The sequence below is a fragment of the Bidens hawaiensis genome, unplaced genomic scaffold, assembly GCF_021521415.1.
Source record: "Bidens hawaiensis isolate Kalapana, Puna unplaced genomic scaffold, B.hawaiensis_p1.1 tig00009693_1, whole genome shotgun sequence".
In the NCBI taxonomy this organism is placed as follows: Eukaryota; Viridiplantae; Streptophyta; class Magnoliopsida; order Asterales; family Asteraceae; genus Bidens; species Bidens hawaiensis.
Window position 1 is genome coordinate 544365 of NW_027491727.1, and position 72089 is coordinate 616453.

At 42.4% G+C, this 72089-nt stretch overlaps 2 protein-coding genes, 1 long non-coding RNA gene and 3 pseudogenes across 4 annotated transcripts in view; 2 read left to right on the forward strand and 4 right to left on the reverse strand.

Annotated features, from left to right (window-relative positions):
- The window catches only part of LOC143533451 (dynein 8 kDa light chain, flagellar outer arm-like), a 1475-nt gene extending 1057 nt beyond the window's left edge, over window positions 1-418 (forward strand). The window contains exon 3 of the mRNA XM_077028235.1: window positions 271-418. Within this exon, the coding sequence (XP_076884350.1) occupies window positions 271-353 (83 nt within the window). The 3' untranslated portion in view covers window positions 354-418. The remainder of the gene's footprint in view (window positions 1-270) is intronic.
- A 3611-nt stretch (window positions 419-4029) lies between these two features.
- On the reverse strand, window positions 4030-5981 carry LOC143533453 (protein DETOXIFICATION 55-like). Its single transcript, XM_077028236.1, has 2 exons — window positions 5513-5981; window positions 4030-5436 (listed from the first exon to the last, which is right to left on the reverse strand). Exons 1-2 carry the CDS (start codon window positions 5618-5620, stop codon window positions 4030-4032), a joined length of 1515 nt encoding a protein of 504 aa, XP_076884351.1. The 5' UTR covers window positions 5621-5981.
- Window positions 5982-21253: 15272 nt separating this feature from the next.
- LOC143533430 (lipoamide acyltransferase component of branched-chain alpha-keto acid dehydrogenase complex, mitochondrial-like) lies at window positions 21254-28847 on the forward strand (annotated as a pseudogene).
- A 347-nt stretch (window positions 28848-29194) lies between these two features.
- Window positions 29195-31461, reverse strand: LOC143533454 (subtilisin-like protease pseudogene; annotated as a pseudogene).
- A 4417-nt stretch (window positions 31462-35878) lies between these two features.
- Window positions 35879-36865, reverse strand: LOC143533455 (uncharacterized). The gene is made up of 3 exons (XR_013135359.1): window positions 36775-36865; window positions 36573-36688; window positions 35879-35943 (listed from the first exon to the last, which is right to left on the reverse strand). It is a non-coding gene; the product is annotated as an uncharacterized LOC143533455 (long non-coding RNA).
- Window positions 36866-38548: 1683 nt separating this feature from the next.
- Window positions 38549-41856, reverse strand: LOC143533456 (putative serine/threonine-protein kinase PBL19; annotated as a pseudogene). Its single transcript, XR_013135360.1, has 4 exons — window positions 41515-41856; window positions 40388-40646; window positions 40169-40291; window positions 38549-39090 (listed from the first exon to the last, which is right to left on the reverse strand). The product of XR_013135360.1 is annotated as a putative serine/threonine-protein kinase PBL19 (transcript).
- Between the last annotated feature and the right edge of the window lie 30233 nt (window positions 41857-72089).

Genomic DNA, 72089 nt, shown 5'->3' on the forward strand with positions numbered 1-72089 from the left:
CAGAGTTTAAAACGGTTAAATACCAAGAAAGTCAAAGGTGTTCTAAAATTTTTCAATCTTATAGTTACGCTGTGAGACCATGTAAGACCAAAGCTGAAGCGTTGTTGATTTTCTTTATATGTATTAGAAACAGATAAACAAACTATCATGCCAAATTGTTAATATAGCGTAATGCCGTAAAAACTTGGTGACTTTATTATAAGATTTGAAGAGATTAATGGACGTAACAACAAACTGCAACATAATTTACGGATGGGTTCGGTTTTGCAGGGTCTTACGTGACTCATGAGACAAACCACTTTGTGTATTTCTATTTGGAATCAAAGGCAGTGTTGCTGTTCAAATCTGGTTAAGCATGCTTCCATTGTATATGTATGTATTACTGCTGTATTCAAGTTACCAATTGTAGCTGAATATGCTTGTGGATTGTGATATTGTATTAGTCTCCGCTATTAAATCCATTATCTTGATTGAATGATTTACTATAATTTTAATTAAGCCTACTTCTTTCACACAAGAATCTCTTAAGCTCAACTATTATCTCATGATGCAAGATTTGTCAAGCCAACTAGTGATCAAAATTAAAAGAAAAAACAGGGATAATTTCATCATATACTTCACTAGTACTTGATATAATATTATATTTACTTAACATAACATTGTAACATTATATGAGTTTCAAATTCCTTTAGAACTTGCTATATGAAAGTATGAGTGTAACAAGAAATAGAAGAATGCAATCTTCATCTTATAAATGTAAAATTTTAAGAATTTTGAATGAACACATTAAACGTTAATATTTTAAATTCGCGACATGATATGTTGCAAGTTTTTAGTGTAAATTTGAAATTATTCTTAAAATTAACTCGGAGAATATTCAACTAATAATCTAAAATTAATAACGCCAAATCTACTTGCTCATAATGGATCATTTGACGTAACCCAAATTATGTAATTTACACTTTGCGATGGATTAAATACATATCACAAATTGAATTTTAATAATCTAAGTTTTGACTCATTAGTCGAAAATTGCCTACTCTAGCAAATTTGAATTTTAATACTAACAATGTGATCAACAATGCTCCAGACTTTCACTTTCGTTTTCAAGGACAATCACACTCGAATGAAAAAGTAACTCCGTCTTCCCTTAACTTTCATTTAAGACGTTTCAAAACAACTTAAAAACTTCTGATTGTGATAAAAATCAATTTGTTGTTCTAGAATAGTCATAGTTACTTTTCTAAGATTGTCTTTGCAAACGAAAACAAAACTAGCATGGTCATATTTACATTGTAAAGATGGATTTAACTTACACTAAAACTAAAAGTCTCCCTTATTATTAGAGGTGGGCAAAGAACCAGGTTTCGGTTTCTCAGAGAAATTGTATCCGGATCTGAAATAGGTTTCGGTTTCTCAGAGAAATTGTACCCGGATCTGAAATCGATCCGGACCAGGCCGGCCAAAACCTGACAAAAACCCGGACCATACCCGAAACTGTTTCCTATCTGACCGAACCCACTTAACTATATCCAAACTTATTCCGGTTCCGGTTCCTTAATAAACCCGGTTTGCCTACCTCCAAACTTATTATCATTCTATTGGGCCCACTGCAATTCAATTATGAAAAGGCAGTTTTCTTGGTTTTTTACCTTTGCTTCATTTGGTAATTGGTACCAATTAACTTCTTCCATAGAGTATCACTGTGGGGTGACTGGAATCTGGTGGTTGCTGCATTAAACAAGCAAACACCGTGTTCACGGAAGCTTAAATTAAAATCCTCATCGTCGAAGAAGCATTCTCAGTTATCCAGATGATGATTTTGCATATTTTTACAAGTTCAGGTACGTTTGCCCAATCGATTTAACATACAACCTGTTATTAACTTATTACTTATCATCATCTGTCAAATTCCAGAAACCGTGTTGTTTTAATAGATCATATTTAGGTTAACATTATTATTTCTCACCGATTTACATGTAACAATTCATGTAATTAAAGGATGACTGTTATCTATTGTTGAAAGAAGCTTATTATACATCTGCAGGTTCTACCTATTCTTTAGGTTAGGTAAGTGCTTTACATGTGATGTGGCCTCTGTTCTTTTGATTCACCTCACACAATTTTATGTAATTTCAGTTTCATTTTATTTTACAGCTTCGGTAATAGTTAATAGACAAACACATGGAATGTTTTTATCCATTTACTGTTACACCAAACCTCATATTGTAAGCATGGTTTAAGGCGCTAGACGCATTCAAGGAGCATAGGCCGCGCGATGGCCTAAGGACAGGGCCGGCCCAATCATTTTGGGGGCCTAAAGCAAAATAAAGATTAAGGGCCCTTTTCCAAAAACGAGTCGGTTTTAAAATAACCGGGTCAAATTAAAAATTTACGGTAAGTATCAAGGAACTGATTTAAACATTGGTAAAAACTATGTAATAAAAATTCAAAATATTTGTCCGAAATATCCCTTATGATCAAAGACGTTTTTGAAAGAAACAAAAACTCAAAATTGAATGAAAGTAAACTTAAAAAATAATCAAGATAAAAATAATTCTGCAATTTATTTGGCTTACCATTTTAAAAAAAAAATTTATCCCCTTCCTAAACTTTGAAATTACATATTTCCCTAAACCATGCTTAAAGAGCATTGTATATTTTGCATTAAAAACTTGTATTTTGGGAAATATGTAATTTCAAAGGGTTAGAAAGGGGAAATATGTAAAATCCTTAAAATTTAATAGCATACAGATTGGTCTACTGTAGTATAAACATAAAAATTAAACCTACACGGTTATCTTTAGCAAAACATAAAACATAAACATGAAAAATTTTGTAAAGTAGCCACTAAGACTCGAACCCGGATTACACGCCTAGAAGTTGGAACAATTACCACTACAACCTTTGAGATATTATGTTACCGGTGGTTAAATTGCAGACTAATATTCAAATTATTTATATATACATATATGTAATAATATATTTTATAAAATGGAGGCCTAAAATATTTGGGGGCCCAAAGCCCTATCTTAGGTTCTATATACATACAGGCCGGCCCTGCCTAAGGAAAAAAGCGCACTTAAAAAAATTAAAATATATAATGTATTAGAAAAATTAAAATTACATATTTCCCCAAAATACTAGTTTTTAATGCAAAATGTACAATGCTCTTTAAGCATAGTTTGGGAAAATATGTAATTTCAAAGTTTAGGAAGGGGAAATATGTAAATGCCCCTTCTTTATATAAAATATACAAAAGCTATTATATAACATGTAATATTGTCTAATTATTACCAAAAGTTCTAAACGAGTCAAGATTTAAATATAATTCCAAAACTTGAATAACAAAATGTTCAAAGTAAAAAGTACCAAAAGTTTAAAACATGAAAACCAAAAGTTCAAAAAGTAATAAATAGTAGAGGTTCAAATACCAATAGAGGTGTCAGACAACTTCAAAACGCGAGGGCCTAGCAACTAGAAGCACATATATTGGGCTTTGCCTGGAAAATGTGTCTGGGCGCAAGAAGCGAGGGCTTTCAATAACCATGATTGTAAGAAATTAAGAATATTATTGAAATGAACTTGAAGATCGCTAATTACAAAGCCCTACTCTTATATGCATAGCAAATAAGATTAACAACTTAACTATCTTTAACCAAATAACTACCGATTAACAAAGTAAGCTGACTTGGAAGTCCACATCACTAACTAGGCAGTCAACAATGGTCAACACATAGTGTTATGTTTGTTTGTAGTTAATGTTAAAGACTAAAAGAAGATATATAGATAGGAAATATTAGTACATGCCATGCGTTGAATGATTTGAGAAATATAACAGACTTCAATTTCTGTACATACATGTGTAGTAACTATTAACTAAATGAACCCAATTTTAGCTCACATTTCATAGTTTGATCTTCATGTGTCCTTCACTGCATCTTTCTTCCAATCTGTCCTGTATATCACAGTCAAGATTGATAATAGACATGCCACGTGTGCTGCTAAAAGCATATAACACGTGTATGACTAAATAAACTCAATTTCTTGCTCACATTCCATCATTTGATCTTCATATGTGCACTCACTGCTTCTTCCTACCAACTGTATCGCATCTGATGCTTCTTTTTCCCAATCTGTCCTGTAAATCACAGTCAAGATTGATAGTAGGCACGCCACCTGTGCAGCCAAAAGCCCGTAGCACAATCCCAAAAACCCTAGTTTCCACACAAAAGCTGAAAATATGGCTACTGGTGTACCCGCCAAGTAAAACGAGCATAGGTTAATTCTAGCACCAATAGACGGTCTTGCACTGCCACGTAGGACCCCAGAACATGTGGTTTGTGGGCAATTCGCCAGCTCGCATATTCCAATTATAGGTAAAGCAGCCATTGTTAACTTCAAAACTTCGCTGTCATTAGTAAACACTTTTCCCCATGCTTCTCTTCCAAACACAATCCCCAAAAGCCCAAAAAATGATGTTACAATAGCCAGCCCTATTGCCACTAATGTTGCCAAATGAGCACGACCCGGTTCTCCTGCTCCTAGCTCGTTCCCGACTCGAATCGATACCGACATGCTAAGTGCTGATGGTAATGTGTACATTAACGAGGTCGTTTGGATTACTATAGCAGATGTAGCTAAAGCAATGTACGGTTTATGAAGATAACCAGCTAAAAGCGTCATTAGTTCATACCACCACCATTCTGAACAAACCGCTAAACAGCTAGAAGCCGCGAGCCGAAACAGCACACCCCACCCCTCACCTAGTGATGACTCGAGTTCAGTCATTGGTTCAGACTTGTGTGTATGGGTGAAAAACATGTAACCGAGAATGAAAACCGATGTACTCAAGTTGGTTATTATTGTTGAAAGTGCAATCCCTTGAAGGCCAAGGTTAAGGTTAAAGGCTAAAATGTTGGTGATTGGAAAATGTAAAACTGTTGACAGTAAACTACACCACATTAATGGCCATGTTTTCCCATTGGTTCTTAAAAATATGCATAAAGGGTTTAGAATGCAATAGACAATAAGATCAGGGGCTGCATATTTACAATATAAACTAGCAATATGTGTGATCTCAGGGTCTTGGTGTAACTTAAGCATGATTGGTTCAAGGTTAACCCATAGAATCCCAATTGGTAATGATGCAATTAATAACATAAAAACGGTTCTCTGTAGGGATAAGTTAACCATGTGTAAGTTTCTTGAACCGAAAGCTTGGCTGCAAAGTGGTTCCATCCCCATGGCTAACCCTGATAGAACCGAGTAGCCGGTTATGTTTGTGAACCCTATGGCTAGTGCACCACCGGCTAGCTCAAGTCTACCTAGCTTTCCCATGCATGCAACTGAAATCATATTTTTAACATAACTCACCAACCCCATGGTGAAGAGTGGAAAACCTATGGTAGTTATCATCTTCATTTCTTCAATGACCTACAAGAATTCATAACATAAAACATAACATGTTTATAAATCTATGTTTAAAACAATATTGATCACAGTTGCTTACCATCGGAACTATGAGATTGATTTGAGTGTAATCAGGCATGGTTTGCTTGTACAACATTGAAATATACGATTTAATACAAGGCATTGATGCCTTCAGTTCTTCATGCATACAAAATATAATGATCTAGAATAAGAGAGAGAAATGATAAGAGGACAGATGCTTAGTTGTCGGTGTTTAGAAAGGATTTGGCATGGTTTTATAGTAGTGAAAGGTGGTAGGGATACATGCAGATGTCAAAAAAAAGGAAACATACTTTTAGAAGCAAAGAATGTATTTAGACCATAGTAAAGTTAATGATATTTACATAAACACATGACACATGATATATGTACTTATTTTAGACATCATCTTTTTACGAACATGTTATGTTGGTGTCTTACCAGATGCCACATGTGATAGTCTTTAATTCGACAGCATGAACAATGTGAAGCTTAGAGTTGTATTTATAAACTAAGACTGTGTTGTTTATTTCAAGGACCACTTGAGAAGTTGCATATGCTATTCAAAAGATGTCATATTTTCTTGTTAGCATCAAATGTTACGAAACTGTATCATAATCATAAGTTCATAAACATGTTATGAAATTTGACCAGTTTATTCTCATCTTTATCTCTATCTGTGTGTGAGTGTGCACATGAATAGTTGAGAATCCCCCGTATGGTGAAATCTCAAATCAAATTCATATGAAAAACCGCGCATGTGGATTTGGTTACAACCTATGATAAATCAATTGTCATCAATCAAACTTATCTCACTTTCAATGACTATCATGTAGAAAAATGATTATTGTTTACTTCATCTAATGATGGGTTTTTTATTTTTTATTTACTTTAAGGAAAGCAGATGGAAGAGATATCACACCATCCAGTTATATCCCACCTTAACAACTCTCATAATATAGTTGGTTACACAAAATGCAACCATCTTTCATAATCCAACTCTTTTTGTGGCTTTTTGGTCTTAGAAGGTTTTAGGCATTTCAAGAATTTGAATCTTGATTAATACTCCATTAAAATGATTAAATGGAAAGTTGATACCCTTCATGTCTTGAAAGGGAAATCCTTTCTTTTACCAACCACTAATTGAGATTTAGAAATCTTTCACTCACTTAAGTCACACTACTTGCATGCACTACCCCACTACATGCTTGTCTATTCATATTATTTTTTTTATTAGCAAAAACTATTTCGGGTACAATGTCATATGACGAAATGATGATCGTGAGTGTATTTATGGGCTACCATGATTGAAAAACTTTTAGTTATGCTTGTAACTTGTGAGTTCACTAGAATAACCGTTGTTAGTGTATATAGTTTTATACTAAACTTTTCATTTTACTTTCAATTTTTTTCTTGTCATGATACGCCAACTTTATAGGATGTCCTACAAAGATCGAAACGTTTCTGTTTTTGGAAATTTCTTAACTCACATATACTTGTGTTTCTCTTGTTCTTGGTTTCATTGATTTTGTCCACAAGATTAGCTTACTTTGACTTTTGTAAATAGTCAAATTGTCTTAAAACTGAGCATCGAGTCAGATGTTCCTAATTTCTTATTTGTATATGTTTTAAAGATTTTATATTTGATGGAACAAATGAATTTACACATGCAAAAAGCATATAGTTAATGATGAGTCTCCATGTGATGTTCTTGCGGTTTGTTACCGCCAGAACAAGTATGATTTAAAGTCAAATAGTTAATGAAGAACTGTAGGTGATCCCACATTTAAAAAAAAAAAGTTAATATTATGTTAAAAAGAAATGGAATATTTTAGAAATTAGTTAGGTGTGTGAATTGTGACCCCCTTTCATCTTTGCTCTCCAAGTAACACACATGCATATAGGGACCAGGATGCAACATTATTTGATGGGGGTGTGGGGGATAGAGAAAAGTGATTGAATCTAAAACTAGAATTTCATGTACTCTAGAAAAAAAATTCATGGTTATCGAAATTGGATAATGTGAGTGACTGACTGACTGACTGCTGAGTTTCATCAATCCGTATATGAATTATTCGCTGCTTTTTCTATATCGTTATCGATGGTATATGTGTATGCTATTTATTTGCCCTATTTTCTGATGTTTCAGTCACTGTGTGTGTGTGAGTGGTCCAATATTCGCGTTGCTATACTTTTAAAAGCGTACGTTGAGGATATGAATGTGCTTATTGCATCCGCACATGTACTTTTCACTTATTCCTGATTATGCAATTTGCTATCATGCATCCATGTCATCATTATCTGCACATCCGCTCATATGCAGGTATGCTAGAAAAGATATATTAAATATACGTATAATTGTATACATGTAAGCTTAGTTGTGAGGTTGTTTTTTATATGATTGGGTTACACTAAACCCCATCAGTAGAGGTGATATGTATACTCTGCCACGAACGCTTCACACACTACATTGGGTGTGTGGTTGTAGCTTTGGCAGTGTATAGATCACCTCACATCTTGTTTTTAACTTTTCTTATATTTATATGCGAAGGTACTTAATTGCTACTGTCGTGGAATGTGATTTTGAAAAGATCGAAATGTCAATTCATATGCTACTAAAGTCGGTGAAATGTAAGTACTTTTGAAAACATGTGGATAATGAGTGTTTGACAGCGAATACGAAGCTTGAGATTCACAAACATTTTTAGACCATTACATACCATGTGGCTTATCACATCACAGTTCTGATATTCCTCCTAACTGCTCGGAACTCCATGGAATCTTACATTATCTAGCGGACGTAATAGGCCACATGTATTGTTTAAACATTAGACGTTTGACTTTGATTTTGACATTTTGATACGCAAATTGATGTGTTCTGTCATTTCATTTATGATATTATCTAGAGGATAAGCTTCAAAAGAATGATCCGGAGTTCTTGCAATGTAGAACTGTGTAGGACAAAGTATTGTTGCAATTTGCAGTAGTCAAGATACCTGCAACAAGGCCCATCTAAGCTAAATTTTATAGTTTTACATACTAATGTCGTCATATTGTTTTTTAGTATAGGAAAATAAATTTCGGGCTGATGGATGATTGGCTTGTAATGTTTGTGTTCATCATCTACTATGGCCTAGTGGCCAATAAGGCATTACATAATGTAATGTTTGTGTTCAACGTCTACAAATTGTTTTTTTTTTTGAACCGGAAACGGTTCCGGGTTTGGTCAATAAAGTCAAGAACCGGGTTGGGTAGGAGTCAGTTCAGGGTATGGTCGGGTGGTTGATCACTTTTGCCGGGTTTTATCGAATCTTGGCTGGGTAGGGTCCGGGCTTTGACCGGGTAGAGGTGGAACCGGTTCGGTTCCAAGTCTAGATACGGTTTTTCTAAGGAACTGAAACCTGGTTCGTATCTTGTGGTTTAGGCACGGAACCGGGATTTATCCCCAAGTCTAGTTGGGGCAGTCCGTTAACCCCTTATAAATTTATATTCTTTAACAATTTTCATTTTGTATGTTTTTATTATCTATAAAACTTGAGACATCTTTTTTCTTTTTGTTATTTTCAAACACAATAGATTTTGCTTAAAGTTAAAACATTTGTGTACTTTAGAAAAAATATTTGTTAATAACATAATTAAAACAACCGCAAAAATACTAATGAAATATCCAATCTTTAACTGATATAAGATTTAACAAACTAAGGTCTAAAGGCTAGGTTCATAGGGGATGACTTTATTTTCATATGCGGATTAGACCATGCGTCGTAGGCGTTATACCTACCCAAAAAGCCCCCATGGCGTCCCGGCACACCGACCCGAGGTCGCTTTGGGTTGTTTTGGGGTGGGGGTCGTTTTCTACAAAATGCCGGGTTGGGGGGAGATGACCAATTGATGGTGGGTTGGGTTTATTGTTTTATTTTTAATAAGAAAGTTAATAATAATGAGGTGATGATTTAAATGACCTTCATTAACCATGCTTCTTTTTGTCAAAAAAGTCTATATGATGATGTGACGTCACATGTTGCAAAACGTCTCATAGGAGCTCCATCCGTTACACACAACCTTACTGTTTTAGCAATCTATAATCTCAATATTAATTTATTAGGTCTGAATGTCCCATCACTGTTTCATTGATTGTTTATTGTTTCATATGCATTATAGGGTTATATTATAAAGTATATTACCTGTTAAAAAAGTTTTAATATATTATGATTTACAATTATACCGAACGTTAACCTCTATTATAATGAATCACAACTGAAGAAACACTAATCGACCCCAGGCAGATTACGGATAATCTGGGGGTTAAATAGATGTTTCCCACGAGGGTTGTATCCGGCAAGATGGTTATTCTTCCGATGACCTGCAAAACAGACACCGTGAGCTCGTCACTGAGAAGGGGAGGGGGGCATCTCCTTGTGACCACCCTCCGGCGTGAGAATCAGACTAGATTACTCTTGAATATAAGTGTATATTAAGAGAAATGTCTAGAGCAGATATCAGATAATATATGGAGATATAAGATAATGATACCGTTCCAAGGTGTTGGAGTATTTATAGCCGAAGGTAGGTTTCCAAGCAGGTACAGCCGGCTGAATAGTATTCCTGTTCTACCAACTGTGGGCTACGCACGTGCCATGCTGATGGTTGGTGGGTAGGCAGCGGCTGATAGTGACCAGGCCGGCTGTGTACTATTCCTTTTCCACCAACTGCAGGCTATGGACGTGCCCCGACAGGGGTTGGTGAGTAGGCAGCGGCTGATAGTGACATAAAGTAGTAGAGCGTGCTGCTCGTCGTACTGTTGTCAGCGAGCTGTCGCTGCTTTGGTCAGATCTTTTGTACTATACCTTGGCAGGTACAGTACAAAAGGTCCTCCAGTATCGTACGGACTGGCTCATTTGGGCGGGAGTTTTCCCGGCTTTGTGCGGGAGTATTCCCGGCTTGCTCACTCCTTCTTCAGGTGACATTACTGAATTATTTAAGAGTTAGTGCCTTGTGCGTGTAGCCTTGCTGCGCGGGTAGCCTTCCCTGATGGCTAGTATCCGTTGCTGCGGGAACAGGCGGAGTACGTCGACCATTGGGAGGCTTTTCCTGCGGGAACAGCTTGCGTACTGCGCGTAAGGACGTCACGTCTCTGAGCATGGTGGGTCCTGCGGATCCAGTTGGTTTTTGCGCAGACGTCCCTCTTCAAGGTGTCTTGCGAGTTTAGTCTTTGCGCAGACGTCCTTCTTGAAGGTGAGTCTTGCGGGTCCAACTGCGCAGACGTCCCTCTTTGAGGATAGTCTTGCGGGTCCAACTGGGCTCTGCTGGGACCTACCTCTTCAAGTCCCCCCAGTCCAATGTTCTTCTCATGAATTGTTAATAAGTGAGGTGAACTTTTGGACTTAAGCAAGGGGTTTTGAAAAGGGTTTAGTTTTAAGGTTTTCCATGGGGATTCTTCCCGCGGAAGTCCTAATGTCACGTGCAGAAATTCCCGACTTTTCTGCTTGATCTTTGGGTATGATGCGGGTAGGTCTGTAACCTCCTCGCAAGTCAGGAGCGTTGAGTTCCAGTTATGTAGATTCTCAATGAGGTTTTGGTAGTTTTAAACATAGTGATCAATTATGTTAAACAACCAATTCCATCTTGGAGCTTCAAACAATCTAGTTCTCGACGTTCCCGCTATGCGGGGATGTTATTTCCGTTTCCGCAAGCATGGCCCAGAAGATCCTTCTTGGTTTCAATTCCCTGCGGAGTGCTAAGTACGTGAAGGGTTTCGCCTTGACACTGTACCCGCACTCGTCTTATAGTTACTTTACTTCCAAGGTATTCCTGGCTTCAATTCCCTGCGGGTGCTAAGTATGTGAAGGGTTTTGCCTTGACACTGTACCCGCACCCGTCTTATAGTTACTTGGTTGCCGAGGTATTCTTGGCTTCAATTTCTCTGCAGGTGCTGAGTATGTGAAGGGTTTTGCCTTGACACTGTACCCGCACCTGTCTTACGGTTACTTGGTTACCAAGGTAAGGGGGTGTAGTCCCTCTTACTTTTGAATCTTTTTGAATTTCGAAGAGTTGGTGAAAGGATAAGAACAGTCCAAACTGTTGAAACGTCGTCCGACGGTTTCTTCTGACAGTTTCAGGACGTGCAGGAAGTTATGGCGACGTGACAGTATATGGTCGTTCCAGACGCTTTTTCAGGCGCGTGGGCGCGAGTTTTCGGGCGCGTGGGTGCGAAGTTTACGGCGCACGTCCTGTCAACAGCTGTTACCAGCTTGCTTTTTTCACGTGTCATAGTTTCATTGCACCTGCGTTTTCCTCTCTCTTCCGCATTAAATTCATCGCATTCATTGCGATGAGTATATAAAGGGAGGAGAGGATGCATCTCAACTCACAGTTTCACTTTTCTTCTTTTAAACGATTTCCGGCGAATACTCTAACTTTTCTGTCGAGCATTCTCCTGAAATCGTTCTTCTTTACATCCAAAACATGTCTTCTACTCATGATCCTGAGGTTACTGTCGAGGAGTCCGATGTATACCTCGAGAATCCTTCGTCCACGTCGGACAAGGATGATAAGAGTACTGCTGGTGAGTGCCAGTGTGCTCTTTCCGTCGACGCTTATCAGTACATCGTCAGGAAGTTCATGCTCGAGCCTTTCGAGCCTGAGTTTCCTGGGCCTCATCAGACGGTGTACGATGCCCCCAAAGGCAAGATAGGGGTATATGTTGCGTTCTTCGTCTATGGGAATCTCAGGTTCCCATTGACGAAGTTTGTATACCGTGTTTTGGAGAGACACGGTGTGCACCTGACGGAGGTACATCCAATGGCGATCGCCAAGATCCGTCATTTTGAATGGGTGTGCCTCATTCTTGGTGTGGAGCCCCACGTCGACCGCCTGATGACCTTACACTCCTGGAGGTGCATCCAGGGCTGGTACACCTTGGTCACCCGGATCAAGGGTTTGAAGATCTGTGCTACCGAGCGCAGTCTTCGGTCTTGGAAGCGGGAGTTTTTTACATCTCTGCCCGTGTCGTCCCTATTGCGATGACATTCAAGAACGGGAGAGCACTCCCCAGCCTTCACGCCTCCAACTACCAGGAGGCGGAATGGTTCTCCAAGATTTCCCGGATCCAGACTCCGGTTTACCGCTTCGCGGAGTCTGGGATGGTGATGCTTGGGATGAGCCGGGTATGGAAGGATGCTGGGGCAGAGGCGCCTCAGATTCCCATCGTCCTCGAATACGGTTTGAACTCTATCCCTTACGGTATGCTCCGTCTTCGTTGCTGATTTAGGGTTTTTCTTCTAACTGTTTCTCTTTTTATTTCAGAGGGGAATAACTTGCAATCACTCCTGCATCCGCGGGAGGCTGGTGGTCCCGCTCGGCTGGGTACTCGTGCTCTTGATGAGAACGAGTTGTCCATCCTCGAGCAAACGGCGGATCGGTTTGTGGAGGCCTACCCGCCAGGCTACGAAATTCTGAGCGCCACGCGGCCAGGTAAGGAGTTATTTAACCCTCACTCTCTCAATGCTCAAACCTCTGCTGGAATTCCTCTAATTATGTCATCTTCTGATGAGGAATCCGCAGATGGTCCTTTCTTCGTGAGGAAGAAGAAGGCTGCTGGCGGGAAAGGCAAGGCGAAGGTTGCCTCCACCGCCGATCAGGGGAACCGGTCTGAGTCGGAGACCGAGAGCGAGGAAGCGGCGGGGAACCCTGGTGGTGTTGAGACCACTGTTCCGGAGGTTGAGACAGCTGTCACCTCCGAACAGCCCCGTACGACGACGGTGACCGGCGTGAAGAGGCCGGCTCCATCGCGTTCGTCCCGGCCTGTTCGCACCTTCAAGCTCAAGAGGACTCGTAAGTATAAACTTTATTTACTTTAACTGCATATCTTTTCGCCATTATACTTATATATCTTGTCTTCGTGCAGGCGTGGATGCTACCGCATTCCAGAGTGGAGCGGGGAGGAGCGTTTCTGAACCCATGACGGTAGGTTTGGTCAACCTACCCGAGGCGACGACCCAGGCGGCTGCGCCTGTTTCAAGTGTTGGTTCAGTTGCTCATCCCGTTGAGGCAACTGTTCCAACTGTGACGTCGTCTCCGCCGGCTGTCAGTGCCATATTCACTGAGTCATTCACTGAGCCGGCGGTGAGTTTTTCTGCGGGTTCCTCCGCAGCGGCGGTCACGGTTGTGAATTCACCTCCAGTGAGTTCACCACCGATGGTTTCTACCGCGGCGGCTTCAACCGTGCCTCCGGCACCGGCGACTACCTCGTCCCCGGCCGGTTCAGCAGGTATGTTCAGCGTTGGGGCTTCTAGCCAATCCCTGCCTCCTTCCCATCTGCCTGACCTCTTGGATGGATATCCCTTAGGTTCGGGTGATGGGTTTGGCGGCTACCGGCCTGTTGTCGACGCTACAGGTGCGTAGGGTTATTTTGGCCTAAATTTTTTTTTATATATCGTCTTTTCCTAACTGCTTTTTGTTTTTGCAGTGTCGGATTCGAATGAGGTGTATGTTCCGCGGTGGAACATCCGCCGGGGAACAACCATTCGGACGGCTGTGGACCGCGTCGAGTGGGCGCGTCATGCGGCCCCCAGTGGTGCACTGGGAGAAGCTATGTCAAGCTACCAGGAGGGTAGGCTGACAAACGAGCTTCGAATTCTCCTTGCCCGGATGCAGCCGCGCATCGAGCTGCTTTGTCGTGAAAACGACAAGTTAAAGGCGGCTCGTATCCAAGAAGTAGCTCAGGCGCGGGCTATCCGGGAGGAGAACAGGAGACTCTCCGCCGTTGCTGCGGAGAAGGAGAAGGCCTTCAAGGCCCTTGAGGTTGAAGTTCAGGCCCGTCTCGAAGCCCGTTCCAAGGCTACCCAAGCTGTTAACGAACAGCTTCGGTTGGCTTAGGAAACTGCGCGGAACGCAACCGAGAGGGCTACCAAGGCTGAAGCTGTTGCGGAGCCTCTGCGCGCCGAGAATGAGGAGCTCAAAGCCAAACTAGAGAGGCTCCAGCAGGCTCATGACGCCTTAGCCATGGAAGACGCCAAGAAGCTTTAAGAGATCTTGGACCAGAAGGGTATGCTTGACCATACTGAGCGTAAGCTAAAGGGCGTTGAAGAGGCTGCTGCTAAGGAAGTGTTGCTTGCCAACCTTAACAAAAGTGAAGCCGAACGCGCCCGTAACCAAGCTCAAGCTGCCCTCCAGGAGGCTCTGGTTACCAAGGAATGGCTTCTACGAGAAGCGTTGTCGCAGGTAAGCTTAGCTTCATAACGTCTTTACGCTTTTCTTTGTACTTAGAAAAGGTTTTGATACTTGATATTTTTGTTTTGTAGGTTGTGCATCGGGTCTTCACGGACACATCATATGACGATGCTATGAGCGCAGCCCTCAACGCTTCTCATGAGGATGGGGAAAAGGCTGGCTTCCTGCTTGGTCTAGGGTTTGTTGAACAAGGCATTCCGCCTTCCAACTTCCCTCTGTACGATGTAGATACTGAAGCTGCTTATGACCAAGCAGTGAACCAGTATGCTGCCTTCCCGCATCCAGTGGTGGAGAAGGTGAACGAAGTTGCTGCCGCTGATGATGGGCTAACTATCCAAGACTTTCCTTGAACCGCCACAGCCAACTGATGGTGCGGGTACAAGTGGGTTTGGAGGGAGTGGTCCTGAAGTTTGAACCTTGAGATCCCTTCCCACCGTTAGGATAGATTTATATTTCTGTAGGCGGGTAGATACCCGGCCATTCTTGTAATGTTTGAATTTTTTATGAAATATAAATGTTTGTGCGGGTAGGACCGCCACTTTCACTGGATGACTTGCTTCATAACCGTTATATGACTTGCTCATGCATATTATAGGTTAATTTGGCACTTGTTTTGCCGCATAAACAATATATGATTCGCTCGTGCATACTTTAGTTTAACTTAGCAATTTTCCAAGTGTTTTGAATAAGTTAACCGTTCGACGCGCGGTAGTCAATAGGTTAGTGTTCAGTTTCCTCTATTATGATTGTGCGGGTAGGACCGTCACTTTCATTTAGTGGGATGACCAATCTTCACCTATGACTGACCTGCGTGAAGGTTTGCCGTTTTTTGTGTTTATGCGGGTTTTGCCGCCGTCCACACGCAACGACGTCTCCACTTATTTATGCGGTGAATACCGGCATATCAGTGTTGAATAAGTTAACCGTTCGACGCGCGGTTGTCAATAGGTTAGTGTTCAGTTTCATCTATCATGATTGTGCGGGTAGGACCGTCACTTTCATTTAGTGGGATGACCAAACTTTACCTATAACTGACCTGCGTGAAGGTTTGCCGTTTTTTGTGTTTATGCGGGTTTTGCCGCCGTCCACACGCAACGACGTCTCCACTTATTTATGCGGTGAATACCGGCACATCAGTGTGGAAAGTTTATAAGTATAAATGTAAGATCATCAGCGTCAATGTGATAAGGAGAATCATTTCCATTAGAAGTGGCTCTGGGCTTTTTCTTTACAAGTTTGGAATTGATCTACATGCAGCCTGTGTAATTGAGCTCCCTTGAGATGGGAGTGTCATCGAGCCTTTCGAGCCGATATGCACTTGGTTCGGAATCTCGTTGTTTACGCAGTATGTAGTCTCCAACATTGAAGCTGCAGTTTCATTCGTGTTTTTCCCAACTGGGGTTCAACACGCATTAGCCTGCTCAGCGTTCATTACGCCACGAGGTGCGTGAGCGTCCCATCTCTGACAAATGCTTCGACGATGTCCTTCAAGTCTAAGCATTCCTCGATGGTGTGGCCTCTTGTCTTGTGGAAGTCACAGAATTTGCTTTGATCAGCGTTTGGACGCTGTCGGATAATTGGAGCCTCTGGCCATGGGAGCCTCTCAGTGGCGAATATCTCGGTGACGCTTTTGGTGAGTGGCGTCCATCTGGAGTTCCGGTTCGACGACTGCATGTTGTCCTTTCCGCCTAACCGAGGGTGCGAGCCGGATGAGGTGTCGAAGTTTACCCTTGACTGCCAAATACCTAGCTTCCTCTTTTTGTTTAGTCGGGCGGTAAGGACGTTGTTTTCTCTTGTTTTCTGGGTGTAGAGGTTTGTGCTTCGGGGAAGATCTCTACCTAGTTGCTTTTCCGTTTCCGCGAAGCGTTTAGCTGCTGTCATGATGGCATCCCATGTGGATGGCATGCCGTCTTTACCCGTTAAGGTGCGGATGAGCTCTGGATCTTTCGCGCCCTGGATGAAAGCAGCGTGAACAAGATCTTCGCTAATAGCGCCCAGACTCAGCTTCTTTGAGTTGAAGCGAGTGATGAAGTCTAGCAAAGATTCATCTTCCTCTCGGATGCAGTTGAGGATCGTCCATTGCTCTTCAGTGTACTTTCTTTGTTGACTGAAGTGTTGGCTGAACTTCTGTTGGAAGTCTGCCCAATCGTAGATGTGGTGGACCGGTAGACGGTCAAACCACGCTCTGGCTGCTCCAACCAGCGTCATCTGGAACATATAACACCACGTGGGTTCCGTCCAGTTGCTGACGGTTGCCCCCGCTATGAATCTGTTCAAATGATCGTCTGGGTCAGATATACCATCATAAGTGCCGATGTTGGACATCTGTTTGGCACTTCTCGGGGCGATTGCTTCCGCAATGTCCCTTGCAAACTTGGATGTTCCCGCATTTGCAGCAGTTGGTCTAAAGGTTTTGGAGAAGTCGCGTGGGTTTCCCCCCGCGTTCCTTGGTTTGAAGGTGTCTCCGAAATTACTTCTCGGTTGGAAGTCTGTTTCCTTACGCTTCCCTTTCGCCCTATGGCGAGGGTTTGTGTCGGTGTCGGATTCCTCCCGATCATCGTCCGAGTACTCGCACTCACTGCTCATGTTGAGCTGTTGAGTGCTTCCAAATTCGTCAGCCTGTTGGATGGAACGTAAGCGTTCGTCCAACTCAGCTTGGAATTCCTTCTGACGTGCTTTCGCCCACGCTTTAACTTGTTCAAATGTTTGGTGGGGGAGCCTCGTCCGTTGTCTTTCCACCTGGGTATCAATGAATCTCAGGGGATGATTGTTTACTGCACTTGCCCCGGCTTGGGTAACCGGGGTAGTGTTCGTAAAATTTACTGCATTTGCCCCGGCTTGGGTAACCGGGGTAGTGTTCGTAAATATTGTGTACTCGCCGGTGTTCCCCCCAGTAGCTGGGGTTGTGGTTACCGGGGTTTCTTGGTCACTCGTTGGCCTTGGCAACGGAGTAACCTTAACCATCTTTCCAGAAGTTTTGAAAAAACTGAAAAAGAATAAGTTCTAGCTTTTATGCACGGATGGCGCCAATGAAGAGACACTAATCGACCCCGGGCAGATTACGGATAATCTGGGGGTTAAATAGATGTTTCCCACGAGGGTTGTATCCTGCAAGATGGTTATTCTTCCGATGACCTGCAAAACAGACACCGTGAGCTCGTCACTGAGAAGGGGGGGCACCTCCTTGTGACCACCCTCCGGCGTGAGAATCAGACTAGATTGCTCTTGAATATAAGTGTATATTAAGAGAAATGTCTAGAGCAGATATCAGATAATATATGGAGATATAAGATAATGATACCGTTCCAAGGTGTAGCCTTGCTGCGCGGGTAGCCTTCCCTGATGGCTAGTATCCGTAGCTGCGGGAACAGGCGGAGTACGTCACCATTGGGAAGAATCCCCATGGAAAACCTTAAAACTAAACCCTTTTCAAAACCACTTGCTTAAGTCTAAAAGTTCACCTCACTTATTAACAATTCATGAGAAGAACATTGGACTGGGGGGACTTGAAGAGGTAGGTCCCAGCAGAGCCCACTTGGACCCGCAAGACTCACCTTGAACAGGGACGTCTGCGCGGTTGGACCCGCAAGACTCACCTTAAACAGGGACGTCTGCGCAGTTGGACCCGCAAAACTCCTCGAAGAGACGTCTGCGCAGTTGAACTCGCAAGACTCCTGAGGGACGTCTGCGCAAAGACCAACTGGATCCGCAGGACCAACCATGCTCAGAGACGCGACGTCCTTACGCGCAGTACGCAAGCTGTTCCCGCAGGAAAAGCCTCCCAATGGTGACGTACTCCGCCTGTTCCCGCAGCTACGGATACTAGCCATCAGGGAAGGCTACCCGCGCAGCAAGGCTACAAGCACAAGGCACTAACTCTCAAATAATTCAGTAATGTCACCTGAAGAGGGAATGAGCAAGCCGGGAATACTCCCGCCCAAATGAGCCAGTCCATACGATACTGGAGGATCTTTTGTACTGTACCTGCCAAGGTATGGACAAAAGAACTGACCAAAGCTGCGACAGCTCACTGACAACAGTACGACGGGCAGCACGCTCTAGTACTTAAAGTCACTATCAGCCGCTTCCTACTCACCAACCCCTGTCGGGGCACGTCCATAGCCTGCAGTTGGTGGAAAAGGAATAGTACACAGCCGGCCTGGTCACTATCAGCCGCTGCCTACCCACCAACCATCAGCATGGCACGTGCGTTGCCCACAGTTGGTAGAACAGGAATACTATTCAGCCGGCTGTACCTGCTTGGAAACCTACATTCGGCTATAAATACTCCAACACCTTGGAACGGTATCATTATCTTATATCTCCATACATTATCTGATATCTGCTCTAGACATTTATCTTAATATACACTTATATTCAAGAGCAATCTAGTCTGATTCTCACGCCGGAGGGTGGTCACAAGGAGGACTTCAAGTTAGTGCCTTGTGCGTGTAGCCTTGCTGCGTGGGTAGCCTTCCCTGATGGCTAGTATCCGTAGCTGCGGGAACAGGCGGAGTACGTTACCATTGGGAGGCTTTTCCTGCGGGAACAGCTTGCGTACTGCGCGTAAGGACGTCGCGTCTCTGAGCATGGTTGGTCCTGCGGATCCAGTTGGTCTTTGCGCAGACGTCCCTCAGGAGTCTTGCGAGTTCAACTGCGCAGACGTCTCTTCGAGGAGTTTTGCGGGTCCAACTGCGCAGACGTCCCTGTTTAAGGTGAGTCTCGCGGTTTAAGTGTATATTAAGAGAAATGTCTAGAGCAGATATCAGATAATATATGGAGATATAAGATAATGTTACCGTTCCAAGGTGTTGGAGTATTTATAGCCGAATGTAGGTTTCCAAGCAGGTACAGCCGGCTGAATAGTATTCCTGTTCTACCAACTGTGGGCAACACACGTGCCATGCTGATGGTTGGTGGGTAGGCAGTGGCTGATAGTGACCAGGCCGGCTGTGTACTATTCCTTTTCCACCAACTGCAGGCTATGGACGTGCCCCGACAGGGGTTGGTGAGTAGGCAGCGGCTGATAGTGACATAAAGTAGTAGAGCGTGCTGCTCGTCGTACTGTTGTCAGCGAGCTGTCGCTGCTTTGGTCAGATCTTTTGTACTATACCTTGGCAGGTACAGTACAAAAGGTCCTCCAGTATCCTACGGACTGGTTCATTTGGGCGGGAGTTTTCCCGGCTTTGTGCGGGAGTATTCCCGGCTTGCTCACTCCTTCTTCAGGTGACATTACTGAATTATTTAAGAGTTAGTGCCTTGTGCGTGTAGCCTTGCTGCGCGGGTAGCCTTCCCTGATGGCTAGTATCCGTTGCTGCGGGAACAGGCGGAGTACGTCGACCATTGGGAGGCTTTTCCTGCGGGAACAGCTTGCGTACTGCGCGTAAGGACGTCACGTCTCTGAGCATGGTGGGTCCTGCGGATCCAGTTGGTTTTTGCGCAGACGTCCCTCTTTAAGGTGTCTTGCGAGTTTAGTCTTTGCGCAGACGTCCTTCTTGAAGGTGAGTCTTGCGGGTCCAACTGCGCAGACGTCCCTCTTTGAGGTGAGTCTTGCGGGTCCAACTGGGCTCTGCTGGGACCTACCTCTTCAACAACCTTTTAACATAGATAAAAATGTCACTTTAATAAAATGAAGAACGCAGCTAAAAGGGTTTAGATGGAATATCGGGATAATGAGCCGAAAAATGAGAGATTTATGAAGTTTAAAGAAAAAAGAGGCGTCGAAGATGGCAATGGGACAAGTTTGAGAGTTACATAACTGCCATCAGAGGTCCGGTGGCAAAAGGAATTAAATATTTATAAGTATGTTTCAGGTAAAAGTGTATGTACCATGTAGGTTATAAAGGACTGGGTTAGTACCAACTACTAATACCATAAACCGTCCTGTTCCGATAGAAATGATATTTTTTTAAAACCAATTTCATTTTCATTTCCGTGTACCGGTTCCATTACTCACTGTCCCATCGAGCCTATTTGGATAAGAGCAAAAATATCTCTCCGTTTTCACTTTTTCAAAACTAACAAAAACCAAAACAAACAGTTGGTTTTATTTATGTCAAAATCAAAATTCACCAATTTTTATTCTTTATTGTTTGTATCGCCCCTACATGCATGCGTATATTCAGAAACTACACTACACGTGGTGGGTTATAGGGTAGCCGGTAGTACGTAACAAAACAAAATAATGAATTTATAACGTCTGTCCAACTACAAGTACATTATATATAGCCATAAGAGTTAATTGCCCGTTTGCCCCCTGTGGTTTGTCAAACTAGCACGTTTGCCCCCAGTGGTTCCGAAATAGCACCATTGCCCCCTGAGGTTGTTTTTTTAGTACCTGGGTGGCCCTTGTATTATGTTTTTTTAGCACGTTTGCCCCTTTTGCAGAAAGGCCGTTAAATAGGGACGTCAAGTCACGGTCACGTGCCATTCTGGTGGGGGTAAATTGGTCTATTTATGTTATCCCTATTATAAAAACAACCCCTCACCTAAATCTCCCTCAAAACTAACGGCTGCCCTTCCCCTCCATTTTTTACTTGCAGGTCTCCGGCTTCTAGTTGCAGGTCCTTCAATGGCGATGTGCAAGTGTGGAAAAGTATCCGTTGTCCGAACATCGTGGACCGATAACAACCCTGGCCGTCGGTTCTACTCTTGTCCAGATCCGGTAAGCATTTAGTTTTCACAAACCTCTACAAGTCTGGTTTCAAACGTTGTTTCTCGTCCGATCAAAACCCTAAATCACCGGTGCGAGTTGTGAAGAAATCGAAGAATGTAGGGTTGAAGAATCGAAGGGAAATATGTGTATAAGTGAAACTGACTGTGACGTTCCATCATTTCAATGTTAAAAGACGAAAATACCCTAACTTTCTGACACCAAACGGTGAAAACTAACGGACGTTCATGTTTGGGGGCACCCGGGTACTAAAAAAACAACCTCAGGGGGCAATGGTGCTATTTCGGAACCACTGGGGGCAAACGTGCTAGTTTGACAAACCACAGGGGGCAAACGGGCAATTAACTCTAGCCATAATTCCTTAGACACACAATTTCGGCTCATTACTTCCTAATTTCTTATTATAATAATTCTATATTATGCAACTTTCTACATGCATTCATTTTCTTTTTTACTTCTTTCAATTCGTTTTGTTGATTTGATGAAGGTTCTTTGGGTGTTTTTAGAACAAACCAAACAGTCAACCAACTATTTTGAACCGGCTATAATAACATTTTTTTTTATTTTTAATAACCTGTCATCTAGCAATTTAGTATTTTGTTTTAAACCATATCATATCTTATGTGTATCACATTCATGAACCGTATCATATTTTATATGAATGTATGTATTTTATATATTACATTCTATTGGATTTTGCAATTAAAAAAGGGGTGGCGACACAGCTTGTTGCCCACATGCATTTTGTTTCGATGTAATCACTACATTTCTTATTATAATTTTAAATAATGCTATATTTACAAAATCTTTGACCCATATCATTTTTAAAAGTAATACAAACTTACGCTTTTGCAAAAAAGATGCAAAAGGCTAAGTCAAAACTTCCAAACGAATCCTTAAATAGTCAAAACAGGGTCGTTTGTTTATTGTTTTCAAAAGAGGTAGTTAGTGGCACCCTAATTTTATTAGAGACACACGTCTTTTAGATGAGATGAATTATGTTCAAACATGGGTAATAGAGTAGTTTATATTTATTGGTGTAAAGTAGAGTATTAATAACATCTTGTTTTTTTCTCTCTCTCTCTCAAATATCTACTACTCCACCCATCCATCTCACCAGTCGATCACCACCACCTATTGACCCACATGGGCCGGTTTATTGGATTAGTCATGTCATTCTTTTTAGGGGGGAATTGCATATATCCCACTCTAGACTTACAAAATCCTTGGCTCATTTATGATTTAAGGATCAAATCAAAGTCAAGATTCTATCCATTTACAAGCCAGTTTAATGCTTAAAGGCGTAAAGACGTGGATCCTGATAGTTTTCTTTAACCATGAGAACCCATTAATGTAAACACAGTTTGCTCAGTGAAAGATAGATTTGTCACTTGAGACACACTAATGTTTACCACTGCGTCACCCCTTAACTATTGGTCTTGAAAGCTTTTGTTACAACTTTGTTGATTTTTGTTTGGAGTAAAATGCCAAAATCATCCCTGAGGTTTGCTCCATAATACGAATTTCGTCCAAAAAGTTTTATTTTTGGATCTGGACCATCGAGGTTTCATACTTGTTGCCATTTAGGTCCAAATCATTAACTCCGTTTGTTTGTTATCACCGTTAAGTCAAGGGCATATTTAGTTTAATTATTATTTTAATTAATTCTCTATACCCAATTTCCGTAAATTCCAAACCACCTGATAAAACTCATCCACAAATTTCAAACCTCCCACCCAATTATCCATTTCAAACCCCTGATTCAATCCCCCACAATCCGAATCAAGAAGATAAATACCTAATCCATCAATTTAACAATCAAAAAGTTGAAAACAAACCGGTTGTCATATTCGCGAGTTTTGAGCGGCTACGGCTGCACAGGGCGGTGTATGATAATGTTATTCGGTTTGAACTGAATTCAAATTTTGTGAAACTGAAAACAAACCTGACAATGAATGCCCCGCCCCTAGTTGGTTAAGATACCGGTTATTTGTAGGTTTTTGTTGATGTTTTTATGAATACTCTAATCTAAGGTTGGCGAAACACTTTTGAGCATAAGTGTTGACGGTTCTCAAGTCCCATCCGATGTTGGTGAGACACCGCTAAACTCTCATCCTATCGAACCCAGTAATGAAATACCGGAGCTAATAAAATCTCCAAAACGCGAGACAATATCGACTCCTGCTGTTCGCAACCTTGCAAAACAACATGGTATTGATGTAAACGATGTCCCGGGAACCGGGAAACGTGGAAGAGTACAAAAAGAAGATGTCCTCAATTATGCCAAACAAACATTGGAAGCAGAACAAATAGTCCTAAAGATGACAGATGAATCTCTTTATCAAGACAAGACAGTGCCCGTAAGGTATCTAGTCATATCGTGTGTTGGAATCGCGTTATATGTCTTTCATGAATTAACCGTGTTGGTTTTTGGTTCAGGGGTTATCAACGAGCAATGGTGAAGTCTATGACCGCGGCTGCAACCATACCGCATTTCCATTATATCGAGGAGATTAATTGCGATGAACTTGGAAGCTTAAAGTTGCTTTCCAAAAAGAGAATTCCGACCGCGATATCAAGTTCACATTTCTCCCCGTGTTGATCAAGTCTCTCTCATTGGCAATGACTAAACATCCATTGCTAAATAGTACCTTCAATCTTGAAAAATATGAGGTCAATATAAAAGGTTTTCTTACATCTTCTTCTATATTAAGAAATTTGTAAATTTTCTAGTTTAAGGGTAACCTTTCATGTTCCTATGTTTTGGTGTTCCTCGGATGCTAATCACGGTTTTTGTATTTGTGATCATTAGGTTATCACAACATTGGAATCGCGATGGCTACACCAGTCGGTTTAGTCGTACCAAACATAAAGAATGTTCAAGCTCTTTCAATCTTGGAGGTTAGCAATAAATATACCTTTCATTAAGAAGCTTTAAAGCTTAAACTATACCATTTAACATATTATACACAATGAACATGTTTATAAGTATGATATTGAAAATTTTTATAGATAACCAAGGAACTAGCACTGCTACAAAAGTTGGCTAAACAAAATAAGCTAAGCCCTGAAGATGTGCGTGGTGGAACCATAACTTTAAGCAATATTGGAGCGATTGGTGGAAAGTCTGGTTCACCGCTCATTAGCGTTCCTGAAGTTGCAATCATAGCCCTTGGTCGCATCCAAAAGGTCGCCTGCTTTGGTGATAATGGAAACATGCACCCTGTCTTACTCATGCCGGTAACTCCTTTTCGTTTGCCCACTTAATTATACATCCATTTTTGTAGTTACTAAAGTAAGTTGGCTGTTTAACAATCAAGTGTGTCATAAATCATAACTGTTTTAATTACTAAACTAATGGGAACTCTTGGTTGTTCTTATTCACTAAACACATGAAGATATTTATGGTTGAACTATTTAATCACGAACCGACTAAGCATATAAAGTGTTGGGTTATGAAGGCCTTTGGGCCGGTTTTATTAGGAGGCCCAGTCTTGGTTCCTAATTATGTTTAACCCTAATACTGTTTATTATATATATCCCATCATGTAATTGTAATCTTTGTTCTGAGCTAATAAGAAAACCTAGTTGCAGCCCGTGGACGTAGGTCCCCTCGCGGGGACCGAACCACGTTAAATTCTTGTGTCGTTTATATTTTCGTTTATGCGTGTTTATCGTTGTGCATGTGTGTGCAGTTTCGCTTCCGCGCGCCGCTTTGTTCCTAACAAGTGGTATCAGAGCTTTGGCTTGTTGGACACACGGTTCGTTGCACTGGTAACGATTTCGCAGAAGGTTTTGGTTCGAATCTGTTTTTTGGTGATTAGGGTTGGGTAGGTCCGTCACCGTGAATAACTCTTGGAGATCGCAGGGTTAATTTCTGGTTCGTGTTCATCAGTGATCGACAGTCAAGATTGGTGGCTGTCAGGCTGAGTTAGGGTTTGACTATTTATTATCAACCGTAAATTAGGGAACCGGGTTTTGTGAAGACCATTTAGGTTCGGGTTCAGATTTGTTTGCAAGAGATTAGTCTGAGGTAACTTTATATAGTTTATTTACAGTTAGTTGATTTATCGGTTATTGCAAGAGCAAATCGGTTTATTTGGCAGTGTTCTGTTGAACAATCGTCAAGTTTATGCCCGTGCCCTTGTTGTGTCTGTTCACTGTTTTCGATTTGTTCTCGTTTGTTATTGTTATAACTGAAGACGGGATGGTTTAGTCTATCGGTTGTGGTCATGATTGCAGACTTGATGGCGGCCGGAGACCAATCAGGGTGTGCACTTTTTAACAATGCAGATATACCTGAAAGATGTGGGCATGACATTGAAGTGCCGGAAATCATGTTAAATGTCGCTTTTGTTTGTGTCGAGTTGTCAAGCGACACGGGCCAGGCTGCAAGGATGCTAACTCCAGGACCGATGATGTCGGGCTTCACGATTCCCGGGCTTGACAAGCTCGGGCCACGGGACGAGAAAGAAGCCACTGCGGGAGCTGATTTTACGCCAATTATCGTTCCCTTAAATATTATTGTAGCGAGTGGGGACGAGGTTGAGTTGATGTACGTCTTAACTTTCACACCGAGTTTATAAGCAATGTGCGATGCAGGAAGAACGTGCGCATCGGCTTCGGTAGTATCCCCGTCAATCTCCTCGTTTGCAAGAATCATCGCAGCCCCGCCTGCGTCTTTAACGGTCTGCCCTTTGGCAATTCTTGCTATGTCACCGCCTCGGTCACACAACACGACTTTTCCTTTAACGTCGATGGCGTCTAACGATCCCGGAGCGCACCATGCAACATTTTGACCGCCAGTCAAACCGGGGTACACGAGTGGCAAAAGGGTTTGAGGAAAGTCCTTTGGTTGGTACAAAGATTCTCCATCAAGCAAGTCTTGGTTTCCAAGAGAAACAGTTGCTCTTATGTTTCTATCAACTGTGCTAGCACCCACTGTAAGAATCCATGGAGCTTCATTTGACAATGTTGAGTTCGCTGGACCCTCATTACCAGCTGAACAACTCACAAAGATTCCTTTTTGAATAGCACTAAACGCACCGACCGCGATACCGTCCTCATAAAACGGAGCCGAGCCTCCACCGAGCGAGAGCGAAAGCACGTCTACACCCTCTTCAATAGCCACATCCATACCCGCTAATATAGCACTGTCGAGACACCCGAAACTGTCACAAACTTTATACATTGCCACGTGGGCAAGTGGGGCCATTCCCGCTGCGGTACCATTTGCGTTTCCAAAAACATTCGCACCGTCCACGAAGTTCCCGCCAGCAGTGCCGGACGTGTGGGTGCCGTGTCCCTCGTCATCAAGCGGTGAGCCCGAACCAGAACCGCCGTTAGTGAAATCTCTTGCGCCGATGAGTTTATTATTACACCCAGCAACTTCACATTTGCCTTTCCATTTTGCGGGAGGCGGAGGGACATCTTTGTCATCAAAAGACGGATGGCCCGGTGTAATTCCGGTATCTAAAACCCCGATTATGATTCCCTTTCCGTAGTTTGATCCACTCCATAATCCTAGATTCTGATGCAGCCCCAAGAAGTTTGGAGTATGCGTTGTGTGCAAGTTTGGAGTATGCGTTTTGTCTGTTCACTGTTTTCGATTTGTTCTCGTTTGTTATTGTTATAACTGAAGACGGGATGGTTATGATCGGAATGTTAGATGGTTTTGGATTTTGGTTGATTGGTTTGTCATGGTAACTTGGATGTGGTACTAGTGATGGATAAACCTGGAGAAAATGGAACCAGCGGGTGTGCTGGTGACGGCATAAGTGAAAAAAAAAAAAAAATGAGGTTAGTGACAAGTCATGTAAACTATTGCTCGTTTGGATGATCTTTCGGTTAGGGTTTGAGTTAACTGATCGTGTGTACGGTCATAGAACCCTTGGTACCGCTTGATTTTATGAAAGTTCTACTGTTGTTATAGCTGTTTGCCTGTTAGCTGGTTCGAAACTGTGATTATTACTTCTTGTTCGTTTGGAATTGTGAAGTTATATCTTGTTTGGTGGTGATCAGTGGTACACCATTTGAGAGGTTCAGGATCTCGTGTTGGGTAAAGTTATTTGCCGGGATAGTACGAGTGGGGTTCATCTCATGGAGTGTTGGTGTGGCATGGGTTGGGATAACAGAAACAGTGGGAGCTGGGCATAGTCGACTTGATAGGTTGCGTAGAGGTGAGACATTTTAAGATTCGATGTCGAAAGGTTTGGAATTCTGCTTTTGAGAATGTATCTGAGGTTGATGCATTGGGACTCAGTGAAGGCGGTGACGACTCTTGGGTTCAAGATTATGGTACGCTTTATTTGTTACTCACTTCAATGAAGCATTGTTGAATCTTTTAATTAAAGACTTTTGGAAGATACGAGTTTTTTTTGTATCGTCGGAAGAAGTGAACCAACTTCCGAGTTATAAGGTCTTGGCTCGCTGAATCGGGTAGAGCTAAGGGGTTTCAGTTTGCAGACATGAAGCCTAGAGCCACAGTGATGTTAGCTTGAGCGTATTCGGAGGTCTGAACATGTTCGGGGTTTTGGTAACAGTGGGAGCACGCAGGTGTGTTCTAGGTTTGTTTCAAAGGGACGTTGGGTTCGGAGGACCAGGAATCCGAATGTGAAAATCTCTCCTGGTATAGTCTGCTGATTTGGAGAGTGTTTATCCTCTGGAAGTCTTTGAAGCCGGTTGTGTGAGTAAGTGAGGGTCGGTTAAGATTGAGGATGAGTCATTGGCGAGTTTTGTCATGGCTGGGTCTGGGATGACCGGATTGGAGTTCTCGGGAGCTTCAATAGGCCTTTCAGGTAACTGATGAGAAGGGCGGATGCAACCAGGGTGTGGATTGGTAGAAATCTTAGTTTGTTCCTAGAGAACTGGAGGCTTGGAGAACTTCTTTTGTTGAAGTTTTAGCTTGTTCTTGGAACTGGAGGCTTGGTAGATTTCTATTACTGAAGATTACTAGAGTTACTGGATGAATGAGATTGTTATATTTACTTGGATGGCAGGCTGGAATTTATCGCAAGGCCTTCAAGTGGGAGATTGTTGGGTTATGAAGGCCTTTGGGCCGGTTTTATTAGGAGGCCCAGTCTTGGTTCCTAATTATGTTTAACCCTAATACTGTTTATTATATATATCCCATCATGTAATTGTAATCTTTGTTCTGAGCTAATAAGAAAACCTAGTTGCAGCCCGTGGACGTAGGTCCCCTCGCGGGGACCGAACCACGTTAAATTCTTGTGTCGTTTATATTTTCGTTTATGCGTGTTTATCGTTGTGCATGTGTGTGCTGTTTCGCTTCCGCGCGCCGCTTTGTTCCTAACATAAAGTTAGTCACTTATATGCTTTTTGCATGTGATCATAGTACCTAATGTGTTGTTTTGATCAGGCAAACATTGCGGCGGACCATAGGATTCTTGACGGAGCAACTGTAGCACAGTTTTGCAATGAATGGAAGAAACTTATTGAAAAACCTGAGTTGCTCTTGCTCCATACAAGGTGATCAAATTCTCAACACTGACGAGTGGTTGATTAGGCATTGAATCAAGCTTCTGGATGAGATGCGGTTCGTGTTTAAGGCCAATTAGGGTTTAGATTAAACGTGTTGAATTGCATGACCAACAACTTCATTTGTTTCATCAATGAGTTAAATACTTAAATTCAACAAATTTGTGCCTTTTACAATATTCCAAGTGTTTTGACCCCGAAAAATAAAGAAACCAGCCATCTTGCTAGACAGTTTTTGAAGTAAAACAAGTGTTATTAATGGTTGCCAACAAACTGAAACTGAAATAAGCAAGATTCAGAACATAGCTCAAACAAAACTAGAAAAATGTCAGGAGACTTTGGTCGTTTCCATCACACAAAGTTGACCGAATACGGGGTCCTCACCGTGTACTTATCAGAAGTCCAAGTCATATATCCTTCTGCATATGGAGTTTTCGGCTTCGCTTGCTTGTCACGTATGAACCTCACTCCATACGTCAACTTTTGATTCAGCTCACTGAACGCCAAAGTCGAATTAAAGACAAATAAATCTAGACCAACTGGTAAAGAAAGATCTGTTATGGTGTAAGTTGAATTTGCAGCACCAACATTAGTCACTGTCCTACTGTATGTTTTTTCATCACCAGTTCCTAAAGTAACCGCGAACGAAGGATAGTTCAGTTGCGCTTCGGGTATAACTGTCGTGCAAGTGACTCGTTTCTGCACGATGACTCCAACTTGCTTGCTTGTATACCCGAGCCCACATAAATAAGGTATGTAATCGTCGGGTTGGATGTCGAAAATGAGTCCCGGGTCGCTAGCTTTTGTCGGGTTGACGTGGCCCGCCCCGATTGCAAAGATGTTTGCAGTGAGATCGCGTTCGTCCTGGATGAGTTGACCGTTAAGGTTTAGTCTATCGGTTGTGGTCATGATTGCAGACTTGATGGCGGCCGGAGACCAATCAGGGTGTGCACTTTTTAACAATGCAGATATACCTGAAAGATGTGGGCATGACATTGAAGTGCCGGAAATCATGTTAAATGTCGCTTTTGTTTGTGTCGAGTTGTCAAGCGACACGGGCCACGCTGCAAGGATGCTAACTCCAGGACCGATGATGTCGGGCTTCACGATTCCCGGGCTTGACAAGCTCGGGCCACGGGACGAGAAAGAAGCCACTGCGGGAGCTGATTTTACGCCAATTATCGTTCCCTTAAATATTATTGTAGCGAGTGGGGACGAGGTTGAGTTGATGTACGTCTTAACTTTCACACCGAGTTTATAAGCAATGTGCGATGCAGGAAGAACGTGCGCATCGGCTTCGGTAGTATCCCCGTCAATCTCCTCGTTTGCAAGAATCATCGCAGCCCCGCCTGCGTCTTTAACGGTCTGCCCTTTGGCAATTCTTGCTATGTCACCGCCTCGGTCACACAACACGACTTTTCCTTTAACGTCGATGGCGTCTAACGATCCCGGAGCGCACCATGCAACATTTTGACCGCCAGTCAAACCGGGGTACACGAGTGGCAAAAGGGTTTGAGGAAAGTCCTTTGGTTGGTACAAAGATTCTCCATCAAGCAAGTCTTGGTTTCCAAGAGAAACAGTTGCTCTTATGTTTCTATCAACTGTGCTAGCACCCACTGTAAGAATCCATGGAGCTTCATTTGACAATGTTGAGTTCGCTGGACCCTCATTACCAGCTGAACAACTCACAAAGATTCCTTTTTGAATAGCACTAAACGCACCGACCGCGATACCGTCCTCATAAAACGGAGCCGAGCCTCCACCGAGCGAGAGCGAAAGCACGTCTACACCCTCTTCAATAGCCACATCCATACCCGCTAATATAGCACTGTCGAGACACCCGAAACTGTCACAAACTTTATACATTGCCACGTGGGCAAGTGGGGCCATTCCCGCTGCGGTACCATTTGCGTTTCCAAAAACATTCGCACCGTCCACGAAGTTCCCGCCAGCAGTGCCGGACGTGTGGGTGCCGTGTCCCTCGTCATCAAGCGGTGAGCCCGAACCAGAACCGCCGTTAGTGAAATCTCTTGCGCCGATGAGTTTATTATTACACCCAGCAACTTCACATTTGCCTTTCCATTTTGCGGGAGGCGGAGGGACATCTTTGTCATCAAAAGACGGATGGCCCGGTGTAATTCCGGTATCTAAAACCCCGATTATGATTCCCTTTCCGTAGTTTGATCCACTCCATAATCCTAGATTCTGATGCAGCCCCAAGAAGTTTGGAGTATGCGTTGTGTGCAGGTTGTACACGCGTTCGCGTCTCGCTGACACGAACCCGTTCTTATTCTCCATTGCTTTTACTTGGCTTGGAAACAGTTTGGCTGCAAACCCGGTGAATACATGGTGATATGCATGAATCAAACTTGGTTTCACATCTGACTCGTCATTGGTTGTAGTCAAAAACGAGTTGTACCATCTTTGACGCGCGTGCTTGTTAAACGTTACACCATCGGGAGCGTTTAAGTGGACAATGTAGGTTTCTGCTTGGTCGGGATTCGCAGAGGCGATGGTAAAGATGATGGTGAAAGTGAGAACCAACATAAGATTGTATCTCTTACTCTCCATGTTTATTGGAGAGTTTGAGCATATATTACATGAGATGGTTGAAGAAACTATATATAGAGCTAGTGGGATAGAATTGATTGTGTAAATTCATACTATTTTATCTTTGTTTTTGGATTTTGGGAATGGGCTGAGATGATTTCATTTTCTTACATTGTAACAAGCGATTATATCTAAGTAGCATTGTTTAAACTACAGTTAATGATTTTGATATAACCAAGGCATTGTATAAACTTTTGAATCTATTTTCAACTTTTTTTACATAGTTCTGTCATATAATTTATAAACCTTTATTTCTTCAATTTTTTTAACATAATTGATTTTATACCTATTTATAGCTATTATTTTTATTACTGTAACCGCATAAGCCGTTCATGTTTGGTTAAATTATATGTACAGTCCTTTATCGAAAGTATTCATAAATTTTGTCTTACTTCCATTGTTTGCTTTCACCCATAATCCATGATTTGAAACTCTTGTGCGCTCTTAAATGGACCCTCTCTTACTAGTAGTATTTTATTTATTTTGTGATCCAACATGAAGTTGAAATTTCATTCACTTATGCGCTCGTGAACCGTCCCTTTGTTCAGTAATTCTCAAAGAAAGAGATGAGTGTTTGCGGTTTGAAGGAAAGAGAGAGGCGATCAAGAGAGTGAGGTAAGCGGCGGTGGTAAGTGGTGGCAAGTGGCTAAAAGTAGAGGTGGACAACAAAACCGGTTCCTGGAACCGGTTCGGAACCGAACCGGAACCGAACCGGTTCCTACCCGTTTTTCGTAGGAACCGGTACGGTTCCGTTTCAACCCGACGATCCGGGACCGGTTTGACATGTTTGGAGGTGGACCGGGTAGGAACCGGAACCGAACCGGAACCGGTTCTGGAACCGGTTCGACCGGAACCGGTTCGGAACCGGTTCTAGCCGTTGGAGTAGTTCTAGCCATTGGGAAATGGTTTTATGGCCGTTTTTTGACCGTTGGGGTCAAAAATGGCCGTTTTTTGCTCCCCAAACACCCCACTACTAGTTTAAATAGGTATTTGGTGTAATGGGTTCATCACAATACTCAAAACGCAAACCCGAACGCAAAAAAATACAAAAAAACGCTATTACAACGTTCTGAGTTCTCTAATCTCTTGTTTTCTCTTCTTCTATATTCATATTTGTTGTTATGGCTGCCTCACAATCATCGGTTGGTCAAGGTTCCACCGCCGGACCAAGTTTCGTTCGTATTGTACCTCATAATCGTAATCAAGAGATTTGGTGCAATTGGGATTTGGTTGAATTGAGTGACCATTCATTGAAGGCTCGGTGCAAGTTTTGTGGGATTTATTTAAACCCACCTTCGAATTCAAATTTAAAGAAACACATCGAAAGACCGTATTGCATGGCGTTGAAACAGAACGTCGAGTCGCAACAAACGCAAATGGATAGTGAAGGTGGAATATTTACATACCAAATTGATCGAGTTCAAGATCGTATGGCGAAGTTTGTGATTCAAGAAGCTTTGCCGTTTAGCCACTTCGACAACCCTCACTTAACCGCCATGATTCGAGATACGCTTCAACCACAATACACTCACGTAAGTCGTCATACTCTTAAACGTTATTGTTTAAAATTGTGGAAGAAGGCCAAAGAGGTACTAATTGCATATTTTGAAAATATAAATACGGGAATAAACTTAACTACTGATGTTTGGTCGGCTCCACATGGTCTACCCGAATCTTATCTTTGTGTCACCGCTCATTGGGTAGACCCGTCATCGTGGGAAATGATGAAACGCACCATTGCTTTCGAACTCTTTGAGTATCCACATACGGGAGATAATTTGTTTGAAATTTTAGATTATGTTATAAAAACTTATAAACTAGAAAATAAAATATTTTCAATTGCATTTGATAACGCGTCGAATAATACATCGGCGGTTGATAAATTAAAATTAAAATATACGCCGATTTGCAATGGTGTATTTTTTCACTCAAGGTGTGTTGCACATATCATTAATTTAATCGTGCAAGACGGACTTGCTTCGGATGAGGTTACATCGGTTATAAACGATTTTAGAGTAATGCTACATGAAGTTTTTAAGAAAAGTAAAAAAAGACAAATGGATTATAGAAAATTTTGTAAAGATACGGGAAGAAAAGCTTTGGGAGCTAATTGGGATGTACCTCATCGATGGAATTCCACTTGCATAATGTTTCAAAGTGCTTTGAAACAAAGAGAAACTTTACAAATGTTTCATTCTAGTCTTGCCGAGAATGATTTGGCAATCCCCTTTTCAAATGAGAAATGGGAAATTATCAATGACTTATCGACTTTTCTTGAAGTTTTTAAAACATCAACTACGAAACTATCGGGAACGTATTATCCGACAAGTCCCTTGGTTCTTTCGGAGTTATTTTTAATCGTTAACAATCTTAAAGAATTTGAAAATAAAAGTCCAATGTTTTCAAACATCATATTACCAATGAAGTTTAAATTAAAAAAATACTTTCTTGAATTGCCACCGATTTTTACTTGCGCCGCCGCTTTAAACCCAATGTTAAATGTTACGGGGGTTGAATGTGTGATAGACGAAATTTTTTCAGCCTTAGATATGCATGAAGTTGACCCAAACTTTTCAACAGAGGCACAAAATGATTTTAACTTGAATTTTAAATTTATGTATGACTTTTATATAAATAAATATGGGTCAAACATACACATGCCTACGCCGGGGGGGGTTCTTCATCAAGTTCAAGTGCTACTAGAGTACGAGACCCCATGATTAGCCTTATGAACACCGTTCGCAACGTAACGGCTAAAAAACAAAGGGGTAACACCCCTTCAAGCGAACTAGGAAGGTATAGTGCATATGATTTCTCTACCGGTTTATCCGAAGAGAAATATGGCACTTTTGATGTTTTGGCTTGGTGGAAGGTAAAGGAAACCGAGTTTCCGATTCTTGCCACCATGGCCCTTGATTTACTAACCGCCCAAGCTTCTACGGTAGCTTCGGAATCTGCTTTTTCTCTTAGTGGCAGGGTAATATCGGTGAGAAAAACAAGACTGAATTCTGAGTCGGTGGAGATGTGCATTTGCTTGAAGGATCACTTGGACTCAATCGATCGTGTTCAACACGTAACCACTCAGGAAGACGAAACACCACTTTATGTTCGAGTGCACGACGAACAAGAAGGCGTTTCTACAAGTAATTCTGATGAATAAGTTGCCACTCAATAATTACGACGAACAAGAAGGCTTTTCTAGAAATAATATGTCACAACTTTATATTTATAAGTTTAATGTTTTGTTAGTTTGTTTTTGAATATTTTAAAACATGTAACCTTTTTTTTTGAACTTCTTAAAGTAAATAAAATGAATTTTATGTTAGTTGTTTTTTTTATTTAACATGTTATACAAATACGAATCGTATAACACCGCTCTTGATTATAATTCAGCATTTGACTTGCGTAAGCCAAAAGACTATAATACATAGCAAACTCAACAAATGTAACACGATACAGATTTAAGTTCACCATTACACGATACACGATACAGACTAATCAATTCAAACACGCTGACACTCATAGCATTAAGTTCAATATGTTGTTTACCATTATTGCTCTGTGGGTAAACAACAAAAGTAGCATGAGCCTCTTCAGAAATCAGAAGAACACAAATCATCACCTACACAAGCAGCGGAAACGAAAAACGAAAAAAAAAATAATATTTTACACTGTAACCGGTTGGAACCGGTTACAGTGTAAGAACCGGTTTAGGAACCGGTCAGAACCGGTTCCACCGGTTCCGGGTCCGAGGGTTGGGGAACCGGTTCGGTTCCCTAACCGGTTCGACCATGGAACCGGTTTAAACAGTGATGTTGACTAATGGAACCGCATCTGAACCGGTTCCGGTTCCTTTGACCAACCCGATTTGATCACCTATAGCTAAAAGGGCATAGAAACAAGCAAGAGAAGAGAGCTGGAAATGAGTGGGGTTTGGGGTTGGTTTTTTTAGTTTTTCAAGCTATGGAACCTGAAGGATAGAATTGCCAATTTAAAATATTTAAGAAGCACCCATTTTAGGGACAATGCATGTCACATGTTTTCAGAAATAGAGCCAATTCCTGTAACTTCTTATACTAATATAACCAAATCCATAAGTTTATATATACGACAACTATGGTTGATGTAATTTACTCTAAAACAAAATAGATTCAGAGTACAACCATCACCGATATATTGAACTACAGGTAACAACTAAATGTACAACAATACTACGAGATATGACTGGAAGAAACTTTTACAAGAATCACTTCCAATTTCAATAAAACTTTAGGTTTATAAATTATAAATGCTTTTGCATATAACATACAACTATGAAGCTTGCAGTATCAATCATGCTAATCCAAAACAAACTAAAACATAAGGCCCTCAAATACAAACTAAACTAATTCCTTTGATTGCAGAATCCACCCATGATTTTGAAGCTAGTTAATTTCTCAAAACAACCTACTTGAAGCTACAATCCCCAACCCAAAGCACACCTGCATGTAAATTCAGCATATAGGCATGTCACTAACCAAAACCACTATCGTTTTACAATCTACAAGTCGTTGAACAATTCCAACATATAAACCAGTCAAAATCGGGTGTCTACAAAAAGAAATCGTGTACACAGTTTCATCCTCAACTATACCTGATAACATACTAGTAAACATATCTAATGTTATAGGAATCTAGGACTATAATTGCATCGAGATAGTAACTAGTTCCAATTGCATTAACTAGTTCTAATTGCATTGAGTTAGTAACTAGTTTATGATTTCCTCTTCACTGAGTCACAGACCCTAGACTATATACAAATATCAATTGTTATCACCGATAAAGAATACCTAGTTGCCAGGTCAGTCGAGACCAAACCACGTTAACCAGCTGTGTTCGTTTATTTGTTTTCGTGTGTGCTCTAATCCCTGACAGAAAAAAAAGTGGCAATTTGAACAATCTAAGTTAAAGTAGACCACAATAATACAGTTATAAAGGTACATTGCAATTAAATAAATCAATTAGTAAGTTAAATACTACTAATCTAATTCAATAAATGAGCAGTTGCACCTGCTGCTTTAGTATAACAATAGGATATTATAAGTTACCGAATTGAAATCGAAAAGGTTACCGAATCAGGAGTGTGGAGGATTAGAAGACGATGAATCAGGATTTGATCGGCGAAGATCTGCGATAAGATCGCCTAATTCCTTCCGTGAGGTTTCTCTGCCGAACATGAATCCATACCTGACAGATTATTATTATTATCAATTTTTATATATGGAATGAAATTAGGGTTTGCAATTGTAATAATAATAGTAATTATAACATACCAGAATGAAACGGCGGAGAGGAGTCCGGCTGTTGCTACTGTTTGGAGGAGTGTGAAGCTCTTCGCCATTCTGCAACCATAAACACGCTTTATTTTGATGCGATTGATCCGACGAAGCAAAGACTCTGTTTAATGTTGAGGGTTTTGTATTCTATTTCTTTTCTTTCACTTATTCATAAGCTCAAATATTGTATGGGAAGCTCTCAAATATTGTATGGGAAGCTCGTTTAGGCTTGACGAGCCTTAACAAGTCTTCAATATTTTAAAATTTTATTTATTTTAAAGTTCTTTGTATTAATTTCATATTGCATAGGTCAAGTTGAGCTTAGGCTCGTTTAAGGTTCTTCTTAAAATATATTTAAATAATTAAAAATATATATAAATTAATTAATAAATAATAAATGAGCTACGCCCGAGTTTAGAAAAAAAAAACGGCTCACGAGCTGAGCTCTAGCTCAAGCTCTGGTAACTCAAAATGAGCTAAGCTTGGGCTTGGTACGACTCGTTTACACCCCAAGGTGTGTGCATGGGCTCACCGCATCAGATCGATAATCATGGGAATACCATGCCTAGAACCCAAACAATTGGTAGAATAAATATCGTATAATTTCAATCTCAACCCACCACCATGAACCCAAATAGTCGGTGTAATCCAAACGATTGTAATGTTTACCGTTCATAATTTGACGTTTCAAATTTCAGTTTCTTTAGTTTGAACCAACAAGCTCCTCCCGGTTCACAACTCAAACTCGAAATGGGTAGAGCTAAGAGGTTTTCAGTTTGCAGACATAAAACCCACTGGAGCCACAGGAATATCAACATGAGTGTATTCAAAGGTCTGAACATGTTCGGGGTTTTGGTAAAAGTGGGAGCACACGGTGTGTTCATGGTTGGTTTCCAAAGGGACGTTGGGTTCGGAGGACCGGGAATCCAAATGTGAAATCTCTCTTGGTATAGTCTGCTGATTTGGAGAGTGTTTATCCTCTGGAAGTTTTTAGAGCCGGTAATGTGAGTAAGTGAGGGCCGATAAGATTGAGGATGAGTCATTGGCAGGTTTCGCCATGGCTAGGTCATGATGATCGGATTGGAGCTCTCGGGAGCTTCTATGGGCCTTTTAGGTAACTGATGAGAAGGGCAGTTGCAACTAGGGTGGATTGGTGGAAATCTTAGCTTGTTCCTAGGAAGCTGGAGCCTAGAGACTTGGAGAACTTATGTGGTTGAAGTTTTAGCTTGTTCTTGGAATTGGAGGGTTGGTAGATTTCTGCTACTGAAAATTATTGACGTTACTGGATGATTGGGATTGTTATTTGCTTGGACGGCGGCTGAGTTTATCGCAAGACCTTCAAGTGAGAGATTGTTAGGTTATGAAGGCCTTTGGGCGGTTTATTAAGAGGCTCGGTTTTGGTTCCTAATTATGTTTAACCATAATCTTGTTTATTATATATGTCTCATCATGTAATTGTAATCTTGGTTCTGAGCTAATAAAAAAAACCTAGTTGCAGCCCGTGGATTTAAGTCCCCTCGCGGGGACCGAACTACATTAAATTCTTGTATCGTTTATATTTTCGTTTATGCGTGTTTATCGATGTGCATATGTGTGTTATTTCACTTCCGTGCGTCGCTTTGTTCCTAACATTAATAGCCAAAAACACCAAACTCTTTACTTTCAAATTCATCAAAAAAATAAAAAATAAAAATCGTCAAATACTTCTCGAATACATGTCAGCATGTCACTCAATAAAGAAAAAAGAAAAAGATAAATCACCCTTTCATTAGCATGTCACATCTAGCACAGCTTGTATATTTATTAAGACCATAAATTGAATTGTAAATTAGAACTATACTAATCAAATTACTAAGTCTTACCTAAGCAACACCAACCATTCTTCGTGTAGACGGCTCCGGCAACGGACTCCCGATCTCGAAAATATTACTAATTGATTCCGACTCTCTAATCGTCTGTTGTAAGATATCAACAATCCTACTCATCGGGGGTCGTTCGTCTGGGTTCTTTCGGAGGCAACTTTCGGCCAATTTTGCAACTTTCTGGGCAGCGCTACGTGAATATTGATTGTTTAATCGAGGGTCCATAATCATCCTAAACCTCTTGCTATCCCGCGGGTACTGTTTCACCCATTCGATTAGTTTTTGCTCATTCGATTAGTTTTTGCTCAGATTGTGGTAGGTTATTATCGACCGCCTTCCTACCCGTTAGGATCTCATACAGTACAACTCCAAAGCTCCATAAATCACTGTTTGATTTTAGATGGCCGGTTTCAACGTATTTTGGAGCAGCATATCCGTATGTTCCAATCAGCTGGAAAATCGAAAATGACATCAAATTAACATAAATGGTTGAGATTTTAAAGACGTGTATAATCATGCATGAATGAGCATGCATGTGAAATACAGATAATAATTATTTTCCTATATGTTTGCTAACATTTAGGCATAAATATATTATTAGAAGTTAATTTTTAAAATGGACATGAACACGATTTTGTGTTCATTTATGCATAATAATACTAGGCGGGTGACCGCGCGATGCAGCGGGAAACAGGGTCTAGTATCATATGGTCTGAAACCGTGAAACCGTTCAAACAGGTAACTGGTTTGATTTCACGGTTGATTTTTTTCTTTAACTTTTGGCCAGCTGATTTTCAATTTTCAAAGGGTGAGTTTTCTGTTCCGAAGACAAAAAAACATTAGTAACGGTCTAGCACACCGTTTAATTTGAAAACCATCAAAACCGGACCACAAATATCTCTACGTAAAATGTAGTTTTTTAATTGAAAAAACTATAGCAATATCATACTCAATTTAAAGATAATAAAATGCTCGTTTTGTTATGACCGTTTAAAAATAGTGGGGGGAAGTTGGGTTAAAAATGGAAATAAAAAGAATATATAGATAAAAGATTAGGATTAAAGTTGTAAGTATTTTTTATATTTACAAAATATGATTAAAGTTAAGGGATCAAAATTGTAACTATTTTTAACCAATTTCAATTGCACGTCATATTTATATGCTTTAAAGACTATATTGTTATGTATTATAGTAAAGATATACTAAACGAACATATATGTTCGGATAGTGAAATGAACATTGACGAATGTAAATGAATAAATAAAAATACTCTTTGTTTCAACCTATTTAACTAAATAAGCATCATTACTTTTTGATATTTGTTTGTTCAATAAATAAACAAGCCTTACATCGAACAGTTTGTTGAACGCTCATGTCATTTACGACAACAAACTTCACGTGACAACATGATTGGTTTGACGTGAGTTAATTGTCATGTGGCACAAGTTGATCATGACCAACACGTTGAAACATGTGTACAAGTCGTACGCTAAATACGTGACACATGGTATCAAAATAATATACCTCACAGTTGTAGACACATGCGACCGGTCCCCTTGTGGTCCTTCTCTAGCAAGACCAAAATCCGAAAGCTTCGCATTAAAGTTCTCATCCAACAACACATTCGAAGATTTGAAGTCACGAAATATCACCTTTCCAAAAATACAAATGTCAAATTAAATATTGACCCGCAACCATATGAGTAATTTATAATTGTAACAAACTAGCACTGCCCTGATAAGATGTACCTGAATTTCCAAACCCTCGTGAAGATAGGTGAGACCTTCGGCTGCACTGAGGAGGATCTTTAATCGTGTTATCCAAGGAATTGGCGGCATTGCTCGGCTAAAAAGATGATCTTCTAACTCTTGTTTGGCATGTACTCGTAAACTAATAATCTTTGTATCCCCGTTCACCTTCCGCCGAGCAGTATCCCAAAAGCTTTACCAGCTTAGGGTGATTCACCACACCAAGAAATTGAACTTCTGCTAACCATTCTTTATGGCCCTAAAAAGTGCGCAACAATAAGACAATATTACAAAAAAATGAATTATGTTTTTGAACTTGTACCGTATAATGTTTTCCATGATCATATGATTAGTCAACACACTTAAATTAATAGTTTAACCAGGTAATCATGGTTTATTAAAAACAAAAGACATAGCATTATGCTAAATGCTAATACATGTTAACTTTCTTTGTTAAATGGGATGATTTGAGTTAACATAAATTATGCAACTACAATTACTATAAAACTTTGTAACTTTGACCGGATATAAATAAACCCAACACCACCCACTGCCACATCATCACCGCCATTATCTGTCACCAGCCATGGCCACACATCACCATCATTACCACCTACCGATCTCCACAGAGATGATCACCACTACCACTGACCAAACCACCGCCGCTATTCTCTGTCGTCTATTAGTTGTCGCTAAAAACCACCTCAACACCACCTACCAATATCCTTTTACATATATAGTTACCATTACCACCAATACACGTACCACCCACTCCCACTACCTACCATTGTCTCCCCCACACTGCCGTTGGCTACCGCCTAGTGCCACGTCACCCCTGCCACCAGCACCTCATCAACACAGTCCATGACGTCACCATTTCGTCACGGCTGCCACCTAACTACCGCTGAATGAATTTTGACCAGACCAAACATTTACTCCAAATACGAACATCAAGAAGATAAATTGTAATATAACTTTATTTATGAGACTTCATATGTGTAGGGCCCTAAATATTATGATCAAAAGTCAAAACATATATTAATTTCCTAAAAATAAAAAGTTCGGATATCATGAAAATAAAAAAATAATAATGAAATAAATTTTAATAATTGCTACGGGATATACACCTGGGGGCCATTTCTCCTGAGCTTCTTGACGGCAACAAGAAGAGGATCACCATGACCACCACGGGCTCTAATCTCTCCTTTATAAACGCTCCCAAACCCGCCTTCTCCGATCTTTAACGACCGGTCGAAGTTATTCGTCGCATTCCGGAGCTCCAAAAACGTAAACTTTCTCAAATTATTGTGTCCTTTTTCTTTGTACAATTCGCTTATACTCCTTGGTGAAGAATATGATCCTGCTGACTTTGCTGATCTTGTACATGTCTTAGATGATTGGGGTCGTTCTCCTAGCTCCGGTGAAGATTTCGATTTCGCTCTTCTCTTGAAAATATTAAAGCATCTCATGATTGAAAGAAAACCTTAATTTGTGAGAAAACAAGGATATAAATTAATAAGGAGAGTACGTTGTTGTGATATTGAAGAAACACTAGGTGGATCCCGGGCAGATTACGGATAACCTGGGGGTTAGATAGATGTTTCCCACGAGGGGTTAGACCCAGAGAAGATGGTTCTTCTGATAACCTGCAAAACAGACACCGTGAGCTTGTCACTGAGAAGGGGGGTTCCTCCTTGTGACCACCCTCCGGCGTGAGAATCAGACTAGATTGCTCTTTAAATATAAATGTATATTAAGAGATTGCTAGAGCAGATATCAGGTATATTATCGTAAGATATGATGATACAAGATAAGATCAGATGGTCATACCATTTGTGGTATTTATAGCCGAAGGTAGGTTTCCAAGGAGGTGTGGCCGGCTGCAACAGTATTCCTGTTCCACCAACAGTGGCCTACGCACGTGCCCTGCTGGTAGTTGGTGGGTAGGCAGCGGCTGATGGTGACCAGGCCTGCTGTATACTATTCCTTTTCCACCAACTGCCGGCTACGCACGTGGTATGACAAGAGTTGGTGAGTAGGCAGCGGCTAATAGTGACATACAGTGTAGGAGCATGCTGCTCGCCATACTGTTGTCCATAAGCTGTCGTATCTTTAGTCAGATCTTTTTCCCATACCTCGTCAGGTACAGTACAGAAGATCTTCCCGTATCGTACGGACTGGCTTATTTGGGCGGGAGTATTCCCCCTCCCGCCCTTGTGCGGGATTGTTCCCGGCTTCGCTCATTCCTTCAGGTGACACTGAATGATTGAGAGCTAAGTGCCTTGTGCGTGTAGCCTTGCTGTGCGGGTGGCCTTCCCTGATGGCTTGTATCCGAGGCTGCGGGGACAGGCGGAGTCCTTCACCATTGGGAGGCATTTCCTGCGGGAACAGCTTGCGTACTGCGCGTAAGGACGTCACGTCTCTGAGTATGGTTGGTCCTGCGGATCCAGTTGGTTTCTGCGCAGACGTCCCTGTTCAAGGTGAGTCTTGCGGGTCCAACTGGGCTCTGCTGGGACCTACCTCTTCAAGTCCCCCCAGTCCAATGTTCTTCTCATGCGTGTTTAATAAAGTGAGGTGAACTTTTGGACTTAAGCAAAGGGTTTTGAAAAGGGTTTTTTAAGGTTTTCCATGGGGATTCTTCCCGCGGAAGTCCTTGTCACTTGCAGAAATTCCCGAGTTTCCTGCTTGGTCTTTGGGTATGATGCGGGTAGGTCTGTAACCTCCTCGCAAGTCAGGATCGTTGAGTCCCACTTGCGTGGATTCTCCATGAGGTTTTGGTAGTTTTGAACATAGTGATCAATTATGTTAAAACCACCAATTCCATCTTGGAGCTTCAAGCAACGTAGTTCTCGACGTTCCCGCTATGCGGGGATGTTATTTCCGTTTCCGCAAGCATTGCCCAGAAGATCCTTCTTGGTTTCAATTCCCAGCGGAGCGCTAGGTATGTGAAGGGTTTTGCCTTAACACTACCAGCGCTCGTCTTACTGTTACTTTACTTCCAAGGTATTCCTGGCGTCAATTCCCTGCGGGTGCTAGGTATGTGAAGGGTTTTGCCTTACACTGTACCCGCACCTGTAACATCTGCCCGAATCCGACCCGACCCAGGTACCCGTTTCTCTGACCCGAACTCTTTCTTTTATGATTTAATATTTATTTATACTTATATTTTACTTTTAATAATAATATATATTTTCCTTCCCGCCTCTTTCTTTCTCTTTCTTTCCGCCGTCCCGTCCCTCTCCTTCTCTCTTTCCGCCCTCTTTTCCCTCTTGTCGCCGTCCCGCCCTTACGCCTTGTTTCCCTCTTTTTCTTCTCTTTGCTTGTCCTTTGTTCCTTCCCGCCTAAGGTTGTCTGCGCAGCTCCACGCGCCAGACCCCTTACAAGGAATCCTGCGTGAAGACCACCTGTTTCAGCGATACGCGAGACGAACTCTTCTCGCAGCGCGCTAAGAATTGTAATTCTTCTCGCAGCGCGCTAAGAACGGTAGTTCTTCCCGCGACGCGCTAAGGATTTGTAGTTCTTCTTGCAGCGCGCTAAGAATCGTAGTTCATCCCTCGACGCGCGAAGAATTATAGTTCTTCCCGCGGCGCGCTAGGAATTCTAGTTCCTCCCGCGGCGCGCTAAGAAATGTGATTCTTCCCGCGACGCGCTTAGAAATGTAGTTCTTCCCGCGACGCGCTTAGAAATGTAGTTCTTTCCGCGACGCGTTAAGGTTGTTTCTGTCTGCCTTCGCGCTCGCGCTCTCTTAACCTTCTGTGTCTGCCTTCGCGCCTTAGCCTTCTCGCGCTGAACCCTTTGAGTTTTCTTCTGTTTAATCTAGCCGTTGCTTTTGTGTTGTCTTATCTTTTGAGCTGTTGACCTAATCTGCTTTATGTCTGAAAAGCCACTTTTGGCGCAGCATGCGCACCAACCCCATTGGTTGACAGAAAAAGTGACTGACATTATCTTTTGAGATCTGCTTTTGCCATGCTTGACCAGTACCTTTATCTGACCCGCCCATGCTTTTTACTGTTCCCTGTCAGCTTTATCTTGCCCCCTGCAGCTGCCATATCTTTTGATATCTTTTACTTGCTTTTGATATCTTTTGTTATCTTTTGTTTTGTCTTGTTCTGTTTGTCTTGGAATCTTTTCCCCTTTTTCTGGATTCATGTCTCCTAGGAGTTCTCTATAAATAATAGTAATATTTTCATAAACACTACACACACAAAACACTTAATCTCTCCTGTTCTCTTGCCCCTTGCTCTCTCTGCCGTCTTCCTCTCTGCCTCCGTCTTCCTCCCTGTTCTGCCCTGCTTTTTCGGTAATATATATATAATAATTTACTTATTAATTATGCTAACTTATAATCAAGACTTAAACCAATCATTAAAACAATAATCTTATTTATAGGTTAACTTGTGCTTGTTTAAAGTTGGTTCTTGCTTTATCTTACACCGCATCGTTTATCAAGTGAGTAATCTCGTACATAATCCCTTTTTGGCTTTTAATGTTTTGGGATGTTCATGTGTTCATACAAACTTAGAGTCTTAAACTTGTTTATGAACTTTAGTCGCGCAGTATCCCATGTGTTGAGGACGTAGACTTGGCTGTTTATTTGTATGTGTGGATCATTAACCGTCTTGTCGGTCTATTCCGCAGTTTTCATGGTACCATTAGATGAACACGGGAGAACTATCGTTTATGATTTTCTCTTTTGTTTACACATGCACAGTTTGTCTTGTTTGTGAGCTCAATTGTGAGCACTAGCAGTCTTATGAATCTTAGAGTTGGTCCCGATCAGATTACACCCTTGTTGAAAACCAGACATACACATGTTGCGCGCAGATTTATTGTTATCTATGTATTGTATTAAACTTGATTTCTCACCAACACGCAAGTGTTTGACGTTTATTTTAACACATGTTCAGGTTTGCTGTAGCTACTTTTGGAGCTTGTGGACACGTAGGACGTTTTTACTTTTGGACCTAGATTAAAATGTATCAAGACAAGTTATTGCTGTTCGAATATTATGATTTATAATATATTAATTTATGTTGGTTTATTTATATCTTGTGTTTACCCTGCGCGTGCGCGTATGAATGTATTTATTAAATATTGACACCCAATAGTGTCACGAGTAATGAAACAATATGTGGCGCCCCGATGTATAATCCGCCTTTGGTCGGGGTGTTACAGATTGGTATCAGAGCTCGTTGACTTTAGGATAGGTGGTTAGACGTAACGGCCTAGAATACCTAAGAGTCCCTTCTCGCGCATGAGAGAAATCTCATGTTTGCGCGCTTATTGTTAATTACTCGTTATTTATGAATATGCTCGCACTTGCGCAGTATATGATTTTATGTTTTATTTCGCGATATTTCGATTTTTGTTGAATTTCGATTTTTATTGATTTTACTTACATGTTCGTTTGTGGGATTTGAAAATCCGAAAAGTCATGGTGATACATGAATAGTTGATTTTCAATTTCCCTTTACGATTATGTTCTGAGGTTGGAGACTTGAAAAGTCATGGTGATACATGAATTGTCAACCTCCAATACTCATTTTCTTGTATGTTTTATATTGAAGATTGAAAAGCCATGGTGATACATGAATCGTCAATCTCCAATACTCGTTTGCTCGTATATTTTAAATTGGGAATTCGGAAAGTCATGGTGATACATGAATTGTCGATTCTTGATTCGAATTTGTTACCTTTATTAAGTCTGCATTTAGGATCATTTATTTTACTTTAACTTTTGACAGTAACTGACTCCGTGAAACCAAGCTTTATAAGATTAAAACTTTGCGCTAAAACCAAGATATTAACTAAAATTAAAATTTTTATAGAATGCCTCCGCTATCTCGCCGATTTCAGAAAAGAGAAGCCTCGCGCATGCGTAGACAGCAACGTTCCCAGGAAATGGCCGCCGCAATAGCCCAAGCTTTGAGCCAAAACAATACCAACACCTCTGGTTACAACATTAAATCCTTTAACGCGGGTAACCCTCCAAAGTTCACAGGTCTTGAAGGAGCCACCGTGATGCTCCAGTGGCTTGAGAAAATAGAAAACACTTTCCTCCACACCCAATGCCCCTCAGACAGACGAACCCTGTATGCTTCCAGTGTCCTGGAATCTAGAGCGCTTACATGGTGGAATGGAGTAGCTCATGCGCGTGGCGCAGAAGCTGCTTCTAGCATGACATGGGAGGAATTCAAGGAAATTCTGACGCGAGAATTCTGCCCTCCCAACGAAGTTAAGCGCCTGGAGGAAGAATTCTGGAACTTGAAGCAATACAGCGGTGAAGCGCGCGAGTACGCGACGCGCTTCCATGAACTAAGCCTGCTTGTCCCTCACCTTGTTACCCCTTCCCGCCGAGCCATAGAGAAATTCCTTGGGGGTCTCCCCATGGAAATTCAAGATTCTGTATGGGCCAGAAACCCAGTTACCCTCTCTGACGCCATCGAGTTGGCCGCTGTGCTCAGCGACAACCATGTCAGAGCAGGAACCCTGTTCCTGCGGGGAACTGAGAAGACCAAACCCACCAAGACTGCCCCTGAACCAACAGAAACCAAACCAGAACCCTCAAACCGTAACAACCTCAAGCGCAGGCGCAAAGCCTATGCGCTTACCAACCCGCCCATTGTCCAGCAACCCGCCTACCAACCTCCAGTTTATGCGCCTAACCCTCTGTCAACCTACCCAACACCTCCTGTAGTCCATAACTATGCCTTAACCAATCCCGCACTCCCTGCCCCGCCAACTAAGAAACCTTACACAGGAAACCACCCCTTTTGCCCAACCTGTAGACTCCACCACCCACCTCAAGTCCCATGTCGACTTTGTACCCGATGTGGCCGCGCTGGTCACCTTGCAGAAAACTGTAGAGTCCCTCTCGCCAACCCAATTGCGCCAACACCACCAGTCTACCCGCAAAACCCTCAACCAACCTACCAAAACCCACGACCCAGATCGTGCTTTAACTGCGGTGATCCCAGTCATTTCCGGAACGCATGCCCGAGACTACAAGTTCAGATTACGCAAGCGAATCCGGTGAACCAGATTTCGAACCAAGTGACACGCGGACGAGCTTTTAACATAACCGCGCACCAAGCGCAAGCGAATAATGACGTAGTTAATGGTACATTTTTGCTTAACGGATTTTATGCTTCTGTACTTTTTGATACTGGCGCCGATCGAAGTTTTATCTCTCGCGCCTTCGAGCAGAAGCTTGCGCGACCGCGCAGCGATTTAAAAGAAGATTTTTCAGTTGAATTGGCTAATGGTGAAATTATTTTAATTAACTCAGTGATTAAAGATTGCACGCTTAACCTTAACGAAAACGATTTTCTGATTGACCTCATCCCCATGCCTCTTGGAAGCTTTGATGTTATCATTGGTATGGACTGGCTTTCGCATAATCGCGCCGAAGTTATTTGCGCCAAGAAATTGATTCGCATACCTCGAGAAAATGGTGATCTTCATATTTACGGCGAAAAACCCTCCAGTGGTCTTAAACTTATGTCTTGCGCCGAAGCCCAAAGACTCATGCGGAAGAAGTGTATTGCATTTCTAGCCCATGTGGTTAAACCTGCTGAAGAAAAGAAGCTTCGCGATATCCCTGTTGTGCGTGATTTCCCTGAAGTTTTTCCTGATGATCTTCCTGGTATCCCTCCCGCTCGTGAAGTCGAGTTCCGTATTGATCTTGTCCCTGGTGCTTCCCCCGTAGCCAAATCTCCTTATCGTCTTGCACCCGCTGAGATGCAAGAATTGGCCAGCCAACTTCAAGAGTTGACTGCTAAAGGATTCATTCGCCCTAGCTCTTCGCCCTGGGGTGCTCCGGTGTTGTTCGTTAAAAAGAAAGATGGATCGTTTCGCATGTGTATTGATTACCGCGAGTTGAACAAACTCACCATTAAGAACCGGTATCCCTTACCGCGTATTGACGACCTCTTTGATCAACTCCAAGGTGCCTCTTGTTTCTCGAAGATTGATCTCCGCTCTGGCTATCACCAGTTGCGCATCCGCGATGAAGATGTTCCGAAGACTGCTTTTCGAACTCGTTATGGCCATTTTGAATTCTTGGTCATGTCCTTCGGTTTAACCAACGCACCCGCCGTTTTCATGGATCTAATGAATCGGGTGTGTAGGCCTTTCTTGGATAAATTCGTGATTGTGTTTATCGATGACGTTCTGGTGTATTCTAAGACCAAGGCCGAGCACGAGCAACATCTCTGATTGGTGTTGCAAAAGCTTAGAGCCGAGCAGCTCTATGCTAAGCTTTCCAAGTGTGAATTTTGGTCTGATGAAGTACAGTTTCTTGGTCATGTTGTAAACAAGATGGGTATTCATGTCGACCCATCCAAAATTGAAGCAATCAAGAACTGGATTACGCCATCCTCTCCTTCCGAGATCCGTTCCTTTCTGGGCTTAGCTGGTTACTACCGGCGATTCATTTCGAACTTCTCGAAGATCGCTTTGCCTTTAACAGCTCTAACGCACAAAGGTAAACCGTATATTTGGGGCTCGAAGCAAGAAGAAGCCTTTCTAACGCTCAAGCGTTTGTTGTGTGAAGCTCCTGTTCTTGCGCTACCTGAGGGTAATGATGATTTTGTCGTGTACTGCGATGCCTCCAACCAAGGTCTCGGTTGTGTTCTTATGCAACGAGGCAAGGTTATCGCTTACGCATCAAGGCAACTTAAGGTTCATGAAAAGAATTATACAACTCACGATCTCGAACTTGGTGCAGTTGTTTTTGCCTTGAAGATCTGGAGACACTACCTTTATGGTACTAAGTGTATCCTCTACACTGACCATAAAAGCCTTCAGCATATCTTTGATCAAAAGGAACTTAACATGAGGCAACGCCGATGGAACGAACTCATCAGCGATTACGATTGTGAGATCCGGTATTATCCTGGTAAGGCTAATGTGGTAGCCGATGCGCTCAGCCGAAAACCCTGCCAGCTTAACTGTATCTTGCCGCGCACGCAGCTTCACTTCGCGCCGATTCAAAGCAACCTTGAATCGCGTATTCGTGACGCGCAGCGCGCATCCATCAGTAATGGTAACCTTCGCGCCGAGTTAGCGTGTGGCGCGGAAGCACACTTTGTCCCTAATCTGAGTGGAATTCTCTGCTATCTCAATCGCATCTGGATTCCCTTTGATGAGAATCTTCGCGCTGATATCCTGAGTGAAGCGCACAAATCTCGGTATTCTATTCATCCTGGCGCTGATAAGATGTACAAGGATTTGCGCATTACTTATTGGTGGCCCGGTATGAAAAAGGATATTGCTGTGTTCGTAGCTAGATGTCTGACTTGTTCTAAAGTGAAAGCTGAACACCAACGCCCATCTGGTTTGCTCGAACAACCAGAAATTCCTACGTGGAAATGGGAATGTGTAGTGATGGACTTTATTACCAAGTTACCTTTGACAGCAAGCAAACATGATAGCATTTGGGTAATAGTGGATCGATTGACTAAGTCTGCTCACTTTCTGCTCATTCGTGAAAACTACCGTGTTGAGCAACTCGCGCAGCTTTATGTCAAGGAAATTGTCTGCCGCCATGGTACTCCTTTGAGCATCATATCCGATCGCGATGGCCGTTTTATATCTCGCTTTTGGAAATCTCTCCAATCTGCGCTAGGAACTCGCTTGGACATGAGTACGGCATATCATCCTCAGACTGACGGTCAGTCTGAGCGAACTATTCAAACTCTTGAGGATATGCTCCGATCTTGTGTTCTTGATTTTGGAGGTAATTGGGATTCACACCTGCCTTTGATTGAGTTCTCTTATAATAACAGCTATCATTCCAGTATCGGTATGGCCCCATTTGAAGCACTTTACGGTCGTAAGTGCCGCTCCCCGATTTGTTGGAGCGAAGTGGGTGAAACTCAAATCACAGGACCCGAACTTGTTCAAGAGACAACCGATAAAATCGCCAAGATCCGTGATCATCTGCTGACTGCCAGAAGCCGACAGAAGAGTTACGCAGATCGTAGGCGGAAGCCTCTCGAATTTCAAGTTGGTGATCTTGTTCTCCTCAAAGTGTCGCCTTGGAAAGGTGTTGTCCGCTTTGGGAAGAAAGGTAAGCTTGCTCCTCGTTATGTTGGTCCATTCAAGATTCTCGCGCGTGTAGGAAAAGTTGCCTACAGACTTGACCTGCCGCCCGCGCTCAGTAATGTGCATCCAACGTTCCATGTATCCAATCTCAAGAAGTGTTTAGCTGACGAGAACCTTCACATTCCACTTGATGAAGTTCAAGTTGATGAAACTATGCATTTCGTTGAGAAGCCTGTTGAGATTATGGATCGCGAGGTTAAGCAAACCAAGCGCAGTCGCATCCCTATCGTGAAAGTTCGCTGGGAGTCCAAGCGCGGAGCCGAGTTTACATGGGAAAGGGAAGATCAAATGAAGATCAAGTACCCGCACCTGTTCTCTGCGCAACCTACTTCGAGATAAATTTCGGGACGAAATTTCTTAAAGTAGGGGAGACTGTAACATCTGCCCGAATCCGACCCGACCCAGGTACCCGTTTCTCTGACCCGAACTCTTTCTTTTATGATTTAATATTTATTTATACTTATATTTTACTTTTAATAATAATATATATTTTCCTTCCCGCCTCTTTCTTTCTCTTTCTTTCCGCCGTCCCGTCCCTCTCCTTCTCTCTTTCCGCCCTCTTTTCCCTCTTGTCGCCGTCCCGCCCTTACGCCTTGTTTCCCTCTTTTTCTTCTCTTTGCTTGTCCTTTGTTCCTTCCCGCCTAAGGTTGTCTGCGCAGCTCCACGCGCCAGACCCCTTACAAGGAATCCTGCGTGAAGACCACCTGTTTCAGCGATACGCGAGACGAACTCTTCTCGCAGCGCGCTAAGAATTGTAATTCTTCTCGCAGCGCGCTAAGAACGGTAGTTCTTCCCGCGACGCGCTAAGGATTTGTAGTTCTTCTCGCAGCGCGCTAAGAATCGTAGTTCATCCCTCGACGCGCGAAGAATTATAGTTCTTCCCGCGGCGCGCTAGGAATTCTAGTTCCTCCCGCGGCGCGCTAAGAAATGTGATTCTTCCCGCGACGCGCTTAGAAATGTAGTTCTTCCCGCGACGCGCTTAGAAATGTAGTTCTTTCCGCGACGCGTTAAGGTTGTTTCTGTCTGCCTTCGCGCTCGCGCTCTCTTAACCTTCTGTGTCTGCCTTCGCGCCTTAGCCTTCTCGCGCTGAACCCTTTGAGTTTTCTTCTGTTTAATCTAGCCGTTGCTTTTGTGTTGTCTTATCTTTTGAGCTGTTGACCTAATCTGCTTTATGTCTGAAAAGCCACTTTTGGCGCAGCATGCGCACCAACCCCATTGGTTGACAGAAAAAGTGACTGACATTATCTTTTGAGATCTGCTTTTGCCATGCTTGACCAGTACCTTTATCTGACCCGCCCATGCTTTTTACTGTTCCCTGTCAGCTTTATCTTGCCCCCTGCAGCTGCCATATCTTTTGATATCTTTTACTTGCTTTTGATATCTTTTGTTATCTTTTGTTTTGTCTTGTTCTGTTTGTCTTGGAATCTTTTCCCCTTTTTCTGGATTCATGTCTCCTAGGAGTTCTCTATAAATAATAGTAATATTTTCATAAACACTACACACACAAAACACTTAATCTCTCCTGTTCTCTTGCCCCTTGCTCTCTCTGCCGTCTTCCTCTCTGCCTCCGTCTTCCTTCCTGTTCTGCCCTGCTTTTTCGGTAATATATATATAATAATTTACTTATTAATTATGCTAACTTATAATCAAGACTTAAACCAATCATTAAAACAATAATCTTATTTATAGGTTAACTTGTGCTTGTTTAAAGTTGGTTCTTGCTTTATCTTACACCGCATCGTTTATCAAGTGAGTAATCTCGTACCTAATCCCTTTTTGGCTTTTAATGTTTTGGGATGTTCATGTGTTCATACAAACTTAGAGTCTTAAACTTGTTTATGAACTTTAGTCGCGCAGTATCCCATGTGTTGAGGACGTAGACTTGGCTGTTTATTTGTATGTGTGGATCATTAACCGTCTTGTCGGTCTATTCCGCAGTTTTCATGGTACCATTAGATGAACACGGGAGAACTATCGTTTATGATTTTCTCTTTTGTTTACACATGCACAGTTTGTCTTGTTTGTGAGCTCAATTGTGAGCACTGGCAGTCTTATGAATCTTAGAGTTGGTCCCGATCAGATTACACCCTTGTTGAAAACCAGACATACACATGTTGCGCGCAGATTTATTGTTATCTATGTATTGTATTAAACTTGATTTCTCACCAACACGCAAGTGTTTGACGTTTATTTTAACACATGTTCAGGTTTGCTGTAGCTACTTTTGGAGCTTGTGGACACGTAGGACGTTTTTACTTTTGGACCTAGATTAAAATGTATCAAGACAAGTTATTGCTGTTCGAATATTATGATTTATAATATATTAATTTATGTTGGTTTATTTATATCTTGTGTTTACCCTGCGCGTGCGCGTATGAATGTATTTATTAAATATTGACACCCAATAGTGTCACGAGTAATGAAACAATATGTGGCGCCCCGATGTATAATCCGCCTTTGGTCGGGGTGTTACAGCACCCGTCTTATAGTTACTTGGTTGCCGAGGTATACTTGGCTTCAATTCCCTGCGGGTGCTAGGTATGTGAAGGGTTTGGCCTTAACACTGTACCCGCATCCGTCTTACGGTTACTTGTTTGCCAAGGTAAGGGGTATTTTCCCGCTTACTTTTTAATATTTTTGAATTTTGAAATTCGAAGAGTTGGTGGAAAGATAAGAACAGTCCAAACCTCTGAAACGTCGTGCGACGGTTTCTTCTGACTGTGTCAGGACGTGCAGGAAGTTATGGTGACGTGACAGTATATGGTCATTCCAGACGCTTTTTTAGGCGCGTGGGCGCGATTTTTCGGGCGCGTGGCCGCGAAATTAATGGTATGCAAGCTGTCAACAGCCGTTGCCAGCTTGCTTTTTGCCACATGTCATAGTTTCATTGCACCTTCGATTTCTCTCTCCTCCGCATTAAATTCATCGCATTAATTGCGATTAGTATATAAAGGGGGAGAGGGTTCTTTGTAATCCACACTTTCACTCTTCTCTTCATCTTCTTAGCGATTTCCGGCGAATACTCACCTTTTCAGGCCAGCATTTTTCCGAAATCGTTTTCTTCTTTCTGCAAGATGTCTTCACGTGATCTCGAGTCTACAGCCGATGACAAGAGTACTGCTGGCGAGTGCCAGTGTGCTCTGCCCGGCGATCTGTACCGGTATGTTGTCAGGAAGTTCATGCTCGAATCTCTCGAGCCTGAGTTTCCTGAACCCCATCAGACCGTGTACGATGCCCCCAGAGGCAAGATCGGGGTTTATGCAGCATTCTTTGTCTATGGGAATCTTAGGTTCCCATTGACAAAGTTTGTTTACCGTGTCCTTGAGAGGCACGGTGTTCATTTGACCGAGTTGCACCCCATGGCGATCGCCAAGATTCGCCATTTCGAGTGGGTGTGCCGGATTTTGGGCATTGAGCCCTATGTTGACCGCCTGATGACCTTCTACACTTGGAGGTGCATCCAGGGGTGGTACACTTTGACAACCCGGATTAAGGGTTTAAAGATCTGCGCGACCGAGCGCAGTCTTCGCGCGTGGAAGAGGAAGTTTTTCTTCATATCCGCTCGCGCCATCCCCATTGCCATGAAATTCAAGAACGGGCAAGCACTTCCCAGCCTTCACGCCTCCAGCTACCAGGAGGCGGAATGGTTTGCGAAGATATCTCGGGTCCAATCTCCGGTTTACCGGTTTGCGGAGTCCGGAATGGTGATGCTGGGGATGAGCCGAGTGTGGAAGGCCGCCGATGCGCAAAAGATCCCAATCGTCCTCGAATACGGTTCGAACTCTGTTCCTTATGGTATGATTTGTCTCTTATTGTTGATTCTGAATTGCTTCTAACTTTTTTGCTGTTTATTTCAGAGGGGAACGACCTGCAGTCGCTCCTTAACCCGCGGGAGGCTGACGGTCCCGCACGGATGGGCACTCGCGCTCTGGACGAGAACGAGTTGCCCATCCTAGAACAAACGGCGGATCGGTTCGTGGAGGTCTATCCGCAAGGCCATGAGATCCTGAGCGCCAGGCGGCCAGGTAAGGCGCTATTCGACCCTCGACCCCTCAATGTTGAAACCTCTGCTGGTATTCCTCTAATCGTATGTTCTGATGAGGAATCCGCAGATGGTCCTCCGTTGGTGCGGAAGAAGAAGGCTGCCGGCGGGAAGGGAAAGGAGAAGGTGGCCTCCACTGCCGATCCGGTGCCTCGGTCTGACTCGGAGACCGAGAGCGAAGAGGTGGCGGGGAATCCCGGTGGTGATAAGATCACCATTCCGGAGGCTGTGACAACTGTCACCGAAGAGCCCAGGATGACGACGGTGACCGGCGTGAAGAGGCCGGCTCCATCGGGTTCATCCCCGCCCGTCCGTACTTTCAGGCTCAAGAAAACCCGTAAGTACAACTTTAGCTTTTATCTTCATAGCTTAATCTTTTAACACTTTTCTTCTTTACGCAGGCGTGGATGTTGACGCATTCCAGGGTGAAGCGCCGAGTAGTACCTCTCCGCCAATGACGGTAAGCTTGGTCAGCCTACCTGAGGCGTCGACCCAGGCGCCTGCGCCTGCTTCCGCTGGTTCAGTTGCTCACTCCTTTGAGCCGACTGTTCCAGCCGAGATGACGTCACCGCCGGCTGTGAGTGCGATTTTTACAGCATCCTTCACCGAGCCGGCGGTTACTATTGCTGCGGATTCCGCGGCAGCGACCGCGGCGGCGACCACGGCGGCTGCTACCATGCCCCCGCCATCGGCAACGACGGCCGGTCCATCAGGTACGCATGGGGTTTCCCGCCAATCTTTGCCACCTTCCCATCTGCCTGACCTCTTGGATGGATTTCCTTTGGGTTCAGGTGATGGGTTCGGCGGTTATCGGCCTGTTATTGACCCTACAGGTGCGTAGGGTTCCTTTGGCCCTTTTTTATATATTTTTTATCATCTTTTCCTAAGTGCTTTTTGTTATTTGCAGTGTCGGATTCCAATGAAGTGTATGTTCCACGATGGAACATTCGCCGAGGAACAACCCTTCGCACCCCTGTGGAGTGCGTGGAATGGGCTCGTCACGGTGCTCCCAGTGGTGCGTTGGGGGAAGCCATGGCTAGCTACCAGGAGGGTAGGCTAAGCAATGAGCTTCGGGTTCTCCTGGCCCGGATGCAGCCGCGCGTCGAGCTGCTTTGTCGTGAAAACGACAAGTTAAAAGCAGCTCGCGCTAAAGAAGTAGCTCAGGCGCGGGCTATCCGGGAGGAGAACCAAAAACTTTCCGCAGTGGCTGCGGAGAAGGAGAAGGCCTTCAAGGCCCTCGAGGTTGAAGTTCAGGCTCGACTCGAGGCCCGTTCCAAGGCTGCCCAAGCTGTTAATGAACAGCTTCGGCTGGCTAAGGAAACTGCGAGGAACGCAACCGAGAGGGCCACCAAGGCTGAAGCTGTTGCTGAGCCTCTACGCGTGGAGAATGAAGAGCTTAAAGCCAAATTAGAGGCTCTCCAGCAGGCTCATGATGCCTTGGCGATGGAGGTAACTAAGAAGCTTCAAGAAATCCTGGACCAGAGGGGGGGTGCTTGACCATACCGAGCGTAAGCTAAAGGGCGTCGAAGAGGCTGCGGCTAAAGAGGTGTTGCTTGCCAACCTCAATAAGAGTGAAGCCGAACGCGCCCGTAACGAAGCTCAAGCTGCCCTCCAAGAAGCTCTGGTTGCCAAGGAATGGCTTCTTCGAGAAGCGTTGTCTCAGGTATGTTTTCATGTCTTCACGCTTTTCTTTGTAAATAGAAAAGGTTTGACACTTGTATATTTTCTTTTGTAGGTTGTGCATCGGGTTTTCTCAGAGACATCTTACGACGATGCTATGAGCGCAGCCCTCAACGCTTCTCACGAGGATGGGGAAAAGGCCGGCTTCCTGCTTGGTCTAGGGTTCGTTGAGAAAGGCATCCCGCCTTCCAACTTCCCTTTATTCGATGTAGATACCGAAGCTGTATACGACCAAGCAGTAAATCAATACGCCGCCTTCCCGCATCCGGTGGTGGAGAAGGTGAATGAAGTTGCTGCTGCTGATGATGGGCTAGCTATCCTCAAAGCTTTCCTTGAACTGCCACGCTCTACTGATGGGGCTGGTCCAAGTGGAAGTGGCCCTGAAGCCTGATCCTGAAGATCCCTTCCCACTGCTAGGATAGATTTAGCTTGTATAGATTTATTTTCTTGTAGGCGGGTAGTTACCCGGCCATTCTTGTAATGAATATTTATGAAATATGAATCTTTGTGCGGGTAAGATCGTTTCTTTTATTGGATTCCTTGCTTTATAAACGTTATATGACTTGCATACTTTAGTTTAAATTAGCAATTTTCCAAGTGTTTTAGAATAAGTTAACCTTTGAACGTGGTAGATAATAGGTGTGAAGTTTTGCTTCCTCTTTCGTGATTGTGTGGGTAGGACCGTCACTTGCACTTAGTAGGATGGCTAAACTTTACCCATATCTGACCTGCGTGTAGGTTTTCCTTTTTTGAGGATAAGCTAACCTTTGAACGTGGTAGATAATAGGTGTGAAGTTTTGCTTCCTCTTTCGTGATTGTGCGGGTAGGATCGTCACTTGCACTTAGTAGGATGGCTAAACTTTACCCATATCTGACCTGCGTGTAGGTTTTCCTCATCCTTTTTTGAGGATAAGCTAACCTTTGAACGTGGTAGATAATAGGTGTGAAGTTTTGCTTCCTCTTTCGTGATTGTGCGGGTAGGACCGTCACTTGCACTTAGTAGGATGGCTAAACTTTACCCATATCTGACCTGCGTGTAGGTTTTCCTCATCCTTTTTTAGGAATTTTGTTTTGAACCGTTCGACGCGCGGTTGTCAATAGGTTAGTGTTCAGTTTCTTTTCATGATTCATGCGGATAGGCCGGCACTTTCATTTAATGGGATAACTGAACTTTTCCCCTTCAACTGACCTGCGTGAAGGTTTGTCGTTTTTTGGGTTTGTGCGGGTTTTGCCGCCTTCCCCAGCCAACGTCTTTTCACGTAATTATGCGGTGAAAACCGGCATATTAGTGTTTAATAAATTAACCGTTCGACGCTTGGTTGATAGGTTAGTGTTCAGTTTCCTCTCATGATTCATGCGGATAGACCGGCACTTTCATTTAGTGGGATGACTGAACTTTTCCCCTTCAACTGACCTGCGTGAAGGTTTGTCGTTTTTTGGGTTTATGCGGGTTTTGCCGCCTTCCCCATGCAACGACTTTCCACGTAATTATGCGGTGAAAACCGGCATATCCGTGTTGATAGTTCATAAAGTATAAATGTAAAATCATCAGCATCGATGTTTTAAGGAGAATCATTTCCATTAGAAGTGGCTCTTGGCCTTTTCTTTACAAATTTGGAATTGATTTACATGCAAACTGTGTAAATGAGCTCCCTTCCATGTTGTTGGGATGGGAGTGCCATCGAGCCGATACGCACCTGGTTCGGGATCTCGTTCATTACGTAGCATGTAGTCTCCATATCGAAGCTGGAATTTTATTCGTGTTTTCCCCAGCTGGGGTTCTACACGCATCAGCCTGCTCAGCGTTCATTGCGCCACGAGGTGCGCGAGCGTCCCATCTCTGACGAATGCTTCGACCATGTCCTTTACGTCTATGCATTCTTCGGTGTTGTGGCCTTTGGTCCAGTGAAAGTCACAGTATTTACTCCAATCAGCATTGTGACGATGTCGGATTATTTGAGGCTTTGGCCATGGGAGCTCCTCGGTGGCGAATATCTCGGTGACGCTTTTGGTGAGCGGCGTCCATCTGGAGTTCTTGTTTGACTGTACGTTATCCCTTCCGCCTAACCGATTTTGCAAGCTGGATGAGGTGTCAAAGTTTATCCTTGACTGCCAAATACCTAGCTTTCGCTTTTTGTTTAATCGGGCGGTAAGGACGTTGTCTTCCCTCGTCTTCTGGGTGTAGAGGTTTGTGCTCTGTGGGAGATCTCTACCCAGTTGCTTCTCAGTTTCCGCAAAGCGTTTAGCTGCTGTCATGATGGCATCCCATGTGGATGGCATGCCATCTTTACCCGTTAAGGTGCGGATGAGCTTTGGGTCATTCGCGCCCTGAATAAAAGCAGCGCGAACAAGATCTTCGCTAATGTTACCCAGACTAAGCTTCTTTGAGTTGAAGCGAGTGATGAAGTCCAGCAAAGATTCGTCTCTCTCTCGAATGCATTTGAGGATTGTCCATTGCTCCTCGGTATACTTTCTTTGCTGGCTGAAGTGTTGGCTAAACTTCTGTTCGAAGTCTGCCCAGTCGTAGATGTGGTTGACCGGTAGACGATCGAACCACGCTCTAGCAGACCCCACAAGCGTCATTTGGAACATGTAACACCACGTAGGTTCCGTCCAACTACTGACGGTTGCCCCCGCTATGAATCTGTTCAAATGATCATCGGGGTCAGAGATACCATCATATGTGCCTATGCTTGACATTTGTTTGGAACTTTTTGGGGCGATTGCTCCCGCAATGTCCCTTGCAAATTTGGACGTTCCCGCATTTGCAACGTTTGGTCTGAATGCTTTGGAGAAGTCACGTGGACTTCCTCCTGTGCTTTTTGGTTTGAAGGCTTGTCCAAAATGCCTTCTCGGTTGAGAGTCTGTTTCCTTACGCTTCCCTTTTGCCCTGTGGCGAGGGTTCGCGTCGGAGTCGGATTCCTCCGAGTCATCCTCCAAGTATTCGAATTCATCGGCCTGTTGTACGGAACGCAAGCGTTCGTCCAACTCAGCCTGGAATTCCTTTTGTCGTGCCTCCGCCCATGCCTTAACTTCATCGAGAGTTTGGCGGGGTAGTCTTCGTTTCTCAAACTGGGTATCGGTGAATCCCAGTGAGCGATTATTTACTGCACTTGCCCCAGCTTGGGTAACTGGGGTAGTGTTCGTAAAATTTACTTCATTTTCCCCGGCTTGGGTAACCGGGGTAGTGTTTGTAAATACTGTGTTGCCGGTATTCCCCCCAGTAGCTGGGGTTGTGGTTACCGGAATTTCTTTAACCATCTTTGAAGTTTGAAAAAACTGGAGAAATATAAAGTTCTAGCTTTATGCACGGATGACGCCAATGAAGAAACACTAAGTGGACCCCGGGCAGATTACGGATAACCTGGGGGTTAGATAGATGTTTCCTACGAGGGGTTAGACCCAGAGAAGATGGTTCTTCTGATAACCTGCAAAACAGACACCGTGAGCTTGTCACTGAGAAGGAGGGGGTTCCTCCTTGTGACCACCCTCCGGCGTGAGAATCAGACTAGATTGCTCTTTAAATATAAATATATATTAAGAGATTGCTAGAGCAGATATCAGGTATATTATCGTAAGATATGATGATACAAGATAAGATCAGATGGTCATACCATTTGTGGTATTTATAGCCGAAGGTAGGTTTCCAAGGAGGTGTGGCCGGCTGCAACAGTATTCCTGTTCCACCAACAGTGGCCTACGCACGTGCCCTGCTGGTAGTTGGTGGGTAGGCAGCGGCTGATGGTGACCAGGCCTGCTGTATACTATTCCTTTTCCACCAACTGCCGGCTACGCACGTGGTATGACAAGAGTTGGTGAGTAGGCAGCGGCTAATAGTGACATACAGTGTAGGAGCATGCTGCTCGCCATACTGTTGTCCATAAGCTGTCGTATCTTTAGTCAGATCTTTTTCCCATACCTCGTCAGGTACAGTACAGAAGATCTTCCCGTATCGTACGGACTGGCTTATTTGGGCGGGAGTATTCCCCCTCCCGCCCTTGTGCGGGATTGTTCCCGGCTTCGCTCATTCCTTCAGGTGACACTGAATGATTGAGAGCTAAGTGCCTTGTGCGTGTAGCCTTGCTGTGCGGGTGGCCTTCCCTGATGGCTTGTATCCGAGGCTGCGGGGACAGGCGGAGTCCTTCACCATTGGGAGGCATTTCCTGCGGGAACAGCTTGCGTACTGCGCTTAAGGACGTCACGTCTCTGAGTATGGTTGGTCCTGCGGATCCAGTTGGTTTCTGCGCAGACGTCCCTGTTCAAGGTGAGTCTTGCGGGTCCAACTGGGCTCTGCTGGGACCTACCTCTTCAGATATAAACGGATAGTTGGTGACAGAAATAGCAGTGAGATTATTGTTTGACTAGAAAGCCAAAAACAACCGAACTTTTATAACTAGGTGAGTTTAATGCATTCCGAGTTTCAAACCTTCCCAAGTTGTGTTCACATGTGATATATATGCACAGGCATAGTTACACACGAAGTTGAATACTCAACATTTTTATATAGGATCATTATAACCGTAAGAATCAGTGGCTGATTAAATATAGTGAAAAGGAGAAAATAAAAGTTTATTAGTTAGGTTATATGTTAGTGAAGAAACACTAATCGACCCCTGGCAGATTACGGATAATCTGGGGGTTAAATAGATGTTTCCCACGAGGGGTTAGATCCGGCAAAGATGGTTCTTCTGATAACCTGCAAAACAGCACCGTGAGCTCGTCACTGAGAAGGGGGGGGGGGGGTTCCTCCTTGTGACCACCCTCCGGCGTGAGAATCATACTAGATTGCTCTTGAATATAAGTATATATTAAGAGATTGCTAGAGCAGATATCAGGTATAAGATATAAGATACCAGATAAGATGAGATAATCATACCATTTGGGGTATTTATAGCCGAAGGTAGGTTTCCAAGAAGGTATATCCGGCTGAATAGTATTCCTGTTCTACCAACTGTGGCCTACGCACGTGCCATGCTGGTAGTTGGTGGGTAGGCAGCGGCTGACAGTGACCAGGCCTGCTGTGTACTATTCCTTTTCCACCAACTACAGACTATGCACGTGGTATGACAGGAGTTTGTGAGTAGGTAGCGGCTAATAGTGACATACAGTACAAAAGCATGCTGCTCGCCATATTGTTGTCAATGAGCTGTCGTATCTTTGGTCAGATATTTTGCCCATACCTCATCAGGTACAGTACAAAAGATCTTCCAGTATCGTACGGACTGGCTCATTTGGGCGGGAGTATTCCCGGCTTGCTCATTCCTTCTTCAGGTGACTACTGAATTATTATGAGAGTTAAGCCTTGTGCGTGTAGCCTTGCTGCGCGGGTAGCCTTCCCTGATGGCTGGTATCCGTAACTGCGGGAACAGGCGGAGTACTTGGAAACCATTGGGAGGCGTTTCCTGCGGGAACAGCTTGCGTACTGCGCGTAAGGACGTCACGTCTCTGAGCATGGTGGGTCCTGCCGATCCAGTTGGTTTCTGCGCAGACGTCTCTCTTTGAGGTGAGTCTTGCGAGTTTGGTCTTTGCGCAGACGTCTCTCTTTGAGGTGAGTCTTGCGGGTCCAACTGCGCAGACGTCTCTCTTTGAGGTGAGTCTTACGGGTCCAACTGGGCTCTGCTGGGACCTACCTCTTCAAGTCCCCCCAGTCCAATGTTCTTCTCATGAATGTTTAATAAAGTGAGGTGAACTTTTGGACTTAAGCAAAGGGTTTTTGAAAAGGGTTTAGTTTTAAGGTTTTCCATGGGGATTCTTCCCGCGGAAGTCCTAATGTCACTTGCAGAAATTCCCGACTTTCCTGCTTGATCTTTGGGTATGATGCGGGTAGGTCTGTAACCTCCTCGCAAGTCAGGAGCGTTAAGTCCTAGTTGTGTGGATTCTCCATGAGGTTTTGGTAGATTTGAACATAGTGATCAATTATGTTAAAACCACCAATTCCATCTTGAAGCTTCAAACAATCTAGTTCTCGACGTTCCTGCTATGCGGAGATGTTATTCCCGTTTCTGCAAGCATGGCCCAGAAGATCCTTCTTGGTTTCATTTCCCTGCGGAGTGCTAGGTATGTGAAGGGTTTTTCCTTGACACTGTACCCGCACTCGTCTTATAGTTACTTTACTTCCAAGGTATTCCTGGCGTCAATTCCCTGCAGGTGCTAGGTATGTGAAGGGTTTTGCCTTGACACTGTACCCGCACCCGTCTTATAGTTACTTGGTTGCCAAGGTAAGGGGTATTTTCCCGCTTACTTTTGAATCTTTGGGACTTGCGTTATAAACGTTACATGACTTGCGCATGCATATTTTAGTTTATTTTAGCAATTTTCCCAGTGTTTTGGATAAGTTAACCGTTCGACGCGCGGTTGTCAATAGGTTCGGTTTCCTCTCATGATTTGCGCGGTTAGGACCGGCACTTTCATTTAGTGGGATGACCAAAGTTTACCTATGACTGTCCTGCGTGAAGGTTTATCGTTTTTTGGGTTTATGCGGGTTTTGCCGCCTTCCCCACGCAACGACTTTTCACGTAATTATGCGGTGAGTACCGGCATATCAGTGTTGAATAAATTTACCGTTCGACGCGCGGTTGTTAATATGTTAGTGTTCAGTTTCCTCTTATCATGATTCGTGCCGATAGACCGGCACTTTCATTTAGTGGGATGACTGAACTTTACCTTTAACTGACCTGCGTGAAGGTTTGCCGTTTTTTGGGTTTATGCGGGTTTTACCGCCTTCCCCACTCAACGACTTTCTTTCACACTTATGTATGCGGTGAAGACCAGCATATCCGTGTGGAAAGTTAAAAGTATAAATGTAAAATCATCAGCGTCGATGTTCTAAGGAGAATCATTTCCATTAGAAGTGGCTCTGGGCCTTTTCTTTACAAATTTGGAATTGATCTACATGTAACATTTGCGTAATTGAGCTCCGTTCCATGTTCGTGGGACGGGAGTGCCATCGAGCCTTTCGAGCCGGTATGCGCCCTTTCCCAGTACTTCTTTGATAACGTACGGACCTTCCCAGACAGGGGTCAGCTTTCCTGGGCGCTCTTGGTTCGAAGCCTCGTTGTTACGCAATATGTAGTCTCCTACATTGAAGTTGCAGAGTTTTACCCGCGTGTTGTAGTACTTTTGCATTTTTCGTTTGTAGTTCTCTTCACGCGCTGCGGCTAAGTCTCTGCGTTCCTCGGTTAGCATAAGGTCTAACCGTCTTTCCGCATCATTGTCCTCTGGTTGAATCATGACCCTTGGTGAGGGTAGACCAATTTCGACCGGGACCATGGCTTCAGTGCCATAAGTGAGGCTGAACGGGGTTTCTCCCGTACTTGCCTTTTTCATCGTTCTGTGTGCCCAAAGTACGTGTGGAACTTCATCCACCCAGCCGGATCTGTGTTCCAATAGTCTTCTCTTTATGCCGTCGACGATGCTCCTATTTGCTCTTTCCACCTCACCATTACCCTGCGGGTGCGCCACCGAGGTAAAGGTGTGGGTGATTTGAAGTTCTTTAAGCCACTGTTGTAGCTTCTTGTCAGCAAAGTTGGTGCCGTTATCGCTCACCAAATTCTGTGGAAGCCCGAAACGACAAATAATAAATTCCCAAATGAATTTTTTGATATGTTTTGCGGTCGTTTGGGCTAAGGGTTTTGCCTCTATCCACTTGGTGAAGTAGTCGATGGCGACCACTAGAAACTGGACGTTCCCTGCTGCTGTGGGAAATGGGCCTGTCATGTCGATGGCCCACTTCTGAAATGGCCATGCAGAGGTGACTGGAACAAGTTCATTCTTCGAGCGATGCGTGTTGGGTGCGTAGAGCTGACAAGACCTGCACTTTCTGATGTACGCCAGCTCATCCGTATGCATCCCCGGCCAAAAGTATCCCGCGTTGTTTAGCTTAGCTACAACTGCGCGTGGACCTGCATGTATCCCACAGATGCCTTCGTGTACTTCCCTTAGGAGGTAGTTGGCATCTTGGTCGTCAACGCATCTGAGGAGGGGGCCAAGAAACTTACGTCTGTAAAGGATGTCATCGATGAGTTGATAGTTCAGTGCTTTACAGCGTAGTTTTCTTGCCTGTGTTTTCGACTCTGGTAGTATACCCGCCGCAAGGTAATTTATTATCGGTGTCATCCACGTTTCTGTGCCGGTTTGGATGACACAGACTTCCTTGTGTGGGACTGATGGTGCTCCAAGGAGTTCAATGCGGATGTCCTTTCCCAAGTGGGTGAAAGCTAATGACGCAAGCTTGCTTAACGCATCCGCAGATTTGTTTTCGCTACGCTTGACGTGTATGACTTTACAATCATTAAAATCGCGCATGAGGGTTTTTGCTTGAGCGAGGTACAGGGCCATTGTGTCGTTCACGGCCGTGTACGTCCCGTTTATCTGATTGGCTACTAACATGGAATCCACATGGGCTTCCAAGTTCTTTACTCCCATTTTACGCGCAATCCTCAACCCGGCCAAGAATGCTTCATACTCAGCTTCGTTATTCGTACTTAGAAAGTCTAGTCGAATAGCGTAAGTGTATTCTTGGCCTGCTGGGTTGGTAAGTTTTAACCCTGCGCCTGAGCCCTCGTTGCTGGCCGCTCCATCAGTGTAAAGTCGCCAGACATCATCGATGTCTTGTGCTGGAGAGGGTTGAGCCTCGTCCTGGCACTCTTTCTCCCGCGATGCGGGGACTTCGGCAATAAAGTCGGCCAAGACCTGGCCTTTTATGGCTGGCCTTGGCTTGTACTTTATCGCGTATTCTCCCAATTCTATTGCCCATTTGGCTAGGCGTCCCGAAAGTTCGGGTTTGCCTAAAACGTTTGCAAGTTTGAAGTTGGTGAGAATAGTGATTGGGTGACCTTGGAAATATCGTCTTAGCCTGCGTGAAGCCTGTACAAGTGCTAAGACTAATTTTTCCATGGTAGAGTACCGAGTTTCGACGTTTGTTAGGAGACGGCTAACATAGTAGATTGGCATCGGGATGCCTTTTCGCTCGACTAATAGGACGGCCCCGGTTGCTCTATCTGTGGCGGAGAGGTATAGGATTAATTCCTCTCCCGCTTCTGGTGCTGTGAGTGTTGGGAGTTCGATCAAGCGTGAGCGAATTTCCTAAAAAGCTGCTTCCGCTTCTGGTGTCCAGCGGAAGTGCGTTTTCTTTAGACAGTTTCTCAGCGTCGACACGAATGGGAACGACCTATCCGCATGATTTGCCAAGAAGCGGTTAAGTGCAACTAGGCGTCCGTTCAGTGTCTGAGCTTGCTTGATGGTAGTAGGTGATTCCATTTTGATAATGGCTTCGACCTTTTCAGGGTTCGCTCTGAAGCCATCTTTTGTAACAATGACTCCTAAGAACTTCCCTTCTTCCATCCCAAAGGAACACTTGCTCGGGTTGAGCTTCATGTTTATCCTTCTGAGTGTGTTGAATGTTTCTTCGATGTCTTTCAACATCGCTTCTGGGTCAAGGCTTTTGATGACCAGGTCATCCATGTATACTTCCAAGTTCCTCCCAATTTGGGCATGAAACTCTTTGTCCATCAGGCGTTGGTATGTGGACCCGGCATTCTTAAGTCCGAATGGCATCATTTGATAATAGAATGTGCCATCGGGCGTCCGAAATGCGGTTTTGTCCTGATCGTCAACGGCCATGTGGATTTGATGGTACCCTTTATAAGCATCAAGGAAGCATTTAAGGCGAAACGGTGCTAAAGAATCTACCTTAAGATAAATTTCGGGTAACGGGTAACAATCTTTGGGGCATGCTTTGTTCAAGTCTTTGAAATCTATGCACATGCGCCATTGCTTGTTAGACTTCGGTACTATAACGAGATTTGCAACCCAAGTTTGATATCTGCTAACGCGTACGATGCCCGCGTCAAGGAGTTCTTTGACTTGGGTTCTACACGCGTTAGCTTGTTCCGCCCCCATTACTCTACGCTTTTGTATGACCGGCGTAAAAGCCGGGTCACACTTGAGCTTATGCTCTGCTTTACTTCGAGGTACACCAGTCATGTCTGCTGGTTTCCATGGGAAGATGTCAGCGTTTTTCTGTAGTAAGCGTTTGAGTAATGTGCGCGTAGGATCAGTGATTGTTGGGCCAATGGTAACCGCCTGGTAGGGGTATTTGCCATTGAAAGCCCATTCTTCTGGTTCGGTGATGGTGGGTTTAGCCATCTTTGGTTTGGGTGTTGATGAGACAGATGCGATGCATACCTGGGGAATACCGGTGACCATCGCCACGCCCTCAGCTGTTGGCCATCCCATCATGCCGTGGACTGAAGATACCACGGCATTGAATCTTGCCATCCCGTCTCTCCCGAAGAGAATGTCGTACGTGTGGTGTGGCTTCCTCTTTACGACAAAGTCCACATCCTCTGTGCGGGAGTGTTTTCGGGAGAGACGGGATGGCAAGATTCAATGCCGTGGTATCTTCAGTCCACGGTGAAGAATATGATCCTACTGACTTTGCTGATCTTGTACATGTCTTAGATGATTGGGGTCGTTCTCCTAGCTCCGGTGAAGATTTCGATTTCGCTCTTCTCTTGGTTTTGTGATTGAAAATATTAAAGCATCTCATGATTGAAAGAAAACCTTAATTTGTGAGAAAACAAGGATATAAATTAATAAGGAGAGTACGTTGTTGTGATATAAACGGATAGTTGGTGACAGAAATAGCAGTGAGATTATTGTTTGACTAGAAAGCCAAAAACAACGGAACTTTTATAACTAGGTGAGTTTAATGCATTCCGAGTTTCAAACCTTCCCAAGTTGTGTTCACATGTGATATATATGCACAGGCACAGTTACACACGAAGTTGAATACTCAACATTTTTATATAGGATCATTATAACCGTAAGAATCAGTGGCTGATTAAATATAGTGAAAAGGAGAAAATAAAAGTTTATTAGTTAGGTTATATGTTAGGATAAGTGTTTCTCGTAGGGTAAGATATGAAGAGAATAAAAAAGATTTTAATGTCACATAATATGTGTAGTGGGTCGTTTAATATTTCACATCTAATTAATTAAGTATATTGGTTAACTATTGTAATTATATTTATTTAATATTTTAATAATAGAAAGTATACTTTTTGTAAGAAGGATATTGTTTATTGATTTTGAATATGGAGGGTTGAAATTAGTTAGAGAGAAATCAAGTGTGAACACAAGGTAAATAGCATAAGTGAAATAACACATTTGTTGACTTTTTCTCTCCACATGCCAAATTCCCCCATCATTTTAAAACGTCTATAACTTTTTTTTACGACGTTTTTATTGAAAAACAAATTCACCATAATAACGGGTGTCTTTTTATCTTATATGAGTACCATATTGTAATATAAAAATTAAAAAAAAATTAGTGGGTTTTTTACAAATTGTGTTTTACCGAATTGTGTTTTACAAAATTGTGTTATACAATAGTATTTTTCATTTTGTTTTTTTTCATTGTGTTTTTTCCATTGTGTTATTTACATTGTGTCATACAATTGTGTTTTTTATTGTGTTTTTATCATTGTATTTTTTTTTCATAGTGTATTTTTCCATAGTGTTTTTCATTGTGTTTTTTCGGACTTTTCCGGTGAGGTGGTGGCGGTGGGTGATGGTTGTGGTGAGGTGGGCGGTGGAGTGGTGGTGGTTGTAAGAGATGAGTGAAGATGTAATTGGGTTTTATGTAAGTGGGTTTTTAAAATTAATTTAAGTGGGTTTTGAAATTAAAGTAAGTGTTTTGATATTAAAGTATTAGACTAAAATACCCTCTTTCCTAGCCTTCTTAGAAAAATCAAACTTTTTATTTGAACTTAACCATTTATGTATTTTATAACTAAATACTAGCAATAATTTAAAGACAAATTCTCATTTAATAAATGACAAGCATAATAAATGCATCAAAACAAATCCCTAAAAATATTACACGAGTGGATTAATACTTGCTTCGTTTGGGTCGGTTTAAACCTTTAAAACCATAGGCGATAAGCAAGATTATAGTAGAATGGATCTATTGTATGAAGATTGGAAGAAACTGTTTAGAAATATTGAAAGTTTTATAAACAATTGAAATACGTTGCATGACATTCCGTGAAAAAGAGTTGAAAAAAATGTGAAGAAGATAAAATTTTGGTAGGTATTTATGGATTTAAATAAAAAAAATATTATTTGTTTTATTTCTTTTGCAATTGGTAGTTGGATTCAGTCTTACATGTGATATAGGAGTTTCAAGTTGGGATATGTAACCTTTCTTATCTAAGGTGAGTTTCCTCTTGAGGGCTCGGGACTAATAAGGATGGACTGATATAGGAGCTTCCAATCATGGACATGCTAGCCTAGAGCCCAGGTTCCATACTCACGGACTAGAGTTGATCGGATAGGCCAACGGCCGCCAACAGTCCATATTGCCGCTTATAAGAAAGTTGGGCATACATGCCTACCCTCCCATGTGTATTTTACTTTTTTTCTTGCTCATATATCACTACAAGAATATTAGCCTATTCCGACGACACCTATCCCGACAACAGGAAGTTGTCGCTGTATCCAACCCTGTCCCGACAACATGTCGTCGGGATAGAAAATCACAAATTTTTTAACTTGTCAACACACGTGTCAATTGTTAATACGCTAGAGAATGTTTGACTAAATCAAACATTTGACTTGACACTTCTCCCGACGACATGTTGTCGGGATCGAGTTTTTATATTTTATTTTTCCTTTTCTTTAAAATCATTGTAGATTAAAAACAAATAATAAAAAATAAACTATCCAATCCCGACGACTTGTTGACGGGATAGAGTTTTTAAAATTTTATTTTTCCTTTTCATTAAATCATCGTAAATTAGAAATAAATAATAAAAAAAGAACTAACCAATCCTGACGACTTGTTGTCGGGATAGAATTTTTATATTATAATTTTCCTTTTCTTTAAATCACCTTAAATTAAAAATAAATAATAAAAAAATAACTAACCAATCCCGACGACATGTTGTCGGGATAGAATTTTTATATTTTATTTTTTTCTTTTCTTTAAATCATCTTAAATTAGAAATAAATTAATAAAAAATTAACTTTCCATTCCCGATGACTTGTTGTTGGGATAGATTTTTTTATATTTTATTTTTCCTTTTCTTTAAATCATTTTAAATTAGAAGTAAATTAATAAAAAATTAACTATCCAATCCCGACGACTTCTTGTCGGGATAGATTTTTTTATATTTTATTTTTTCTTTTCTTTTAATCATCTTAAATTAGAAATAAATAATAAAAAATTAACTATCCAATCCCGACGACTTGTTGTCGGGATAGATTTTTTTATATTTTATTTTTTCTTTTCATTTAATCATCTTAAATTAGAAATAAATAATAAAAAATTAACTATCCAATCCCGACGACTTGTTGTCAGGATAGATTTTTTATATTTTATTTTTTCTTTTCTTTTAATCATCTTAAATTAGAAATAAATAATAAAAAATTAACTATCCAATCCCGACGACTTGTTGTCGGGATAGATTTTTTATATTTTATTTTTTCTTTTCTTTAAATCATCTTAAATTAGAAACAAATAATAAATATTAACTATCCAATCCCGACGACTTGTTGTCGGGATAGAGTTTTTTATATTTTATTTTTTATTTTCTATAAAATCATCATAAATTAAAAATAAATATTAAAATAATATTTATATTCTATCTCAATAACATGTCGTCGGTATAGATAAATAAATAAAATAATATTTAAAATTTATCCCGACAACATGTCGTCGACATAGATAAATGAATATTATATTACTATAATTATAAAATCTTTTTTATGTTTTTTATTAAAAATAAAACATTTTCTTAAAAAAGTTTTTGTAATATTTATCCCGATGACATGTAGTCGGGATAAGTATTTATGTTATTTTTCAGGACGAAGTTATACCAACTACACTATTCCCGACAACATGTTGTCGGGATAAGTATTTTTTATTTGTACCAACTATATGTTGTCGAGAAAACTTTAAAAATTGTTATCTGAATAGGTCAAAATTCTTGTAGTTACATATGTACTTTTTAAAACAATAACTCACTCTCTAATTACACTTCTGAATTATACTTTATTTGTTCATCATGATGACTTGAACTCTTATAATTTAAAATAACAAAACTTTATCTAACATATTGATGCAACTTTATCTAACACTTTAGTCAAGTACTGTGTCACATTTAATTCCATAAATAGTTCATACAGTACATTCTTTAATTTCTATTTATTAAACCTAACCATGTACTTACAGTACATATGAGCTTTTGGCCTTCGTCAACGGACTAGGTTTTTGTTAATATTAAATTTGTTTGACAATGTGTTGCTATAGTTTAAATAAATAGTATATTACATGTAGTATCAATATACTTTATATTTGTGTTTTAAAGTGTATAATAGTTTAGTTACTTGTATGAGGTGAGGTCCTCCTCATATTATCTGGTAACATTACCATTGGGGAAACATAAAATATTAAGTTAGGAAGATGATGTGTCATTTTCTTAATTATTTTTATTGTTGTTCGTTATTAAAATATGTATTTACCATTTGCAAGTGGTGTTTTTTGAATACAAATAACCACAACCGTATCTTAAAGTATCCAAAGAAAAGATATTAAATAGGTTAATTAAAGAAAATGTAGCATACTAGCCTCATCAACTTATCATTTTTAATGAGAATTTATAGTAGCATATCCATCGTTGTAGTCACCTTTTGGTCACACCGCCGCCACCAACGTCATTGTTACCGTCACTTCCATATATATACATGGCTTTCTTGAGAAATTAGCATTTATTTTTGCTTACGTACTAAAATGCATTTTCTTTCTTATTTGAATTAGTTTTCATGTTATCAACTTAAAAAAGATAGTTGACATTTGAGATTTACTTATGATACCTAGACTGACATATATGAAAGGATTAAGGGAAAATTATGAAATTAATCCATTTTCAGATAGATGAAAATAATTCTTGTGTGTGGGTAGGACCACATCACAAAGCTTCAAATGAGTAGTAAATATAGCACCTTATAAATCACTTTTCACTTTATTTCCCAGCCGATGTGGAACAAGGTTTTATCACTTAAATTTTTGAGACATTCATTCACACACACTTATACCCAATCTTCCAACAATTTTCAACTTCTCAAAACAATCCACCCAAAACCATCGGATTCGTGACATTGGAAATCCTAACGATGGATTTGGCCGGCCAATGAGATTCTAACAAGTGTATATAACCTCACCTACCACGTGGCTTTTGTCTTCAAATCAATCGGCCCAGATAGTTTTGTAATCAAATATATCTTCGTCGGTAACTTTGGTCTGAAAATCACCTTCATGGAAATCCATGTGTTTTTTAAATTCGTCTGACCAGATGAATTTCACATGAATTTCCTCTTTGGAGACGAAATTCAAAAAAACACCATCTTCATCATCTTCATCTTCTTCATGTTCTTCATCTTCGTCGCACCCTCCCTTCGTTGCTGCCGCCCATCCTCTTCTCCTACGAACTCTAAGAGCTCAACATTTTCCGGCGAGCCACCGCCGGTCAAATCCATATGAATTTCCGGCGATGGCGGTGGCTAGCCGGGAAAGGTTGAGCTCTTGTAGTTCTTCGGGGAAGGAGATGAGTGGCGGCGAAGGAAGGATGTGACGAAGATGAAGATGAAGAAGGTGAAGAAGAAGATGATGATGAAGATGATAGGATCCGGGAAATTCACGTGAAATTTGTCTGGCCAGACGAATTTCACGTGAACATGAATTTCAAACCAAAATAATCGGGACAGATAGATTTGAAAGTAAAAACTATCAGATTGCGTTAGTCACTTTACTCATGTCAACGATTTAGTGGTGGGCGAATTTCATATCAAATGCATCGGCACCGACGGTTT

What these genes read in the sequence shown, in the direction of transcription:
- LOC143533453 (XM_077028236.1), bottom strand. Translation starts at nt 5,620, where the DNA reads ATGCATGAAGAACTGAAGGCATCAATGCCTTGTATTAAATCGTATATT. An exon ending in TCAATCTCATAGTTCCGATG is followed by an intron (nt 5,437 to 5,512) that starts GTAAGCAACTGT and finishes GAATTCTTGTAG; the next exon opens with GTCATTGAAGAAATGAAGAT.